Below are 72,089 nucleotides of genomic sequence, written 5' to 3'. Positions count from 1 at the left end.
TGTGCAGGTTGAACTCCAATCAAAAAGAAGAAATGCTAATATATATGCCAAAATCGCACAGCGCATGGTGGACAGAGGCTACAACAGGGACACACAGCAGTGCAGCGTGAAAGTGAAGGAGCTCAGGCAAGCCTACCAAAAGACAAAGGAGACAAATGGTTGCTCCAGGTCAGAGCCCCATACATGCCACTTCTATGATCAGCTGCATGGCATTCTTCGGGGGACCACTGTCCATGGGACACCTGAAAGGGGGGAGTCTTACGCAACAGGGAGAAGGATTTGGTGGATGAGGAAGTGGAGGAGGAGAAGGTGCAGCAGGCAAGCAGTGAATCCGTTCTCCCCGGCAGCCAGGACCTTTTCATCACCCTGGAGCCAATACCCTCCCAAGCCAGGATCCCCGACCCTGAAGCCAACGAAAGCAGCTCTGGTGAGTGCACATTTGTAACTATGGTACAGGGTTTAAAAGCAATAGTGTTTAATGTTTGATTTGCCCTGAAGAATTGGCATGCATTTGTGGCCAGTACAGCAACGGGAAAAGTCTGTTAACGTGTCTGGGAATGGAGCGGGAATCCTCCAGGGACATCTCCATGGAGCTCTCCTGGAGGTACTCTGAAAGCCTTTGCAGAAGGTTTCTGGGGAGGGCTGCCTTATTTCATCCTCCATGGTAGGACACTTTACAACAGCAAGCTAGTAGCAAGTAATCTGGAATCACTGCAGCACAAAGCATGGCAGCGAATGGTCCTGGGTTTTTGGTCACATTCAAGCAACATTCGGTCTTTATTTTTCTGTGTTAGCCTCAGGAGAGAGTGACATCATTCATGGTCACCTGGTTGAAATAGGGGAATTTTTGTAAGGGAACAGTAAAAGGACCCCGTTCATGCTGGGTTGTTTGCGCTTGGTTAAAAGGGATCATCCCGGAGAATAGCCACGCGGCGGGGGGAGGGTTGAAGGCATCATCCAAGAGAATAGCCATGTGGTCAGGTGTGGGGAGGTGTGTGCTGCACATCCACCCGAAAACCGCAGCCTCTCCTTTTAAATGTGAAACCCAACCGTCATTGCCTGCTATGGGAAAGGAAGGCGCTGCAGTTTGAAACTATTCCCACATGTTATGAAGGCATAAGAAACCAATCCCTCATATCAAAAGGCCTACCATGGCTGCCTGGAAACCGAATTCTGTTGTCCAGCCATTTGCGATGTCTCACCGTACCCGCAGGCGCTCAAGGCAAAATGCGACCTTGTACCTAAAGCACATCTGCTGTGAATTGCTTGATTCACTTGTGAAAGAGTCTCCCTTTTGTTCTCTGAAATGTATCATCTTAAATTTTACTCCCCTTTTTATCTCCCCCTAGGTGCAAATGTTTCTATGCTCCCCCTGTCATTTCCATCCCTGAGGTTATTGCAGATTAGAAGGCGAAAAAAACACACTTGCGATGACATGTTTTCCAAGCTCATGCAGTCCTTCCACACTGATAAGGCACAGCTTAATGCATGGAGGCATTCAGTGGCAGAGGCCAGGAAAGCATTAAGTAAGCACAAAGAGCAGAGGCCGGAGGTAATGCTGAGGCTAATGGGGGAGCAAATGGACATGATGAAGCAACTGTTGGAGCTGTAGGAAAGCCAACAAGAGCAGAGACCCCCACTGCATCCATCGTATAACCGCCCTACCCTCCTCCCCAAGTTCCATATCCTCTTCACCGAGACACCCAAGAACAGGGGGGGAGGCTCTGGGCATTCAGCCACTCCACTCCAGAGGATGGCTGAAGCAACAGAAGGCTGTCATTCAAACAGTTTTGATTTCTAGTGTGGCTACAATAAGCAATGTTGCCTTATCCTTCCCTCCTCCTGCACCCCACCCCACCCGGGCTAACTTGTCAGTTATCTCACCTTTTTTTTTAATTAATAAAGAATGTGCATGGTTTCAAAACAATAGTTACTTTATTTCCTTTGCCAGCTGTGATCGAAGGGGGCAGGATGGTTGGCTTACAGGGAATTAAAATCAACAAAGGGGGCAGGTTTGCAGCAAGGAGAAACACACACAACCTGTCAGACCGTAGCCTGGCCAGTCATGAAACTGGTTTTCAAAGCCTCTCTGATGTGTAGTGCGCCTAGCTGTGCTCTTCTAATCGCCCTGGTGTCTGGCTGCTCAAAATTGGCTGGTAGGCAATTTGCCTCAACCTCCCACCCCACCATAAACGTCTCCCCCTTACTCTCACAGATATTATGGAGCACACAGCAAGCAGCAATAACAATGGGAATGTTGATTGCGCTGAGGTCTAACCTAGTCAGCAAACAGCACCAGCGAGCTTTTAAATGTTCAAAGGCACATTCTACCACCATTCTGCACTTGCTTAGCCTGTAGTTGAACTGCTTCTGAGTACTGTCCAGGCTGCCTGTGTATGGCTTCATGAGCCATGGGAGCAAGGGGTAGGCTGGGTCCCCAAGGATAATTATTGGCATTTCAACATCCCTAACGGTAATATTCTGGTCTAGGAAGTAAGTCCCTTCTTGCAACTGCTCAAACAGCTTGGAGTTCCTAAAGATGTGAGTGTCATGCACCTTTCCCGGCCACCCCATGTTGATGTCGGTGAAACGTCCCTTGTGATCCACCAGTGCTTGCAGCACCAATGAGAAGTACCCCATGTAGTTTACGTACTGGTTGGCAAGGTGGTCCGGTGCCAAGATAGGGATATGCGTTCTGTCTATCGCCCCACCACAGTTAGGGAACCCCATTGCAGCAAAGCCATTCACTATGACCAGCATATTTCCCTGAGTAACTACCCTTGATAGCAGAATGTCAATGATTGCATTGGCTACTTGGATCACAGCAATCCCCACAGTAGACTTGCTCTCTCCAAATTGATTCCCGACTGACCGGGAGCAGTCAGGCTTTGCAAGCTTCCAAAGGGCTATCTTCATTCACTTCTCAACTGTCAGGGAGGCTCTCAACTTGGTATTCTTGCGCTTCAGGGTGGGGGAAAGGAATTCACGAAGTTCAAGGAAAGTGGCCTTACGCATGCAAAAGTTTCTCAGCCACTGTGAATCATTCCATACTTGCAAGACTATGCGGTCCCACCAGTCTGTGCTTGTTTGCCAGGCTCAGAATTGGCGTTCCACTGTATCAACCAGCCCCACTGCCACCATGATGTCCCAACTGCCACAGCCCATGCTTTCAGGAATGTCCATGTCCATGTCCTCATCACAATCGTCCTCATGCTGGCGTCTCTTAGCCCAGTTCTGCACATCCTCCAGGATAATGCGCGAGGTGTTCACAATGCTCACAACAGCAGCAGTGAGCTGAGCAGGCTCCATGCTTGCTGTGGTATGGCGTCTGCATGGGTAACCCAGGAAAAAAGGCGTGAAATGATTGTCTGCCATTACTTTCACAGAGGGAGAGAGGGAAGGGCGACTGATGACGTACCCAAAACCACCCTCGACAATGTTTTTGCCCCATCAGGCATTGGGAGCTTAACCCAGAATTTGAATGGGCAACAGAGACTGCGGGAACTGTGGGATAGCTACCCACAGTGCACCGCTCCGTAAGTCAATGCTAGCCATGGTATTGAGAACACACTCCACCGACTTAATGCGCTTAGTGGGGACATACACAATTGACTTCTATAAAATTGACCTAATTTTATAGTGTAGACATATCCTGGTACTGGAAGTCAGGGAGGGAATGGGGATCGGTGGAATTAGAAGTCAGTGGGTCAGGAGAGACTGAGATTAGATGAGGAGCTGCAGGAAAACTGGGATTGGTTGGGCAAGGAGATTGGGAACCAATGGGGTAGGGGGAAAAAGATGGGAGGCGAGTAGATGGATCACATTAGGAGCCAGGAAGGGGGAAACTGGGTTTGGAATGGATCTGATTATTCCAGTAGAACATTTTTGAATAGCAAATTATACAAAAAATGTTTTTGTGGTCCAGCATCACATTTTTATCAGTAGACCCTAAAGACATATCATGTGGAAGGTACTCTTAGCCATTCTCTTGTCTTCACATCCTCTTAGGTTAAGGGATTACCTTTTTAAAACACAGACCACCAGAACTGACAAAGTATTTATGGTCACAGTTGCTCATCCCTGTACTTACCACTGCTTTCCAAAGTAGGAATTTTCAAAAGATCCACAAGCTAACAATGATCTTCCTAATTGATGGCTTTTGGGGACTAGAATATGGCTTTCTATGGCACTCCAAATGTTTGTTTCTCCTCCATTTCTCATATCAAATGGGACAAACTTTCTCTTTCAGCGTATAAAGTACATTTTGTGCTTCGGTGAATGTGCATGATCCTTTCTGCTGTTGCTGCTTTTCAGTATTGCTGGGAAACAGTAATGACTCTATAAATGTTATTAAAATATGAGATTGAGTGATATTTGTTAAAATGACTTTCTCTGAATTATATGGATCCTCCATTTGAGACTCCTGACCAAAATCAGCTGGGAATTTCCTTATCTCTTCTTTTTTCTAAAGCCCAAGATTTTAACATTTTCATCTCACAAATATTCTTGTATGATGACATAACATGGGACACAGTAACAGAAAAGAGATGGGTAGGAGATATTGCTCACCTTTGCACTGCTTAATTTCATACTTTTGGTTTCACTTGTCACCTATCTTTTCTTCTTTTTTAAATATGCCTTTAAAAATATATATAAAAATAGTGTTGTAATGCAAATGACAAATACACACATAAAGCTCCCCACAATCACTTTATATGCAGTACATAGTGTGAAAAGTCCTGGAAGTGCAGCAGTAGTGTCAGTGGTTGGGGGGGGGAGGTTAGCTGACTGAATAATAACACGGATTTCCTGCTTCTGCCTCATTCTTCTCTCTCCCCAGCTGAATGTTAACTATACAGAGAAGATGATCTCCATCAGCAACTATCCCCTCTCTGCTGCCCTGACCTGTGCCAAGATCACCACAGCCTTTGCGGGGGTATGGGGGGGTCAGGGGGCATGATGTGAGCCCTCTATAATTGGCCCTGTGGAGTAGGACTCCGATCTTTCTAGAATTGGCAGCTGTTTTTCTACTCTTGTGTGTGTGTAAGGAGCACTGAGAGCCAACCTTGGCTGAAGGCTTAGTGGTAGAGTTCAAGACATACCGCGCTGAGGTTTCCTTTCATACAGGCTGCTCCCACGGTGAGAGGCCAATGGGCACCCCTCTGGGGCTGTTCTTTCTCCTTGTTTTAAAATTACTTTTGATAAAAATGAAAAAAACCAAAAAAACAAACCAGAAATGCTGCAGTGTGGTTCCTCCAAACACACTAAGGATTTTATCCTATATGCCTCAGTAATGCAAAAAGGTTGGAAACCACTAGTCTGTAATAAAGAACCTACATGTAATAAGTCACTCATTCATTCTTTCTCTGGCACTTTCATTCATTGTAATTGTGCCTGAATTACCAGTTCTATGCTTATTGTCATGACAGATTTTCCACAAATAAAGTGTGGATTAGGGCATTAATTCTTTGTGTTTACTTAGTAATCCTTAACCTTTTTTTCCAAATACCTTGCTTAAACAGCAGACAAGGTTGAGTCTAGGCTTGCTAAGATATTTTGATCATGAGTCACTGAATGAATGGAATTCTGAATAATGGAAGCTTTATGTTGCTCCCACTGAAGTCAGTAGGAAAAAAACCTCAATGATTTCAATGGGAGCAAGATCAGGCCCTCTTTCCATTAAACTAATTTTAATTATGATCCAGGAACTAAATTGTGTAGGGTATAAAATGATAATATCTCCTAACAAATATTATACCAGATGAAGTTTTGTGTCAGCCCAGCTGATTATTATAGTATTTTATATATATATATATGTTATATTTACTGATAAAAATTTAAATAACTAAATTACCTACTCAGAATGGAGTTTTTCTATAATGGTTAGCAAGCTTTAAATGGACTGATTTGGGACTGATCTAGAGAGAGATATTACTTGTGGGAGCCAGAAGGTGTCTGCCCATGCAACCTTCATTGACCCTCATTTGGATATGCATTATGATACAGTCTTTAATTACATGATCACAGACTATTTTTTCCACAGATCGCTTCCCTTATTTAGTGCAAAGGATGGAGCTGTTCTGGATATAAATCAATATTGTGTAGTAAAGAAGGTTAAAGAAGGCTCTTAGCAGTAAGACCTCCTGCTTCATTTGTTGCAGAAGTTAGGTGGTGTATAGTAAATGAGGCAGGGGATGGTCTCTTGGTTAAGGAGGTTAAATGATTCTACACTCACCTCTGCCAGAGTCCCTGTGTGATGCTAAACAAATTACTTAAAACAAACTTTTCACAGGTGGTCACTAATTTTTGTTCCTCATTTTCTGGGATCCTGACTTCAGACCCTGGGATCTGATTTGCAGCAGTGCTGAGTGCTCACAGCTGCAAAGTCAATGAGAGCTGTGCTACAAACATAAAGTGCTACATAATGCTCCTCCTCCTCTAGTATACAGAGGTCGGAGTTCAATCCAGGTTCCATAACCAAAGGTAAGCCCCTGTATCAAGGGATTCTAGGCATTGCAAATCTCCCTCCACCATATGAGTTACTATCAGCAGCACAGCTCCACAACCACAACGTGGGGAGGAAACCAGGCCAAGCTGGTGCATAGTATTGCTGGACAAGCCAGAGAATAGCTTCTTGAGTCTTGTCCAGGATCTATGATCACGTGACAAGGAGGCAGGTGCAGTGATGGACTCCTGAATTTCCTTAGTGTGTTTGACTCTTTTCCTACTGATGTTCCATTCTGTCAGAATATAGTCTTCAGCAGGGCCACCCCTAGCTATTCTGGGGCCCTACGCAGCCCCCCGTGGGGTGGGGGTGGGGCCCCAGGCCTCCACAGCGGGAGGCGGGGCTGGCTTAGGGGGCAGGGGGGAACCACCCCACAGCACTCACCGGCGATGCAGTTGGCACTGGGCTGCTGCACTTCCCGCCACCGGTGAGTGCAGGCCCAGCCCTGCTGCACTCCTCAGGGGAGTGGGGGCAGGGCTGGGGCAGAGCAAGGGTGGGAAGAGGCGGGCTGGGGTGGGGCAGGGGTGGGAAGAGGCAGGACGGAGCAGGGGCAGGGGCTTTGGGGAAGGGGTGGAATGGGGGCAGGGCTGGGGCAGAGCAGGGGCGGGGGCCATGGGGAAGAGGCAGCGGAGCAGGGGCTGGAGCAGCACGCAGCTGTGCAGGGCACCAGAAAATATGGTGCCCCAAATTTCCTGGTGCCCTACGCAGCTGTGTACTTTGTGTACGAGTAAAGATGGCCCTGGTTTTCAGTTTCCTGGAGGCACTGATCATCTGTCCATGGTAATATGTGAGCTGCAGTAACAAAGCGGTGTGGAGAGAACATCCCTGGTATCAAACCTCGGTCTGCAGGAATGAGATTCCTCCCCTGAATACGAGTAGGCCTTTGAGTTGATGCTACATGTTGTTTCCTGTCTGAAAATGAGACATCAGTCAACCGGAGCTGTAGTAGGTTGGTTTCATCTATCACAACTCTCCAGGCAGACTTAACAGTAATGGCGTCTCGGTGAAGGTCTGGCAGATTTTTGTATGCCAGCACATACAGATTGGTGGGTGGTGTATAATTCAAGTAGCCACTAATAGTATGAACGAACAAATTCAGCTCTGTGTCAGCAAGCTGAGTGTGGCAGCTTAACCCTAGACCATAGAAGAGTATTCAGCAGAAGCAAACACCAGGGCCAAAAGAGATCTCTGAAGGACTGATGGGTCTGCTCCCCAAGACCTACCTGATAATTTTTGTATCAAGGCAGTCTGGGAACAGATCTTCATTTTCAGGTGTTCCAGATGAGGCCAGGATGTTAGGCTATGGTCAAGTTCACTCCCAAGTATGTGACAACTGGCTGGAATGACAATAACCATCCTTGTACATGGATCAAGTAGCAAGACAATTCTTTAGATGGAAAGTTGCTGCTGTCTTGGTTCATTGAGAATTAGTCTTCACTGGTGGAAGTAAGTGGTCAAAATATCCATATCTTGGTTAAGATTCCCTTCAATACTGTGGAAACCATTTCCAGTGTTCACCATACACAGCACAAGCACACACACACAGTAGATTTACTTATTAGCAACCCCTTGGTGGACAGCCAAAGTTGTCATTAACCAGCAGTTGACAACAAGCAAAAGACAGGTTTGCAGGGCTGCAGCCAGGGAAATAAGCACATACACAGCACCGCAAACCTGCCTGTGGCTGATGCTCGCAGGGCCTCCCTGGGGGGGGGGCGGGGGGCAAGTGGGGCAATTTGCCCCAGGCCCTGGTCCCCGCAGGGGCCCCCACAAGAGTTTTCAGGGACCCCCACAAGAGTTTTCGGTGGCATTTCAGCTGTGGGGGGTCCTTCAGTGCCACCGAACACACCCGGAGTGAAGGACCTGCCGCCGCTTCTTCCGCTCCAGGTCTTTGGCGGCAATTCGGTGGTGGAGGTCCTTCCGCTCCATATCTTCGGCGAAGTGCCCCGAAGACCCAGAGCAGAAGGACCCCCGCCGCCGAAGACCCCAGACCCCCTGAATCCTCCAGGCGGCCCCGGATGCTTGGCACATCCAGCACTTCATTCCAGGGTTGCAGCCCTGCAAACCTGCTTTCTGTAATAAATTTGATGTTAATATTATTGTTAATGATTGTAACTAACTTGTTGCTGATACCAAAAAGTGTAAAAATGTTTAATGTGCATGGTATTTTGGAAAAGCCCTTGAACACGTTGAGAGTGGTACATAATAGAAATCCTTATGATTATGCTGTTCGGTTCAACAAGAACACATTTTGTATTAAAAAGCCTAATAACGTTAAGATTTCACAGCTAATGCATAGACACATTTCTAAAACTTTCCACAGCAGAAAAACCACTACAAGCTTGAACTGCTGTGCAAAAGGGGAAATGAGGTAAACCTCACAGCCTTCAGCTATGGCTACACTTGCAGATGTAGAGTGCCAAGAGTTAAACCAGCCCTCAGAGACAGCAGCAGGGAAACCACTGTCATGTGTTCACACTGTCAGCTGCAAGTGCAGTGATATGGCCACATTAGCAGCTCTTGCAATGCCCCAAAGAGCAGTGCATTGTGGTAGCTGTCTCAGTGTGCAAGTGGCTGCAGCATGCTTTTCAAATGGGGAGGGGGTGGAGTGTGACAGGGCGTGTGTTGTATATATGTGGGAGGCAGAGAGTGTGTCAGCATCCTGTCTTGTAAGTTCAGACACCGGCAGGGGGAAGGGGTAAACCCCGACATCAGTCCCCACCCCTCACCTCTCTCTCTCTCTCTCTCTCTCTCGCGCACACACACACACCTGCCTCTGCAGCAGGAGCATTCCACAGTAATGGTTTACTTTGTGTCCCGGAGCAGATAAGCATGCCGGTTGTCAGAAACGGAGCTTTGAAAAGGGATATCTGCATGCCTGCAACCGAGTTCAAAACAATGACCAGAGTGGCCACTTGACTTCAAGGGATTATGGGACATTTCCAGAAGCCAATCACAGCGCAGTAATGCAACATGTCATCCACACTGACACCCCAGCATTTCAGCCAGGGCGCAGCAAGCTCTATGCTTCTCATGGAGGTGCATTACCAGGGCCGCTCCAGTCACGGAGTCCAGGCGCTCTGCGTGCTTTGCCAGTGTAGACACCTCAGGAGTTAGGGCACCCGGGGGCTGATTTAATGCGCTCTAACTTGCAAGTATAGCCAAGTCCTCCATGGCTGAATGCCAGAGTAAGTGCTCTCTGAAGAACGTTAATGGCTATGTTAAATTAACACATAGACCAAACCCTGGAATCACTAAAGTGTTTCACAAAGTATGCACTTAGTTTTTAACTTGGGCCAAAGCATGCATCAATAATTTGGCCTCACAAAGAATTCAATGAAAACACAGCTCATAGCAATGCTGAAGGTCCTTAAGGTGCATCCAGGAGCTCCAATTTTGCCCTTCCATACCAGTCTCACGTTTGGGGTTTAAAGCATGGCTAGAAAGGGTTAAACATCCTGCAAAATAAATAACCCTCATAAGACATGTGGGGAGATAATGTTTGTGTTTTTGTGGATTTACATATGTATGAGTAGGGTCAATGATGTAATCTACAGTCCTTGATATGCTGTATTCTGATAATTCAGAGGTCAAAAGAACATCCTATCATTTAAATGAATTGTAAACACGGGATATCTCGGTATTCATCTGTCTTTGAAATGTACTGTGAATGGTGGAGGAACAAGAAAATTGCCTTATGTTAATTCTATAGCTAAGTACTGGTGATGGACCTCCTTCAAAGTTATGCTAATTACCTTTTGAACTCCAACTTGTCAAAAGACATGAAAGTGTGTAAAAGATTCTTGGGTCCTGATTCTGTCATCTCCGATCTGCTTAGGCTTCATCAGGGGAAGTTTGAGTCGCAAGGCTGAGGTCCCAGTTATGCTGGTAAACCCTGAATATGATATTTGGACATTGAACTATAACCTACAAACTATTTCAGGGGTGGGAAAACTTTTTGGCCCGAGGGCCATATCTGGGTGGGGAAATTGCATGCAGGGCCATGAATATAGGGCTGAGGCAGAGGGTTGGGGTATGGGAGGGGTGCAGTCTGCAGGAAGGGGCTCAGGGAAGGGGGTTGGGGTGCAGGAGGGGATGCAGCATGCAGGAGGGGGCTCAGGGCAGGGGGTTGGGGTGCAGGAGGGGTGCAGGATGCGGCAGGGGGCTCAGGCCAGGCTAACCTGGAGCGGCTCTGGGATGGCAGCGGCGCGCACCGGGGCCAGAGCAGGGCAGGATCACAGATGGGTAGGACTCTCTTGAAGATGGTGCACTCCATGTGGCATGACCTCACACACATGGTGTATATGAGGTCATTCTAGTGGGAGTTTAAGGTTCTATGGTTATTAGCCGTCATTTTGAAAAAATTTCTGTCATCACCATTTTGAATCTGTATATGTTGTTGTTTGGGAGCCATATTGGGGTTCCTTCTTATTAAACTTTTTGGTACTCTTTTCAATTGTGGGAGGAAAAGACTGAGCACGTGACCTGGCTAATCTGCCTAGATACCGCTGGGTATATAAACCCTGCGCACCAGTCACCAAGTGCTGTCCGCCCGAGGCAGCCCGTGTCAGTTGTGTTTGCGGTGTCTTCGAGAGATAAGTCCAGCACCACCGGCACTTACCTGAGGTCCGGCTTACCTGAAAGAGCGTTCCAGCTGATCTGAGTTCCTCCTGTTTTCATCCTTCACACAGTTGAAGGCCCGGATCCACCTCCTCAGCAGCTGTTGCAGACCAGACGGATGCGCCTGTCTTCCTTGTTCTGATTGTCATCTCATCTGTAAAGTATTAATCTTGTTGTTAGTCCATAGTCTGTATTGGGGATTAGTGGGGCCTGGGCTTCAAGCCCATTGTTTCCCAAACTACCGAGTTATTATTGTTGCTTTATCCTTGTTTACCTACTAATGTTATGTTAATAAACCCTCTTTTGGTTCACCTTTAATTCTAGTAAAGTGTCATTGTTGCTGTGTCCACAGGTGATAGACCCTAACTCAGGGAATCAGAACACTATCTTTAGCAGGGGTCTTTTATATCCTCCCTATTTTCCCTTTTCCCATAATGGTGGGGGGGGGAGGTTTGTGCTGGTGCGGGCAGGCCCACGCTGTTCCCAGAAGTACACAGATGTCTGACATTCTGAGAATGCATGAGTGGCCACCCAACTGGATGCAGGAAGGTTTGCAGGGCTGAGGCCAAGTCAAAAAGCACTAGGGCTTCAGGGTACCTCTCCCTGAGCTCTCTGGGCTGTGTCCTTCCCTTGCACTGGGCTCCCAAGTTTGATGGGTCCCACTGCTTCCAGAAAACCTGCCTGTGGCCATGGCTTTCCATGGGGAGCAGGGGTGCTGGGATGTGCCAAACCTAGGCTCCTGGTGCCAGGGGAGGACAAAGCCCAGTGAACACTGTAGCCAGATTCTTTAATGATTAATAAATATATTGGTTGCCATTTGAGAGGTATGGTGCAGTCCCAGAGCACCTCCACCCCACGTGAAATGCCTTGGCACCTGAACAGCAGCTCCTCTTCCCACTGCTGCCCTGTCACAGCCAACCCTGGGGCCATGGTTCCACATGTCCTGGTGCTTTCATCCCTGGCTGCAGCCCTGGAAACCTCTCTGTGGATCAAGCTTTCCACACACAAAAACATCAATAGCCAATAGACCTGTTGCCAATATCTGGACCAATTAACATTATAGTTAATTGGATGGTATCATTTCCAGGAAGAATGTTTCCATTAACAAAAAGTTGTTATTAACAGGGTTGCTTCTCAGCTTGCATTTCAGGAAGGTTATATGTGTATATACTGAACAAAAGGGGAGCCAAAACTAACCGCTATGGAAGGCCATGGGGAGCGATGCACTGCCTCCATGTGCCCCCCTACCAGCCCCCATCTGTAGCAAAAAGTGATGCTAAAGTCGACTAAACACAAAATCGGATCTCAAGGTCTTCTTTATAATGCTAAGTACCCTGAAAAATAATGTCTTAGGTGTCCTATATTGGGCATCCAAAATTAGTGGGTACTTTTGACGTTAATCCCTCTCTGTAAAATGGAAACCTCAGAGGCTTTTGGAAAATAAATGAATTAATATTTGTGAAGCACTCAGATACTATAGCGATAAGCACCATAGAAAAGCTCATGAGGGAAATTAACAATTCTGTCTTCAAAGCAGGGTTTGAATAGTGTGCAATAAATAAGATCTAGGACCACTCATTTAATAGTGAAGATAAAACAAAATGTTGAATAGCTGCTCATTAAGTGAACACTGTCCACTTAATGAGGCAGGGGACGAGTTGACAAAATAGTTGATCTTATAATTAAAGACTATATCATAATGCATACACACAAAGGGGCTAAATTAAAGTTGTATAAGTAACCTTCATTCTCGGATTTCCTAAATTTTGTGTGCTTGAGTTTACAACCTTAATAATGTTATTTTAACATACGTTTGTGTAATATTATATAGTCCTTTTGTTTATATCCAGGAACTATGTTTTATATCACTGTTCCCCTCCATTTTATTTATCTTGGAATTAGTACTTACAGGAGTGACATACTTACAACAAGTAGTTGACGGTGCCCATTAGATTAGAGGCTAGCCAATCAGGGAAAATACCTATTTGTTACTGAATTAACAAATCATTTATATAGTGCCATAAATACATACAGTGCTTAACAATCATAGATAAAGACACATTTCCCAACCCTAAAGCACATACAGATCAGCCTAACTAAGGGCATGGCTACACTTGCAGATGTCGAGCGCTTTGAGTTAAACCAGCCCCCAGAGAGCACAATAGGGAAAGCGCTGCAGTGTGTTCACACTGTCAGCTGCAAGTGGACTGGTGTGGCCACATTTGCGGCACTTTCAGACGCATTGGGAGTGGTGCATTATGGGCAGCTATCCCACAGAGTACCTCTTCCCATTCTGGTGCTGTGGCTTGTGGGAAGGGGGCAGGGGATGCGGGGCATTCTGGGTCCTGTCCCAATGCCCCGTGATGCATCACTTCCATCCCAGCAATCCCTGTGCTTCTGTCCACATTTGGCACCATCTTTCAATGTTTTTTGTACTGCACACTCTGTCTTCCCTTTCGGTCTGCGGGAATGGAGCCCGAACTGCTGAGGAATATGCTGGTGAGTCTCGCCTGCACGTCACGTTTGGCAGTTGACTTACTCCTTAAGCTACAAACAGACAGTGAGGAGTCTGACGATGATGTCGACTTGAGTAACGCATATGACACGAGTTTGCTTGTGGCATTCACAGACATGCTCACCCCTGTGGAACACCGCTTTTGGGCTCGGGAAACAGGCACTGAGTGATGGGATCACATCGTCACGCAAGTCTGGGATGGTGAGCAGTGGCTGCAGAACTTTCGGATGAGAAAAGCCACTTTCATGGGACTGTGTGATGAGCTCGCCCTCACCCTGCCACGCAAGGACACGAGATTGAGAGCTGCCCTGACGGTGGAGAAGCGGGTGGCTATTGCAATCTGGAAGCTGGCAACTCCAGACAGCTACCCATCGGTCGCTAACCAATTTGGAGTGGGAAAGTTGACAGTTGGAATTGTGTTGATGCAAGATTGCAGGGCCATTAATCGCATCCTGCTCAGAAGAACTGTGACTCTGGGTAACGTGCATGACATTGTGGCTGGCTTTGCACAAATGGATTTCCCTAACTGCATGGGGCGATAGATGGGACGCATATTCCAATTCAGGCACCAGCCCACCTAGCCTCCGAGTACGTTAATCGGAAGGGCTATTTCTCTATGGTTCTCCAGGCGCTTGTGGATCACCGTGGGCATTTCATTGACATTAACACAGGCTGGCCCAGAAAGGTGCACGACACATGCATCTTTTGGAACACTGGCCTGTTCAGGAAGCTGCAAGCCAGGACTTTTTTCCCAGAACAGAAGATCACTGTAGGGGAAGTCGAAATGCCCATTGTGATCCTTGGAGACCTCGCTTGCCCTTTGATGCCGTGGCTTATGAAACCCTACAAAGGGAGCCTTGACAGCAGCAAAGAGCGGTTCAACAACAGGCTGAGCCGGTGCAGAATGACTGTGGAGTGTGCTTTTGGCCGTTTAAAGGACCGCTGGCGCTCTCTGTATGGAAAGCTGGACCTGGCCGATGACAAACACCCCTGTGGTTATATCTGCGTGCTGTACCCTCCATAACATTTGTGAAGGGAAGGGTGAAAGATTCACTCAGGCATGGACCTCGGAGGTTCAACACCTGGAGGCTGAATTTGAACAGCAAGAGCAGGGCTATTAGAGGGGCCCAGCGCGGGGCTGCAAGGATTAGGGATGCCTTGAGGGAGCAATTTGAGGCTGAAAGCCACCAGTAATGTTTGGTGCCCTGCATGGGAGTGAAGACCGGTGGTTCCAATGTTAGTAGGAATCTGTGTTTGCTACACTAACTTGCAGTGTCTGTTGCTTTCCTGGGTTAAGGTATCTTTTACTAAATGCAATAATAAAGAATGTTTTCAAAGCCAAAAAATCCATTTACCTTAACCTGTCCTTTAAATCAGCTTCTGTACCCAGTGGCTGGAAGATAGCTAATGTGAGGCCAATATTTAAAAAGGACTCTAGAGGTGATCCCAGAAATTGCAGACCAGTAAGTCTAACGTCAGTACCAGGAAAATTAGTTGAAACAATAGTAAAGAATAAAATTGTCAGACATATAGAAGAACATAATTGTTGGGCAAAAGTCAACATGATTTCTGTGAAGGGAACTCATGTCTTACTAATCCATTAGAGTTCTTTGAAGGGGTCAACAAACATGCGGACAAGGGGGATCCAGTGGATATAGTGTATTTAGATTTCCAGAAAGCCTTTGACAAGGTCCCTCACTAAAGGCTCTTATGTAAATTAAGTTGTCATGGGATAAGAGGGAAGATCCTTTCATGGATTGAGAACTGGTTAAAAGACAGGGAACAAAGGGTAGGAATAAATGGTAAATTTTCAGAATGGAGAGGGGTAACTAGTGGTGTTCTCCAAGGGTCAGTCCTAGGACCAATCCTATTCAACTTATTCATAAATGATCTGGAGAAAGGGGTAAACAGTGAGGTGGCAAAGTTTGCAGACGATACTAAATTGCTCAAGATAGTTAAGACCAAAGCAGTCTGTGAAGAACTTCAAAAAGATCTCACAAAACTAAGTGATTGGGCAACAATGGCAAATGAAATTTTATGTGGATAAATATAAAGTAATGAACATTGGAAAAAATAACCCCAACTATACATACGATATGATGGGGGCTAATTTACCTACAACTAATCAGGAAAGAAATCTTGGAATTGTCATGGATAGTTCTCTGAAGACGTCCACGCAGTGCGCAACGGCAGTCAAAAAAGTGAACAGAATGTTAGGAATCATTAAAAAAGGGACAGCGAATAAGATGGAGTATATCTTATTGCCCTTATATAAATTCATGGTACACTCACATCTTGAATACTGCGTACAGATGTGGTCTCCTCATCTCAAAAAAGATATACTGGCAGTAGAAAAGGTTCAGAAAAGGGCAACTAAAATGATTAGGGGTTTGGAACGGGTCCCATATGAGGAGAGAGTAAAGAGGCTAGGACTTTTCAGCTTGGAAAAAAGGAGACTAAGGGGGGATATGATAAAGATATATAAAATCATGAGTGGTGTGGAGAAAGTGAATAAGGAAGTTATTTACTTGTTCCCATAATATAAGAACTAGGGACCACCAAATGAAATTATTGGGCAGCAGGTTTAAAACAAATAAAAGGAAGTTCTTCTTCACTCAGTGCACAGTCAAGCTGTGGAACTCCTTTCCTGAGGAGGTTGTGAAGGCTAGGACTATAAAAGGGTTTAAAAGAGAACTCGATAAATTCATGGACGTTAAGTCCATTAATGGCTATTAGCCAGGATGGGTAAGGAATGGTGTTCCTAGCCTCTGTTTGTCAGAGGGTGGAGATGGATGGCAGGAGAGAGATCCACTTGATCATTACCTGTTAGGTTCACTCCCTCTGGGGCACCTGACATTGGCCACTGTCAGCAGACAGGATACTGGGCTGGATGGACCTTTGATCTGACCCAGTATGGCCATTCTTACGTTCTTATGTTCATTTATTTATTGAAAAGAAACATAACTGCTTGGGAAACAGAAAGGGCAAGGGGGTGGAGTGGGGAACAGTTCAATCACAGATTTGCGTATGTCCTGTTATCATACTCTGCCTTCCTGTCTGGAGTGCTGTGCAACGAGTGCCGTGCAACGAGTGCGGCACTTCAGGCTGGCTAAAATGCATGGTGATGGGGGTTGAGTGCAGTGGGTAAGGGTCATAGTTTGCAGGGCTGGGTGGTGAAGCTACAGGTGTTGGATGCAGCTGGTGGCGATAAGAACCCGGATGTGGGGGAAAGTGGGTTGGAGGTGACATGGGGGCACAAGGGAAAGAATTTTGGGACAAGGGCTGCAGGGGCAGGGCGGGAGCGGTAGTGCTCCGCCTGCATGGCGGCGAGTGCCTTGACTGAGTCTGCCTGGTGCTCCATAATGCTTAGCAGCCGCTTTGTGCTTTGGTGCTGGCAATCTGCATTCTGCTGGTGGACCCTCCTTTCACTCTCCCACCACTCTTGTGCTTTTTGATTTTCATTAAGGGACTGCTGCATTACTTCATGCAGCATGTCTCTTTGCTTCTACGTGGCCTCTTCCTAATTCTTTGGAGTCTTTCGGCCGGTGATAACACAGATGGCTGAGATCTCAAGGTTGCATCTGTAAAAGCAAAATGCAACACTTAACAGAGGCAGCATTGTTCACACCAGACAGAGCAATGATTCACCTGTACTTAAAGACCAGCACAATCTACACAATAGCATAATTTGCCCGTCCCAAAGTAAGTGCACATACTGGGAGCCCCAAAATGGTGAGCAGGCACAGGCGCAAGGAGGACTGATTAGTTCACGGCCGTACTGTCCTCTGGGTTTCTGTGCCTTGGGGAGAACCAACAACTGCAGGGGGCCCCTGTCATAAATAAAAAGGAAAGGGTAACCACCTTCCTGTATACAGTACTATAAAATCCCTCCTGGCCAGAGGCACAAAATCCTTTTACCTGTAAAGGGTTAAGAAGCTCAGGTAACCTGGCTGGCACCTGACCCAAAGGACCAATAAGGGGACAAGATACTTTCAAATCTGGGGTGGGGGGAAAAGGTTTTGATCTGTCTGTTGTGTGCTTGCTGGACACAGATCAAGGAAGCAAGCAATCCAACTCTATTAGATTTCAGAGTAACAGCCATGTTAGTCTGTATTCGCAAAAAGAAAAGGAGTACTTGTGGCACCTTAGAGACTAACCAATTTATTTGAGCATAAGCTTTCGTGAGCTACAGCTCACTTCATCGGATGCATACTGTGGAAACTGCAGGAGACATTATATACACAGACCATGAAACAATACCTCCTCCCATCCCACTCTCTTGCTGGTAATAGCTTATCTAAAGTGATCACTCTCCTTACAATGTGTATGATAATCAAGTTGGACCATTTCCAGCACAAATCCAGGTTTTCTCACCCCCCAATCCCCCTCTCCAAAAACCACACACACAAACTCACTCTCCTGCTGGTAATAGCTTATCCAAAGTGACCACTCTCCTTACAATGTGTATGAAAATCAAGGTGGGCCATTTCCAGCACAAATCCAGGTTTTCTCACCCCCCCCCCCCCCCAAAAAAAAACCACACACACACAAACTCACTCTCCTGCTGGTAATAGCTCATCCAAAGTGACCACTCTCCCTACAATGTGTATGATAATCAAGGTGGGCCAGTTCCAGCATAAATCCAAGTTTAACCAGAATGTCTGGGGGGGGGGTAGGAAAAAACAAGGGGAAATAGGCTACCTTGCATAATGACTTAGCCACTCCCAGTCTCTATTTAAGCCTAAATTAATAGTATCCAATTTGCAAATGAATTCCAATTCAGCAGTTTCTCGCTGGAGTCTGGATTTGAAGGTTTTTTGTTGTAAGATAGTGACCTTCATGTCTGTAATTGCGTGACCAGAGAGATTGAAGTGTTCTCCGACTGGTTTATGAATGTTATAATTCTTGACATCTGATTTGTGTCCATTTATTCTTTTACGTAGAGACTGTCCAGTTTGACCAATGTACACGGCAGAGGGGCATTGCTGGCACATGATGGCATATATCACATTGATGGATGTGCAGGTGAACGAGCCTCTGATAGTGTGGCTGATGTTATTAGGCCCTGTGATGGTGTCCCCTGAATACATATATGGGCACAGTTGGCAACGGGCTTTGTTGCAAGGATAGGTTCCTGGGTTAGTGGTTCTGTTGTGTGGTATGTGGTTGTTGGTGAGTTTTTGCTTCAGGTTGGGGGGCTGCCTGTAGGCAAGGACTGGCCTGTCTGCCAAGATTTGTGAGAGTGTTGGGTCATCCTTTAGGATAGGTTGTAGATCCTTAAGAATGCGTTGGAGGGGTTTTAGTTGGGGGCTGAAGGTGACGGCTAGTGGCGTTCTGTTATTTTCTTTGTTAGGCCTGTCCTGTAGTAGGTGACTTCTGGGAACTCTTCTGGCTCTATCAATCTGTTTCTTCACTTCCGCAGGTGGGTATTGTAGTTGTAAGAATGCTTGATAGAGATCTTGTAGGTGTTTGTCTCTGTCTGAGGGGTTGGAGCAAATGCGGTTGTATCGCAGAGCTTGGCTGTAGACGATGGATCGTGTGGTGTGGTCAGGGTGAAAGCTGGAAGCATGTACGTAGGAATAGCGGTCAGTAGGTTTCTGGTATAGGGTGGTGTTTATGTGATCATTGTTTATTAGCACTGTAGTGTCCAGGAAGTGGATCTCTTGTGTGGACTGGACCAGGCGGAGGTTGATGGTGGGATGGAAATTGTTGAAATCATGGTGGAATTCCTCAAGGGCTTCTTTTCCATGGGTCCAGATGATGAAGATGTCATCAATATAGCACAAGTAGAGTAGGGGCGTTAGGGGACGAGAGCTGAGGAAGCGTTGTTCTAAATCAGCCATAAAAATGTTGGCATACTGTGGGGCCATGCGGGTACCCATAGCAGTGCCGCTGATCTGAAGGTATACATTGTCCCCAAATGTAAAATAGTTATGGGTAAGGACAAAGCCACAAAGTTCAGCCACCAGGTTAGCCGTGACATTATCGGGGATAGTGTTCTTGACGGCTTGTAGTCCATCTTTGTGTGGAATGTTGGTGTAGAGGGCTTCTACATCCATAGTGGCCAGGATGGTGTTATCAGGAAGTTCACCGATGGATTGTAGTTTCCTCAGGAAGTCAGTGGTGTCTCGAAGGTAGCTGGGAGTGCTGGTAGCGTAGGGCCTGAGGAGGGAGTCTACATAGCCAGACAATCCTGCTGTCAGGGTGCCAATGCCTGAGATGATGGGGCGCCCAGGATTTCCAGGTTTATGGATCTTGGGTAGTAGACAGAATATCCCAGGTCGGGGTTCCAGGGGTGTGTCTGTGCAGATTTGATCTTGTGCTTTTTCAGGAAGTTTCCTGAGCAAATGCTGTAGTTGCTTTTGGTAACTCTCAGTGGGATCATAGGGTAATGGCTTGTAGAAAGTGGTGATGGAGAGCTGCCGAGCAGCCTCTTGTTCATATTCCGACCTATTCATGATGACAACAGCACCTCCTTTGTCAGCCTTTTTGATTATGATGTCAGAGTTGTTTCTGAGGCTGTGGATGGCATTGTGTTCTGCACGGCTGAGGTTATGGGGCAAGTGATGCTGCTTTTCCACAATTTCACCCCGTGCACGTCCGATGAAGTGAGCTGTAGCTCACGAAAGCTTATGCTCAAATAAATTGGTTAGTCTCTAAGGTGCCACAAGTACTCCTTTTCTTTTTCCGAATACAGACTAACACAGCTGTTATTCTGAAACCTGTCATTATGCAAGGCACTGCATTTAGCCGTATGGAGTGGAAATCTATCAACTGCATGAAAAAACTTGTACAGATACATACAGACATCATCTTCCTTTCCAAATGCAAACAGATGGACATCGTACCAAAAAGACTGAAGGTAAAAAATCCATTACAATCTACATACCACACAGACTATGCTGACAGCTTGTGCCACACGCTTTCAAAGAAACTGCGGAATCACCTGATCAACATCCTCTACAGCAAACAGGGAAAGATTAAGAATTAACAATTAACAAAAAACCTTCAAATCCAGACTCCAGCGAGAAACTGCTGAATTGGAATTCATTTGCAAATTGGATACTATTAATTTAGGCTTAAATAGAGACTGGGAGTGGCTAAGTCATTATGCAAGGTAGCCTATTTCCCCTTGTTTTTTCCTACCCCTCCCCCCCCAGACGTTCTGGTTAAACTTGGATTTATGCTGGAAATGGCCCACCTTGATTATCATACACATTGTAAGGAGAGTGGTCACTTTGGATGAGCTATTACCAGCAGGAGAGTGAGTTTGTGTGTGTGGGGGGTGTGTGTGTGTGACAAAACCTGGATTTGTGCTGGAAATGGCCCACCTTGATTATCATGCACATTGTAGGGAGAGTGGTCACTTTGGATAAGCTATTATCAGCAAGAGAGTGAGTTTGTGTGTGTTTTTTTTGGGGGGGGGGAGGGGTGAGAAAACCTGGATTTGTGCTGGAAATGGCCCACCTTGATTATCATACACATTGTAAGTAGAGTGGTCACTTTGGATAAGCTATTACCAGCAGGAGAGTGAGTTTGTGTGGGGGGGGCGGAGGGTGAGAAAACCTGGATTTGTGCTGGAAATGGCCCACCTTGATTATCACACACATTGTAAGTAGAGTGGTCACTTTGGATAAGCTATTACCAGCAGGAGAGTGAGTTGGGGGGGGGGGGGGGCGGAGGGTGAGAAAACCTGGATTTGTGCTGGAAATGGCCCAACTTGATTATCATACACATTGTAAGGAGAGTGATCATTTTAGATAAGCTATTACCAGCAGAAGAGTGGGATGGGAGGAGGTATTGTTTCATGGTCTGTGTATATAATGTCTTCTACAGTTTCCACAGTATGCATCCGATGAAGTGAGCTGTAGCTCACGAAAGCTTATGCTCAAATAAATTGGTTAGTCTCTAAGGTGCCACAAGTACTCCAACTCTATTAGAATCAGTTAAGTGGGTGCTCAGCACCCACAGGCACCAGTCAACTGTTTATGGGGCCCGTGGGTCCCATCAGCTGCTCAGCGGGGCTGTCCCGGGGGCAGATCAGCAGTTTTTTGCAGGGCCAGGAGCCGCCGCCAATCAGCTTATCATGGCCAAAACAGCTCTTCCTGGCACTGCTGTTTAGCTGTTTTTTGGCCACCAGCCAATCAGCGATGGGGACTCTGCTCCTGGAGCAGGGTCTGAGTGACCCCCCACCACCACCGGTGCCGCCCTGCCTCCTCCTCCTTCCTGCTTCTTGGGGGCAGCAGGCTGCTTTCTGTGGCCCTGCAGCTGAGCAGCTCCCAGCCTCGCTTCAACCTCTCAGCCAACTAAAGGCAGTAGCAGCAGCTGATAAATGTATTTCAAAGGGGGTTTTGGGGTGAGGGTGGCTGGGGTGGGGACTGAAACCCTTTCCCAGGTGGCTGTGCTGAGAGCCGGCACCTGGCTGCCGACGGGGTGGCCGTCTGCATGGGGGGCACCGGCTGCTGCCCAGCTCTCTGCATCTGGCAGGGGGCTCAGTCAAAGGTGTCTCCAAAAACATCCCCCGGACTCTGGCAGCACAGAGAGACTGAGAGTACCAGCCCGCGCCGGGCAGCTGGACAGGAATGGGCGGGGAGGGGGGGATGTCTCCTGGGCTGCTGCGGGGTGCAGTGCCCCTCTGCTTGCCCTCACTGCCCAGCCAGAGATGCCTGCCTCTCGGGGACAGTGGCCATGTCCATGCAGTGCGCTTGGTCCCCCTCCCTGGCATCTGGGTGACTGCATCTTACGGGAGTGGGGGGGGGGGGGAGGGGGGAGAGGTAGTGCGGAAGGGATGCAGGGGGGCGGGGGGAGAGGGAAACTTAAGCTATCAGGGGAAACCTTCCAAGCACTGCAATCTCTGCCTTGGGGTGTGGATGGAATAATCTCCCAAGGGAAGGGCTAGTGTGACCCCTGGGGTACAACCTGGGCTGGAACTATCTCCTGTTTAGTCCATGTGCTCTGGCAACATAAGTCCAAGCATCATGTTGGAGGGAGGAGGGCATTGCTGAGTCCCAGGGTTGAGTAATTCTCTGGTGATGGTCATTGAAGTGAGCTGTAGCTCACGAAAGCTCATGCTCAAATAAATTGGTTAGTCTCTAAGGTGCCACAAGTACTCCTTTTCTCTTTGCGAATACAGACTAACACGGCTGTTAGTCTGAAACCTGAATTGCTAATGGTCATTCACTTGCTGCACAATGGCTGGTGATGGTCATGTAACATCCACCCAGCCATTTGGTCAAGTGCCTTGTTGTTTCTGGGGAGTTGCCTTCTGGGCTACTCCCAAATTTGCAGCATATTTCATTAACACCATACAGCATAATTTCATACACTTTAATGATGTACATATTTCGACAGAACAGTGGATTTCAGCAAATCATAACCTTTCCCATGATACCTTACATGGCATGCTTTATATGAAATATAAAGAATATATACAAATGATGAATATGGGGCTTACAGAGCACAGCACACCACTCCCCGAGGTATAGAGCAGTGGCTCTTAAACTTTTGTACTGGTGACCCCTTTCACATAGCAAGCCCCTGAGTGTGACCCCCCCCACTTATAAATTAAAAACACTTTTTATATATTTAACACCATTATAAATGCTGGAGGCAAAGCGGGTTTGGGGTGGAGGTTGACAGCTCACGACCCCCCATGTAATAATCTCACGACTCCCTGAGGGGTCCCGACCCCCAGTTTGAGAACCCCTGGTATAGAGTGTCACAGCTAGAAACCCCAAGGCTTGGGACTTTTAAAAGGAGACTGGAAAAAACATGCAGTAAGGATAAGCCCTGCATTGGCAGGCAGATGGACTGAGCCAGGATGATCACAGAGGGCTTTTCCGCCTGTAACTTCTATAATTCCATCCCACTCTCCTGGGAGTACAAATTCTGGTAATACAGACTTGGTACCTGGATCCCATATTGCCTTGCACTGGGATTGGGAATTAGTGCCCTGATGAGCAACTCCTCCTATTGGGCCCAGTGTAGATCCTGCTGTTAGTACAGCTATTTGCAGGTGCCCTTGTGTTTAGCTGAACCCTTGGACTCAGTCCCTGAGTGTAGCCCCACTGAGCGCTAAACTGGTACTACTACCCTGCTGTATGGATCCCAGTGTGCTTGTCCTGTGAATTTTTGGCATGCACCCGTGGCTATATTTATCTCATGGTGCTGGTAGTGCTACTTCCTTGGTGTAATGATGACATTATGCTAAAATGAATCCTGAAAATAGTGCCCTGGTGTGATGGTCACTCTGTGCTGTTCATGTGAATCCTGCATTTTTGTATGCTGTGTTGTTGTAGCCCTCTTGTTCCCAGGAAATCAGAGAGACAAGGTGAGTGAGGTAATATCTTTTATTGGAGCAACTTTTGTTGTTGAGAGAGAGACAAGCTTTGGAGCTTTCACAGAGTTCTTCTTCCTGAAGAAGAGTTCTGTGAAAGCTCAAAAACTTGTCTCTCTCACCAACAGAAGCTGGTCCAATAAAAGATATTACCTCACCCACCTTTTTTCTCTAATGTGAATAGCCTCCCTCCAAAACTGTCAGAGGTGCACGGAAGAGGGGGCGTAGAGGAGCGAGCAGTGGGCAAGTGGGGGAAGGGGTGGAGTGAGGGTGGGGCCTCGGGAGGGCACCCACCGGCAAAACCAAAAGTCAGCACCTATATTAGTAAGTACTAGCAAGGGAATGCGTTATCTTATTTTTGTTTTGGCTTGTGTTTTTCTCTGTGCTGAGAGGAAGGTGTATTCCTGGTTTTCTTTTTGTAACTTTAAAGTTTGGCCCAGAGGGAAATCCTCTATGTTTTTTAATCTGATTGCCCTGTAAGATTATCTTCCATTCTAATTTTACAGAAGTGCTTCTTTTACCTTTTTTCATTATAATAAAGTTCTGTTTCTTTTAGAATCTGATTGGGGTTTTTTTAGTGTCCTAAAAAAACCCAAGGTTGGTTTGTGAGCATCTTGTTTATTGTCAAGCCTCCCCAGGAAAGGGGGTGTGGGCGGTTGGGGGGATATTAGTGGGGAGTAGGAACTCCAAGTGGTCCTTTCCCTGAGTTTGTCTAAATCACTTGGTGATGGCAGCGTTACCTAATCCAAGGTACAAGGGAGAATTTGTGCCTTGGGGAGTTTTTAATCTAAGCTGGTAGAAATAAGCTTGGGGAGGGTCTCTCATGTGGGTCCCCACGTCTGTACCCTAGAGTTCAGAGTGGGGAGGGAACCCTGACATGGTGGCAGCCCTTATACTGAACACTCTCCCCACATTTTCCACAGGAGTTCCTCCTGGAAGATATCTCGCTGCTGAGGGTGACAGCAAGGGAGGGCCTTCTACTACAATGCGGCTTCCGTCCTGGCCCATATGCAGCTTGCCTGTGTGCAGCAATGGTCTCCCCGCCCCCCCATGGCACAGTTGCACGGACATGTTAGCCTCACTGGGACAAGGAGTACAGTAGCTATCCCAAGGAACCTGTGCAAGCGCATTGCCCAGCTTCTGCATGAGAGCTTTGAAGATACCTGAGGCCGACTACCATGATGTGAGAGAAAACACCAACGCCCTATTCCGCCTCTAGGCATGCATGCAGCCCTAACCCTCCTCACCCCGAGAGCCTGCACCAAACAACTTCCTTCCCAAAATAAAAGCCGCTTACCAGGCACCTCCTCTGGTATTTGTCCTTCCCCAAGCACTGGCCGCTGCGACTGGCTACCTTCCTACTGGCTTGAGAACAGCTCCTGGCTGCATGCATCTAGGGATGTCAGGGTGTATCTCTCCTCCTCAGCACTCTCGCTTTCCTCCTCCTCCTCCTGCCTTGTTGAACTGGGCTTGGAAGTGTCCATGGTGGTCCTCGGAGTGGAGGTGGGGTCACCCTCAAGTATTGCGTCCAGCTCTTTGTAGAAACGGCAGGTCGTGGGGGCAGCACCGGAGCGGTGGTTTGCCTCGCGGGCTTTGTGATAGGCATTCTGCAGCTCCTTCACTTTAATCCTGCACTGCAGTGCATCCCAGTCATGGCCCCTTTCCATCATGCCCCTTGATATCTGCCCAAAGGTATCATAATTCTTATGGCTGGAGCGCAGCTGGGACTGGACAGATTCCTCCCCCCAGACACTGATGCGATCCAGCACCTTGCCATTGCTCCATACTGGGGATTGCCTGGAGGCATGGTCACCTGGAAGGATTCGCTGAGAGCACTCCATGCCTGGCTGAGCAAACAGGAAGGGGATTTTCAAAATTCCCAGAGAATTTAAAGGGTGGGTCTGGTGGTTGGTCACCTGAGGGCAGGGCAGTAGAGTTCAAAGTGATGACGAGAGTGGCTAGAACAGGCATTGTGGTACACTTCTTGAGGCTGCTCAGAGCACATTAACAGACCAGGGCATCCACAGTGGTGTTGCGGCACTCCAGCCGGGGTGCAGCATTATGCTTCTTGTCGAGGTGGAGTATCAGGAGCACTCCAGCCACAGAGTCCGGGCGCCCTATGTGCCTTGCCAGTGTGGACGCGTCGTGAGTTAGGGCACCCAGGGCTGCTTTAATGCGCTCTAACTCACAAGTGTAGCCAAGCTCTAAGTGGGGAAAAAAAGAAAAAAACAAGTACAAGAGAAACACAAGGTAACACCTTATGAGTGGAAGCAGGAGCACCTTATAGCTCAAGTGGCTCAGTGAGTATGACCACAGCTGGGTCACAGAAGCCCTTTCCTCACTAGTCTTAACCCTGGCCCACACTACAGGGTAAGGTCGAATTTAACCGCATTAGGTCGATTTTAAAATGAATGTGTCTACACAACCAACCTCATTCTGTTGCCCTAAAGGGCTTTTAAAATTGACTTCTGTACTCCTCCCCTGCGAGGGGGGTAGCGCTAAAATCAACCTTACTGGGTTGAATTTGGGCTTGTGCAGATGGAATTCAACGGTATTGGTTTCCAGGAGCTATCCCAGAGTGCTCCAATGTGATCACTCTGTACAGCACTTTGAACTCGGATGCACTAGCCAGGTACACAGGAAAAGTCCCGGGAAACTTTGAATTTCATTTCCTGTTTGGTCAGCGTGGTGAGCTCAGCAGCACAGGTGACCATGCAATCCCCCTAGAATCACAAATGAGCTCCAGCACGGACCAAAAGGGAGACACTGGATTTGATTGCTGTATGGGGAGAAGAATCTGTGCAAGCCGAACTCCAACCAAAAAGAAGAAATGCTAACATATATGCCAAAATCGCACAGGGCATGATGGACAGAGGCTACAACAGGGACACACAGCGGTGCTGCGTGAAAGTGAAGGAGCTCAGGCAAGCCTACCAAAAGACAAAGGAGGCAAACGGTCGCTCCGGGACAGAGCCCCATAGATGCCACTTCTATGATCAGCTGCATGGCATTCTAGGGGGGGGACCCTACCACCACCCCACCACTGTCCATGGACACCTGCAAGGGGGAAGTCTCACTCAACAGGGAGGAGGATTTGGTGGAGGAGGAAGAGGTGGAGGAGAATGCGCAGCAGGCAAGTGGTAAATCCATTCTCCTTGGCAGCCAGGACCTTTTCATCACCCTGGAGCCAATACCCTCCCAATGTGGGATCCCCGACCCTGAAGCCGGAGAAGGCAGCTCTGGTGAGTGCACATTTGTAACTACAGTACAGCGTTTAAAAGCAATAGTGTTTAATGTTTGATTTGCCCTGAAGAATTGGGATGCATTCGCGGCCAGTAGAGCCACTGGAAAAGTCTGTTAACGTGTCTGGGCATGGAACGGGAATCCAGCAGGGACATCTCCATGAAGCTCTCCTGGAGGTCTTCTGCAGAGGCTTTGCAGAAGGTTTCTGGGGAGGGCTGCCTTATTTCATCCTCCACGGCAGGACACTTTACCATGCCAAGCCAGTAGCAAGTAGTCTGGAATCACTGCAGCACAAAGCATGGCAGTGAATGGTCCTGGGTTTTGGTCACATTCAAGCAACATTCGGTCTATATCTTTCTGTGTTAGCCTCAGGAGAGTGATAATATACATGGTCACCTGGTTGAAATAGGGGAATTTTTGTAAGGGAACAGTAAAAGGACCCCGTTCATGCTGGGTTGTTTGCACTTGGCTAAAAGGGATCATCCCGGAGAATAGCCATGCAGCGGGGGGAGAGTTGAAGGGATCATCCCAGAGAATAGCCACACGGTCAGGTGGGGGGAGGTGTGTGCTCCACATCCACCCAAAAACCACAGCCCCTCCTTTTAAACGTGAAACCCAACCGGCATTGCTTGCTATGGGAAAGGATGGCGCTGCAGTTTGAAACTATTCCCACATGTTATGAAGGCATAAGAAGCCAACCCCGCATACCAAAAGGCCTACCATGGCTGCCTGGAAACCGAATTCTGTTGTCCAGCCATTTGTGATGTCTCACCGTACCGGCAGGCACTCAATATAAAAGGCAAAATGCGACCTTGTACCTAAAGCACGTGTACTGTCTGCTGTAAATTGCTTGATTCACTGTGAAAGAGTCTCCCTTTTGTTCTCAGAAATGTATAATCTTAAATTTTACTCTCCCTTTTTATCTCCCCCTACGTGCAAATGTTTCTATGCTCCCCCTATCATCCCCACCCCTGAGGTTATCACACATTAGAAGGCGAAAAAAACCACACTTGCAATGACATGTTTTCCAAGCTCATGCAGTCCTCCCACACTGAAAGGGCACAGCTTAATGCATGGAGACATTCAGTAGCAGAGACTGAGAAATTATTTAATCTCAGTATCAATGTGGACACAAGAACAAATGGATATAAACTGGTCACCAGGAAGTTTAGACTTGAAATTAGACAAAGGTTTCTAACCATCAGAGGAATGAAGTTTTGGAATAGCCTTCCAAGGGAAGCAGTGGGGGCAAAAGATCTATCTGGCTTTAAGATTAAACTCGATAAGTTTATGGAGGAGATGGTATGATGGGATAACATGGTTTTGGTAATTAAATATTCATGGTAAATAAGCTCAATGGCCTGTGATGGGATATTAGATGGGGTGGGATCTGAGTTACCGAGGAAAGAATTTTCTGTAGTATCTGGCTGGTGAATCTTGCCCATATGCTCACGGTTTAGCTGATCGCCATATTTGGGGTCAGGAAGGAATTTTCCTCCAGGGCAGATTGGAAGAGGCCCTGGAGGTTTTTCGCCTTCCTCTGTAGCATGGGGCACAGGTCACTTGCTGGAGGATTCTCTGCTCCTTGAAGTCTTTAAACCACGATTTGAGGACTTCAGTAGCTCAGACATAGGTGAGAGGTTTTTCGCAGGAATGGTGGGTGAAATTCTGTGGCCTGCGTTGTGCAGGTCAGACTAGATGATCATAATGGTCCCTTCTGACCTAAACATCTATGAATCTATAAAGCATTAAGTGAGTGAGAAGAGCAGAGGCAGGAGGCAATGCTGAGGCTAATGGGGGAGCAAACAGACATGATGAAGCATCTGTTGGAGCTGCAGGAAAGCCAACAAGAGCACAGACCCCTGCTGCATCCATTGTATAACCGCCTGCCCTCTTCCGCAAGTTCCATATCCTCCTCACCCAGATGCCCAAGAACGCGTGCGGGGGAAGGCCCTGGGCACCCATCCACTCCACTCCAGAGGATGGCCGAAGCAACAGAAGGCTGTCGTTCAAACAGTTTTGATTTGTAGTGTGGCTACAATAAGCAATGTTGCCTTGTCCTTCCCTCCTCCTGTACCCCACCCCACCCGGGCTAACTTGTCAGTTATCTCACTTTTTTTTTTTTAATTAAGAAAGAAAGAATGTGCATGGTTTCAAAACAATAGTTACTTTATTTCCTTTGCCAGCTGTGATCGAAAGGGGGAGGGTGGTTGGCTTACAGGGAATTAAAATCAACAAAGGGAGCGGGTGTGCAGCAAGGAAAAACACACACCACTGTCACACCATAGCCTGGCCAGTCATGAAGCTGATTTTCAAAGCCTCTCTGCTGCGCAGCGTGCCTAGCGGTGCTCTTCTAATCACCCTGGTCTCTGGCTGCTCAAAATTGGCTGCTAGGCAATTTGCCTCAACCTCCCACCCTGCCATAAATGTCTCCCCCTTACTCTCACAGATATTATGGAGCACACAGCAAGCAGCAATAACAATGGAAATGTTGGTTGCGCTGAGGTCTAACCTAGTCAGCAAACAGCACCAGTGAGCTTTTAAATGTCCAAAGGCACATTCTATCACCATTTTGCACTTGTTCAGCCTATCGTTGAACTGCTCCTTACTACTATCCAGACTGCCTGTGTACGGCTTCATGAGCCATGGGAGCATGGGGTAGGCTGGGTCCCCAAGGATAACTATTGGCATTTCAACATCCCCAATGGTAATTTTCTGGTCTGAGAAGTAAGTCCCTTCTTGCAACTGCTTGAAAAGCTCGGAGTTCCTAAAGATGTGAGTGTCATGCACCTTTCGCGGCCATCCCACGTTGATGTCGGTGAAACGTCCCTTGTGATCCACCAGTGCTTGCAGAACCATTGAGAAGTACCCCATGCGGTTTATATACTGGTTGGCAAGGTGGTCCGGTGCCAAGCTACGGATATGCATTCTATTGCCCCACCAGAGTTAGGGAACCCCATTACAGCAAAGCCATCCACTATGACCTGCACATTTCCCAGAGTCACTACCCTTGATAGCAGAACGTCTGTGATTGCATTGGCTACTTGCATCACAGCAGTCCCCACAGTAGACTTGCTCACTCCAAATCGATTCCCGACTGACCGGTAACAGTCAGGCTTTGCAAGCTTCCACAGGGCTATCTACATTCACTTCTCAACTGTCAGGGAGGCTCTCAACTTGGTATTCCTGCGCTTCATGGTGGGAGAAAGCAACTCACAAAGTTCAAGGAAAGCGGCCTTACGCATGCAAAAGTTTTGCACCCACTGTGAATCATCCCATACTTACAACACTGTGTGGTCCCACCAGTGTGTGCTTTTTTGCCGGGCCCAAAATCGGCATTACACTGTATCAACCACTGCCCCACTGCAGCCATGATGTCCCAATTGCCATAGCCCGTGCTTTCAGGAACGTCTGTGTCCATGTCCTCATCACAATCGTCCTCATGCTGGCATCTCTTAGCACCGTTCTGCACATCCTCCAGGATAATGCACGAGGTGTTTACAATGCTCACAACAGCAGCGGTGAGCTGAGCGGGCTCCATGCTTGCCGTGGTATCGTGTCTGCAAGGGTAACCCAGGAAAAAAGGCGTGAAACGATTGTCTGCAGTTGCTTTCATCAGAGGGAGGGAGGGGCAACTGACGACACGTACCCAAAACCACCTGCAACAATGTCTTTGCCCCATCAGGCACTGGGAGGTTAATCCAGAATTCCAATGGGCAGCGGAGACTGCAGGAACTGTGGGATAGCTACCCACAGTGCACCGCTCTGTAAGTCTATGCTAGTCACAGTACTGAGGACACACTCCACCGACTTAATGCGCTTAGTGGGGACATACACAATTGACTGTATAAAATAGATTTGTGAAAATTGACTTCTATAAAAATCGACCTAATTTCGTAGTGTAGACATACCTTTACTGTCCCCAGGATTAGTTGGCTTACTGGGGAACCAAGTGACTACATTCAAATGACTGCACAATGTATTTTATTCCAGTGTCCAAATATACAATCACTCAAATAAATCACTGTTTACTTGAATGTGACCTCACACATTCAAATGGTATTTGAATATACACTTAAAGTAATTTTTTCTCATAAAAAAACATGGTAATTAATTAAAAAATTACATTAATGTAATACTATGGTTGGGATTTTCTGATTTTTGTGTATGTAAAATCTCAAATACTATGCTGTAGTGCGTATTATGCATTTACTCTAGCACCATACTAAAGCAGGGCACCAGATCAAAGCGGCATTGCATAATGGATTAAGCATAGGACTGGGATGTATGAACTGCTAGTTATGGTTCTGCAAATGACTTGCCGTATGCTCTTGAACAAGTCAACGAGGCCAAAATTTTCAAGAGTGGTCACTGATTTTGTTATAAGAAAAGGAGTACTTGTGGCACCTTAGGAACTAACAAATTTATTTGAGCATAAGCTTTCGTGAGCTACAGCTCACTTTGCTCAAATAAATTTGTTAGTCTCTAAGGTGCCACAAGTACTCCTTTTCTTTTTGCAGATACAGACTAACACGGCTGCTACTCTGACCACTGATTTTCTTGAGTGTGCTTTTTCACAGGGGTGCGAGGCACCTGTGAGTCTTATCTGAGCCTGCTGTGGATCGGCTCCATGAAACCACCAGCTTTTGGAAACACAAGCAATATCTTCCAGGCCTCCACAGCCTTTGCTCTCTTTGTACAGGTTAGCAATAGGCACACATCAACTCCCAAGTCCACCAAGCGTCCCTCTGGAATGCCCAGGCCTTTGAACCTTCAGAGAACACTCAAATTTGCTACTCCCAAAGGAATACTACACACATCAGTTTGTAAGATTCAACTCCGGATTCCCACTCTACTTAACACACAATGTTTATATAAAAAGAAAAGGAGTACTTGTGGCACCTTAGAGACTAACCAATTTATTTGAGTATGAGCTTTCGTGAGCTATAGCTCACTTCATCGGATGCATACCGTGGAAACTGCAGCAGACTTTATATATACACAGAGAATATGAAACAATACCTCCTCCCACCCCACTGTCCTGCTGGTAATAGCTTATCTAAAGTGATCAACAGGTTAGGCCATTTCCAGCACAAATCCAGGTTTTCTCACCCTCCACCCCCCCCCACAAATTCACTCTCCTGCTGGTGATAGCCCATCCAAAGTGACAACTCTTTACACAATGTGCATGATAATCAAGTTAGGCTATAGCTCACGAAAGCTCATGCTCAAATAAATTGGTTAGTCTCTAAGGTGCCACAAGTACTCCTTTTCTTTTTGCGAATACAGACTAACACGGCTGTTACTCTGAAACCAATGTTTATATAGTGAAAACAAGAATAAGTTTATCAAAAAGTGAGCATTTTGGAAAGAAATGGTTACATATGAAACAAAATCATAACATGCTCTCTAGAGCCTATACTTACTCTCAAGGCATTCCCCCTCTACAACCAGATAGCTCACCCCAAGTCCTTTTCCCAGTGTTTTTAATTAGTTTGGCTGACATCCTTTCTCCTAAGATCAAGCCTGCTGGCAACTTGTACTCACAGATTGAAGTAATGACGGGGTTTATCTGCACCCCATATATAGTTTCAAAATCTTTAATGTCTTAATCCTAAACAGGAAAACCCCTGCTGTTTTTGTTTTTTCCTGTGACCCCTGCAATCTATTGATTAGCATTTTGCTCAGATTGTGGATGAGTGTCCATTGTGAAACCTACAATACTTAATTTGCACATGACCACTCACAGTGAGATATGCCTCTTTTCACCGCTGCATGAGGGTACGCAGATCACCTTTCCATGACTTGCCTTAACACACGGACCTAGAGAACATAATTTTTAATTATACAGTATCTACTTAACTCCTCAGGTATTACCCATACGTGTATCTCACAAGGATTATGACTGGCGGGACAGACTTTCATTAGAGACCCTCACATAACGTTCTTTGGTGGACTAGCAGATGCCAGACTAAGGGGACCTCCGTAACCCAGTGCCCCCTGCCAGCTGGCACCAAGAGGCTTCTGGACTGGGACAAGGGTACCCTGGTGCTGACTCCCGCCCACTGACTGGCCGTGACTCACCCTATTATTGGAGCGGCATACGTCGCCTGGGTGCGCAGCCAGCACCTGTTTACACTACGCTGCTTTCCGCGGGCGGGGGTGGGGGGGAATTAGTAACGGCATGTCGTGTGGACGCGACGCCTAGCAACGGTGCCAGCCGCGCCGAAGCGCGAGGTACCGCTCCGCGTGGCAGCGGCTGGGACTCACGCAGCTCCAGCGCCGCAAACACAAGCCGGCCTCGCTCCGGGGACTCCGCGGGGCCCCGCGCACCACGCCAGGGACCCGCCTTGGGAAGCAAGAGCAGCTTCCCCAGCTCCGCTCCTTGGCCCGTAGGTAACCGGCCTGAGCCGCCCCCACCCAGTCTCGCGGCCCCGCTCCCAGTTCCATGCCGCCGGTGACTCACTCAGGTCACGTGCCCCTGCGGCGTTCGAAACCCAACGTCCGCCCTCCAGGGGGGCGGAGTCGAGGCACCTGCTTGACGGCAGCTCGGCCCCGCCTCCTCGTAGGTATCTTCGAAACTGGCGGCCGGAGGAGCTCGAGCCCAGCAGGCAGCGACGTGCCGCGGGGAGTGTCCGTGCCGCAGCCCTAGTCCCGCGGAGCGCAGCCCGTCCCGGCCGGAGATGGGGGCGCGCCGCTGGCTGCAGCTGCTGCTCCTGTGCGCGGCGCTTGTGGCCGCGTCCGCCACAGGTAAGAAGAGGGCGGCCGGGAGACTCGTCCCCGCCAGCGCGGAGCGGGGCCGCCGCGCTGGGGCCGGGCTGCTGGGGCCTGGCTCCGCTACCCGCCGCGCAGGGTGGGAGCGAGGAGCTGGAATTCGGCCCGATCGGTCCAGATCCCGCCCTCGGAGCCCGGCAGGGGCTGGGGTGACTCAGCCGGGACACGGAGCCGAGACCCCCGGGAGCAGCGAGCGCGGGGAGCTGAGGCGCTCACCGCGACCCTCCCCCTAAACAGCCGCCAGCAGGCGTTCGCACCACCCGGCTACGGTTCCGAGCGCAGGGCGCGCCCCGCTGCGGCTACGCCCCTTGCCCGGAGGTCGGCGGCCCCGACCGTCAGGCGTACGGCGTGATTAGCTTGAGCAGGCAGAGATCTGCTCTTGGCGGGAGTAGGGAAGGTGGCTCTCAAGCGGCCGGGCGGGGGCTATTTTCTCTGTTAGCTGTTTTGCTGGGAGAGAAGGGACGATCTCCGCCCCAGGTTGCTCACAATCTAAAGCCAAGTCTCAGACACTTGAAGATCAATATTAACGCTTTAAATCGCACTTAGCAGTAAATAGGAGGCCAATTCGGTTTTTGAAACTCGGACATAATGGGCTATGCAAGCAAGCTGCCTCATCTTGCCCCAGCTGTAGCTTGGGTGGTCTTTGTGTATAGCCTCACCCACCAGAGTGCACTGCAGTAATCTAATCTTATGGTGAGCTGTTACCAGCGGGGTGGGGGCGGGGGAACCTTTTGTAGTGATAATCAAGGTGGGCCATTTCCAGCAGTTGGCAAGAATGTCTGGGGAATAAACATGGGGAAATAGTTTGACTTTGTGTAATGACCCATTCACTCCCAGTCTCTATTCAAGCCTAGGTTAATTGTATCCAGTTTGCAAATTAATTCCAATTCAGCAGTCTCTCGTTGGAGTCTGGTTTTGAATTTTTTTTTTTTTTTGAAGAATTGTAATACCCACCTACTGAAGTGAAGAAACAGATTGACAAGAGCCAGAAGAGTACCCAGAAGTCACCTACTACAGGACAGGCCCAACAAAGATAATAATAGAATGCCACTAGACATCACCTTCAGCCCCCAACTAAAACCTCTCCAATGCATCATCAAGGATCTGCAACCTATCCTGAAGGACGACCCATCACTCTCACAGATCTTGGGAAACAGCCAGTCCTAGCTTACAGGCAGCCCCCCAACTTGAAGCAAATACTCACCAGCAACCACACAACAGAACCACTAACCCAGGAACCTATCCTTGCAACAAAGCCCGTTGCCAACTGTGTCCACATATCTATTCAGGGGACATAGGGACATATTCATCATAGGGACTCTGATATTCCCGTAGGGACATATTCATCAAAGGGACTCTAATATCATATTCATCATAGGGACTAATCACATCAGCCACACTATCAGAGATTAGTTCACCTGCACATCTACCAATGTGGGGGGGGGAGGAATAGCTCAGTGGTTTGAGCATTGGCCTGCTAAAGCCAGGGTTGTGAGTTCAATCCTTGAGGGGGCCATTTAGGGATCTGGGGCAAAAATTGGGGATTGGTCCTGCTTTGAGCAGGGGGTTGGACTAGATGATCTCCTGAGGTCCCTTCCAACCCTGATAGTTTATGATTCTATGATATATGCCATCATGTGCCAGCAATGCCCCTCTGCCATGTACATTGGCCAAACTGGACAGTCTCTACGTAAAAGAATAAATGGACACAAATCAGACGTCAAGAATTATAACATTCAAAAACCAGTCAGAGAACACTTCAGTTTCTTTGGTCACTCGATTACAGACCTAAAAGTTGCAATTCTTCAACAAAAAAACTTGAAAACCAGACTCCAACAAGAGACTGCTGAATTGGAATTAATTTGCAAACTGGATACAATTAACTTAGGCTTGAATTGAGACTGGAAGTGGATGGGTCATTACACAAAGTAAAACTATTCCCCCCACCCCCATCCCCCACTGTTCCTCAGAGGTTCCTGTGAATTGCTGGAAATGGCCCACCTTGATTATCACTACAAAAGGTTTGTCCGTCCCCCCCCCTCCCCCCCACACACACACACCCGCCTGCAAGTAATAGCTCACCACAGAAGTTGGAGATCTAGGAGTAGCTATGAATCAACAGCACTGGCAAGGGATGGGCTGACTCAGTCAGTCATGGATAAACGCACAATTGTTTCTCTAAATGACCCTTCCCCATTCACACATCATTTCTGAAATGAGCTTTAGCCATCTTAAACTTGGTAGGGACTCACTGTGCCTTTTGAAAGGTCAAATGGTTTATCATAAATTGGATCAGATTCCCTTTTAACTTAATTAGACTCTCAAGTACAAATCACTGGAACAGACCTAAAAAACCTTTGAGGTTGAGTCTCTGACATGACTGACATAAAAAAGTTAGGTTTCTTGTAAGCAGAGCCCTTCATTTCACTACTTTTTATTTTAATAACAACCAGAATTTAACTGTTTAAAAACAGTTTGTTTCACTATTTTCAACTTGCATATTTCAATACTTTACACAGCAAAAATCTGGTGTGTCTTTTGGAGGAGGGATAGTCTTAATTTTTATGGAAGTTTAAGATGCAAAAGGCATAGTGCAATATGTAGAAAATACAATTAGCATCCTATCCCAGTGTGACTACTGCTTTAAGTAAATGTATCGTTTCTCTCTGGATGCTGAATGGTCTCAGAAGTAATGTACAACTACTGAGCTATTTTGAGCCTGCTGATGACTATTCCCCTGAACTTTATTATTACTTTTAATTTTCTTTGATAATTAACATTTGGGTTCTGTGTTTCTGCATAAAATGAGTGTTGAATATAAAATGTGGAATATTTGATTATTAACTTGTCTGAGTAAAAAAGTAACAAATTACTAAAACATTAGCTTTTTTTTTATAGAGGATCTTTTTAAATGCTGTATTTCCTATAGTATAAATCTGTATCTCATCCATTCACTATTGAAAGTTTACCACATACATGGATAGCAATTGCATCTGTTAGCACTGATACATACTGTTAGCATTAAAAAGAACAGGAGGACTTGTGGCACCTTAGAGACTAACCAATTTATTTGAGCATAAGCTTTCGTGAGCTACAGCTCACTTCATCTTCATCACTTCACTGATATATACTAGTGTTGGGTGCACACTTCTAAAATAGATATTCATTGGTTGGTTTGGAAAACATGGAGTTGTTTAGATTAATGTAGAAAACTGACATGAGAAACATGAACATTTTTCTCATTTCTGTTATATGGTAGCAGTTTTTAAAACTCTCTGGACATGTACAATATAAGTGAAATTTTATAATGCATCCAACTGGTTACTGATTGACAGACTTCACAACTATGCACCTTGCACTGTTGTTTGAAAACTGCTGAACTATGGTACAATTAATTGACTCTTAAATGTACACTGTCAAGTAACTTGAGACTTGTCTAATGGTAAAAAAAAAAAAAAAAAAAAAAAAAGTACTGCTTAAGTATACCTGTAGTGCAATCAGAACAACCTTGTTTCTGTGAATGAAGTTAGTTATCAGTACTCTATGGGAATAAGCAACAAACTGTACTGGTATAAACGCTTAGTGTAACTACTTCAGTTAACAAATGACTTTTTTTAACCAAAATAGTTTTACCAGTAAAACTGTTGCTGTAACTAATGTCAGTTGACATTAATGGGTATCATTCTCTTTATACTCCTAGCTGCCATAGTTATACTAGCAAATGCCTTAGTGTAGATTCAGTTAGCTTACTTTGTTCAGAGAAATGGCATAAGCTATAACAGCAAAGGAGCGCTAACGAGTATAAGCTTTACCAGCAAACTCTTCCCTAGTGTAGGCAAGGCCTCAGTATAAATGAAGGAAGCATACTGGTAGAGTTACACTGTAAACATGCTGCAGGGCTTTCAGGGATGCAGTTTACTTTCATATGGATGGTTCAGTGGTGTTAGGTAAGCTGCGCTTGTGTAAACTGAGATTTGCTATGGTGTATTCACATTTGTGTTTCTAACTTTAAGTATTTGTATAGTTCCCCTTCATTGTAGTTCTCCTCACAACACTCTTGGGAAGTATTTATAGATTGGGTACTGAAGCACAGAGAGAGGAAGTAACTCACATAGGAAGTTTGTGGTGGAGTAGGGAATTGAACCTATATTTCCCCTGTCTCAGGCCAGCAGCACCCTTGCAGCTTGACCATCTTCCAGCAGTATTACAAATACTAACACTCATGTTTTCTTTCCTGTCTTGCTCTGAAGACTGAGTGCAATTAGGGACTTGTCTACATGGGGAAGACTGTTATGTTTTTTTTTCCTTTTCCTCATGTAGACAAGCCTCTGTTCACGTACAATTGGCTCAAGCTTTGTTTACTTTGATTCAGTTACTTATTCAATTAGGCTTGAAAGGGTTAGGTATTAATAATTAGTTAATTCCCTCCACCAAAAATCCAAGAGAATTTGTTCATGGACATTGAATAGTTTAACATTTATACATGGTGTAATAAAGGAATTGCATCGTTGTAGGGTAATAAGTAAAAGGAGAGGGAGATAAAACTAAGGACAATATGACTGGATTCAAGCATTGTCGCTAACTTTATTTTCTGTTTAATGTCCTTCATAGTTTAGAATGGATTGGACTATCTATGTAATGACATTGTACTAATCTGTCTCTCTTTCTGTCTTCCTCTTTAGTGGAAAGTAAATCCAACCATGGAAAAGGAAGAAGTTTTATTGGCCAAAATATTGAAAATAAAAACTCCTCTGTAAAATCATATACTGTGGATGACTTTGCTACAAAAATCCTTACTGGAAAACTGACTACAGTTTTCCTTCCTGTAGTCTACATCACTGTGTTTCTTATTGGTTTACCAAGCAATGCCATGGCTTTATGGGTCTTTTTCTTCAGAACAAAAAAGAAACATCCAGCTGTGATTTATATGGCTAACCTGGCACTAGCAGATCTTTTATTTGTCTTCTGGTTCCCTCTGAAGATTGCATACCATATAAATGGCAACAACTGGATCTATGGTGAAGGACTTTGCAAAGTACTCACTGGATTTTTTTATGGAAATATGTACTGCTCCATTCTTTTTATGACATGTCTCAGTGTGCAAAGGTACTGGGTCATAGTGAACCCCATACTACACTCAAGAAAGAAGTCTGAAATGGCAGTAGGAGTTTCAATTGCAATATGGATACTGATTTTGCTGAGCACCATTCCATTGTACCTCGTTGATCAAACTGCATATATTTCAAATCTTAATATCACTACTTGTCATGATGTGTTGCCTCAGAATGTATTGGCTCATGACATGTTTAATTATTTCCTTTCTCTAGCAATTGGAGTCTTCTTATTCCCAGCTATTCTCACGGCTGTTGCCTACATACTAATGATTAAGACTTTGAATGCCTCCATTACAGATATAAACATTGGAAAGAAACGGAAAAGAGCAATCAAGCTCATTATTGCAGTACTATCCATATATCTTACCTGTTTTATACCTAGTAATATTCTACTTATAGTGCACTATTCTCTGATCAGGGACTATGGCCAAAGTCATGTGTATGCCTCATATATAACAGCATTGTGTCTTTCCACTCTGAACAGTGGCATTGATCCATTCATCTATTATTTCGTTTCAAAAGACTTCAGAGACAACCTTAAAAATGCTTTCCTTTGCCGAAGTGTGCGAACTGCAAAGAGGATGCAAGTCTCTCTTTCATCAAGTAGATACCCTAAGAAATCCAACTCTTATTCTTCCAGTTCAAACACAACTAAGACAACTTACTAAATCTTTTCTTGTAGTAGAAAAATGAACATTTATTAATATAGCAGTGAGCCTATTGTACATAACGTGAATCTTTTTATTTTTACAAGTGCGTATGAAGCAACCATCTGTTGGATTCACACTGAGACTTTAATTTCAAAACTGGCAACTGTTTACCTCTGAATTCCTCATGGGAATATTGAGTGACATGGAAAAAGCAGCACTGTACTGAGTTTGATACTGTTTAAAAAAACAGTACTTATTCTCTAAATGGCAGAGAACTTCTGTAATGTTTTAATACCTATGGATGGTGCCTTTATTTTAATCACTTCTGCATTTAACTCTTAATAATTTAGTGAAGGATGCTTAATTTTTATGACTTGGTTATTGTACTTTTGTTTTATATACTATTTTTGTATACTAGAAACAAGCAATTTAAGTATCTTGTTTCTTTAGAGCCCTGTCCCTTTGTATATTACTTCATTTGATCTTAATGGAGTTATGAGGGTAAATAAGAGAGCCTCCTCTTAAACCACAGGAGGTCAATTTCTTATGCTTAATAGAATTTATATTGTCTATTGGACTTTCCTGCTATTGCAAATACTGAAACTGGGGAAGCCTGATAAGATTATACCAGTGAGATAGCAAACTGACTATATTATCAGCTAGCATTGAGATAAATTAATTGTTCTTTGATAGGAATATATACTGAGGCAAACTGTGTTCTCAGATTTTGGACAATATGTGATCTTATTGGGGCATAATATGCTGTATTTGTAGAATTTATGTCCTGTAGCTGTTTCACTTTTACATACTACTTCATTTGTATTAAGATATATAATGTAAATTAAGTCACTTTTTATAACTTACTAAGTTTGGAAGTCCTCATTTGTGTTCCTGTTTAACACTTTCACATGTCAGTGATCTGATTTGCATTACCAGATTTTAGGTTAAAAAAAAACTGTTTTCCTAAGTACAAATGTAGAGTTTGTCAATACTGCAGTCGGATGTAAAAATGAAGTAAATTTGCCTAATGCTATAATTCATTAGTGCAAACTTTTATTGATGGGAGGCATGTGTGTAGGTGAGAGGAACAGCCAGACAAAGTAATAATTCAAAACAGCTGGCAAACAACTTGGTATGCACAAGCATATCTGTGTTCACCTTTTAGTTAAATTTGGTTAATGAACCAAAAGAGTTGGGTTTTTTTGTTTTTTAATTTGGCATTCATTAGACTTAATCCATTATGGGTGCTACATAGCATCACCCACTAGCTTTTCAGAGTAAAAGTGAGTTTATGTTCAGTTGATGCCTTGGCGTTGGGATTAAATTAAAATCATAACTTCTCCCCGAGTGCCTGGAAAAGATCTATGTACGAGTGCTTGTTTAGGGCTCTTAAGTGCTACTGCAGTCTCGTGGCGGACCAGGAGTCCATGCTGCTAGCCCCTGTTCAAACAGAACAAAAGATGCCTGAAGGAGTTTACAGTCTACTTATGGGACAACCTCGGGATACAGACAAAATGGGAGCACAAAGAAACACCTCTGTTCAGCATGACAGGAAGTGGTCTTAGCAAACCAGCTGCCTAGCCATACGGGTCAGTGGAGAAACCCTGAAACAAAAACAAAATAGATTCCTTGTTTGTTTAGTGCTGTTCTACAACAGTAGTGCCCAAACTTTTTTCAGGTTGCCCTCCCTCTCATCCCTGGCTCCCGGGAGGGATGTGGACAGGGGCCCTGGGAACAGGGATGCGAGCAAGGATGAGTGCGGAGCAGTGCCTGGGCCTCAGTCAGGGATGGGGGGGCTCTCCCTCCCTTCCCCCTGTAGGGGCTGGCCCAGCCCTGCTGTGCCCCACAATTCGGAGACTTCTACAATATATGCTCACTTCGGGTTTTGTTTTGTTTTTTAAGGTCAACTATGGTCTGCAATCCTAGTCACTTAGTGTTTCAAATGATAATTTAAAACAGTAGTGGGATATTATTCATGCCCCTATTGTTAAGTGTGAGCTCTCTAAAGCTGTGTCTACAGTAGGAAATGTGACAGGAAAGGAGCCTTTCCAGTAAGTTAACTTTCATTATAAGCTCCATGCAAAAAATGGAATCTCAAATATAGAGTGGCCACTAAAGTCAATATTGTAAGCTATGGCATTGAACAGTTTAATAATGTAGGCTGAGTTCACTGCACACAGCAGAACTTCTTGCATCTCTTCATTCTGTACTATCACCGCCACCTCCCCATCCCCTTCTTTCAGGGCATCCCTGCAACCCTCCTCCTCCCCCACTCCCCCATGCCAGAGACTCTATGCCCCTTTTCCCCAAGTCTATTTCCTACTTCACTTCATTCCTCATACGCAGAGGCTCTAGATGTTTCCTCCTTTCCACCTATGTCAGGGGCTAGATGTGTATCTCCATCCTACCTTGTTATCCTTGGCTAATCTAGCCTGGGCATAGAGCATCCCCTGTGTGAACCCCTACTTTGTGTGAGTAGCCCCCGAACTGCATCCATAATGGTGCTGTGTGCTGGGATGAATTTCAGGTACAATTTCCCATGGTTCTTAGTGGTGCATTAAACTGGGTCACACTAATGAATTCAGTGCTTGTGATGCTTCCTGAGGGTACCCAGGGTTGTGAGGCACCTCGCTACCCCCTGTGTTTACTGTAAGGAAGCATTGTCTCTGCCTGCTGGGGGTCACCTCCCCAACTTCATTGGCCATGGGTGCTACAAGCACCGCCCTCTAGGCCTTGCACTCCTCATGGTCACTTTATAGGTGACAGAGTAACAGCCGGGTATGCATCCGATGAAGTGAGCTGTAGCTCACGAAAGCTCATGCTCAGATAAATTGGTTAGTCTCTAAGGTGCCACAAGTACTCCTTTTCTTTTATAGGTGAGTGATTGGCACAGTCCTGCTCAGACCCTCTGTGCGTTTTCTTGGAGTATCTAACCCCTAGTGCGCTGGACGCACAGCTTTCACCAATCTACTACTTCTAAAGAAGTATGCCCTAGCACAGGGGTTGTCATGACAAATATTTTGGTGGCCTCAAAGTGTAGGGGTGACACATTAAGCCCTGAAGGGGGGAGAGGTAGAGGGGGGCTAGGGGCAATGGGATGGCTGTGGGAGAGTGTGTGGAGCCAAAGCCTGAGCCCCACCACCTCTGCAAAGGTGGAGAACTCACTGGCTGCCCGTTCCTGCAGGATTGTGTCCCAGGTGTCTCCAGAGGGGGGGCAGGGCCCAACTCCTGCTGGCAGCCCCAGCAACCAACACCAAGGCAGGGTATCCAGGAGCAACAGGGAGCGGGAGGGGCCACTGCTTTGCTCTCCCACACCATCACAGCCCAGGAGGCTGTGGCATGCATTTGAGAAACACTGCCCTATACCAGTTTCACCTCAGCCCACCGCTCTGCTTAACTCACAGCCCTTAGACATGATTTTATTCTAAACAAGTCTTTTATTTAGCAAAGCGCATTCAGTAGAAAGTAGAAGTATTGGGAACAAATGGTTACATATCAAATCATAACATGCATACTAGACTTAATTACCAAGTACTTTCATGTCTTGTACAGTACAGCTCATCCTAAAATCTCTGCAGTGCTGTACAGCCAGACAGGCTGTGACCCTTCTTTCATGAGACATGCATGCAATCAGTTTGCCTCTTAAGATGAAGGATTCAGTGTTTTTTCACACTCCCAAGATTTACCAGACCAAGCCTTTGTGTTTATTCAGAAATAGACTTTCCTCCCTCCTCTTTGTTTCTTCATGTAGATTTTGAAATCTCTCAATTTGTACCTGACTCAGTATGCTAATAGGCATACAGTACACAGCTGGCCAGACAGGGAGATGGAATTCAGTTACATCCTGCCTAACAGGAACATTTGCGGTATGTCACTGCCTGGTGACCTGTCTTAACTCCAAGACCCTAAGAGCATTATTTCAATATAGATACATAGCTCCTTAAATGTTATCAATACATACATTTCACAATGACTATGATGAGCAGTGGGCTAGTGGCTCTTGATAGAGATCCCTCATGTCACCCTTTGGTGAACTATTATGCAGATAGGGACTCCTTGATGTGAATACACGGAGGGCACAGAAACTGCATAGGGTTGTACAGGGATTCCCTGGGTCAGCTGAGTCAAAGTACTTTCTCGGGTAGCACAGAGCTGCTGTTTGGAAATGTCATGAGAACAATATTTTATGTAAATAACTTCCAAGTGCAGTTACTCATTTCTAATGCAGATTGAGCTAAAGATGAAAGCAGCATTTGGTAGCAATAATTTTTAATGAGAATGTCCTCGAACGAACTCAGTCTGTAAACCAGAGAATAATTCATCCTGTCCACTAAATATAAACATGTTTTGGGTACGTTTCCTCAGATTATGTGTATTGTTGATATCATAGCTTTATCAAGGCTAATGTCAGCTTCTGGCCAACTGGCAGCAGGTGAGGAGGATCTCTTGGACTGCATCTCTAGTCAAGTGCTGTTGAAGCACAGTAGAAAGAGAGCAGGCAAATGTGGAGTTACAGTACAATACTGAGCCAGTGGAGCTGATTTAGGGCTGTTCTACACTAAAAAGTTAGGTTGATTCAGCTATTTGACTCAGGTATGGGGGAAAAAACCACAACTCCTGAGCAATGAAGTTAAGCCACCTTAACCCCCAGTATAGACAGCACTAGGTTGACGGAACAATTCTTCCCTTGACCTTGCATTGCCTCTTGGGGAGGTGGATTACTATGCTGATGGGAGAATCCCTCCCTTCGCTGTGCTGAGCGGCTGTGCTGAAGTGCTACAGCAGCACAGCTGCAGCATTTAAGTGTAGACAAGGCTGTACAGTGTGGAAGAAGGGAGGAGGTAGACAAGAACCTGCAGCCCAGCTAGAATCAAAGCAACCAAGGCTTTGATTACAGTGAGAATGCAGGCTGAAGTAGGGAGGCTGCCAGCCCAGGCTGAAGCAAAACCTGAGCTCAAGCCTTTACTCTTAGCAGTGCCTGCTGGCCCTAAAGCACTTTAAGCCCGGGGTAGTGGTTTTTCTGTGTGGATAGAAGGGAGATTGGGGCAATGCTGAGGATAACTCTAATAAAGACATTCCTTCTTTCTCCCTCTTCTGGGGTGTCAACATTTTTAAACTGCTTTGGGAGGATGGGTGGAGCTAAAACAAGGGTATTGTTATGCTGCCTGGAATGTGTTAGTAGCTGCCACCAGCGGACAGTTACAGAGGTGGTTGAAGCTGGTAGCTCTTGTGTGTTCCCTATTTTCCCTGCTCGGAATGAGACAGAGCAGGGACTTGAATCTATGTCTCCCATATCCATTGTGAGTGACGTAACCACTGGCCTATTAGATATTATAAAGTAGGGCCTCTCTCTCTCTCCTTTTGACTAGAAATTCCATCCTGGATCTTAGGGTACATCTATGTCATGACTGAGGTGTCATCAGAGGAAGTTTTGGAACAAATTGATAAACAAACAGTAATAAGTCACCAGGACCAGATGGTATCACCCAAGAGTTCTGAAGGAACTCAAATGTGAAATTGAAGTGAGCTGTAGCTCACGAAAGCCTATGCTCAAATAAATTTGTTAGTCTCTAAGGTGCCACAAGTACTCCTTTTCTTTTTGCGGATACAGACTAACACGGCTGCTACTCTGAGAACTACTAGTGGTTTGTAACCTATCATTTAAATCCGCTTCTGTGCCAAATGACTGGAGGATAGCTAATGTGATGCCAATTTTTAAAAAGGGATCTAGAGGTGATCCTGGCAATTACAGGCAGTACGCCTTACTTCAGTACTAGGCAAACTGGTTAAAACTATGGTAAAGAACAGAATTTTCAGACACATCAATTAGCATAATTTCTTGGGAAAGAGTCAACATGGTTTTTGTAAAGGGAAATCATGCCTCACCAATCTACTAGAATTGTTTGATGGTGTAATAAGCATGTGGACAAGGGGGATCCAGTGGATATAATGTACTTAGATTTTCAAAAAGCTTTTGACAAGGTCCCTCACCAAAGGCTCTTAAGCAAAGTAAGCTGTCATGGGATTAGAGGGAAGGTCAGTAGCTGGTTAAAAGATAGGGAAAAAAGGGTAGGAATAAATTGTCAGTTTTCAGAATGGAGAGAGGTAAATAGTGGTGTCCCCCAGGGGTCTGTACTGGGACTTGTACTATTCAATATATTCATAAATGATCTGGAAAAAGGGGTAAACAGTGAGATGGCAAAATTTGCAGATGATGCTAAACTATTCAAGATAGTTAAGTGCAAAGCAGACTGCGAAGAGCTACAAAAGAATCTCACAAAACTGGGTGACTGGGCAACAAAATGGCTGATGAAATTCAATATTGATAAATGCAAAGTAATGCACACTGGAAAACATAATCCAAAATGATGGAGTCTAAATTAGCTGTTACCACGCAAGAAAGAGATCTTGGAGTCATTGTGGATAGTTCTCTGAAAACATCCACTCAATATGCAGTGGCAGTCAAAAAAGTGAACAGAATGTTGGGAATCATTAAGAAAGGGATAGATAATAAGACAGAAAATATCATATTGCCTCTATATAAATCCTTGGTACACCCACATCTTGAATACTATGTGCGGATGTGGTCTCCCCATCTCAAAAAAGATATATTGGACTTGGGAAAAGGTTCAGAAAAGGGCAACAAAAATGATTAAGGGGTATGGAACGGCTGTCATATGAGGAGAGATTAATAAGACTGGGACTTTTCATCTTGGAAAAGAGAAGACTAAGGGGAGATATGATTGAGGTCAATAAAATCATGACTGGTGTGGAGAAAGTAAATAAGGAAGTGTTATTTACTCCTTATAACACAAGAACTAGGGGTCACCAAATGAAATTAATAGGCAGCAGGTTTAAAACAAACAAAAGAAAGTATTTCTACACACACAGCACAGTCAATCTGTGGAACTCTTTGTCAGAGGATGTTGTGAAGGCCAAGACTGCGACAGGGTTCAAAAAAGAACTAGATAAATTAATGGAGGATAGGTCCATCAATGGCTGTTAGCCAGGAATGGCAGGGATGGTATCCCTAGTTTCTGTTTGCCAGAAGCTGGGGATGTGTGACAAGGAATGGATCACCTGTCCTGTTCCTTCCCTCTGGGGCACCTGGCATCGGCCACTGTCAGAAGACAGGATACTGGGCTAGATGGACTTTTGGTCTGACCCAGTATGGCCGTTCTTATGCTGTGATAACAGACCCATGGCATGGCAGCAGCTGGCCCGGATCAGCTGATTCAGGCTTGCAGGGCTCGAGATGCAGGATTATAAAATTGTAGTGTAGACATTGGCGCTTGGGCAGGAGCGTGGGCTCTGAGACTCTGTGAGGGGGGTGGGCACCTGAACCCCAAGTCTACACTGAAGTTTTTAGCCTGAGTCAGCTGACCTGGGTTCTGAGACTTGGTGCTGTGGGTTTTTAAGCATTGTGTAGACATACCCCTAGACCCCTCCTGATAAAAATTTCATTGAAACTTGACACATTTTTGTGAAAAGTTTCTGCTTTGACAAATCAACATTTTCCAACAAAAGTTTTGTTAAATCCCTGACCAGCTCTAATCGCAAGTCCATGGAAGAGCTGAAATAATCACCTTCTCTGTAGGCCATGGTGCCAGTTTAATTAATCTTTTGTTCAATTACACTTAAAATTTTCCTTATGCAAAAACCTTCTGTGGTAGAAGGCCATATAGTTGTGGCCAAGCAAGGGGAGAGCAGGAAAGGAAATGTGAGTCAAAACTGGCATTATGAAGAGATGAGCTATAATATTCCCTGGCAAATGAGAGCTGTGAAGTTGCTTTGTCTACCTTGCAGCAGCCAGGATATATCTTTGCAATAGCTAAACCCAATATTTATGCCAGGTTCCATCAGCAGTAAATTTGCTGGTGGGAGGTTGCCTTTGGGAGCTGGCTTGAATGTGGAAAATACCAGGGTTGTTGGGGGCCAGGGAAGGGCTAGTAGCTTCTAGCATACCTGTTTGATTGGTATTGCTGTACAAATTTACCCCACAAATATAATTTCCAGCAGTTGACAAGAACGTGTGAGGAACAGTATGGTGGGGGGGAATAAACATGGGGAAATGGCCCACCTTGATTATCACTACAAAAGGTTTTTTTCTCCTGCTGGTAATAGCTCACCTTACCTGATCACTCTTGTTACAGTGTGTATGGTAACACCCATTGTTTCATGTTCTCTGTGTATATAAAATCTCCCCACTGTATTTTCTCTGGCATGCATTCGATGAAGTGAGTTGTAGCTCACAAAAGTTTATGCTCAAATAAATTTGTTAGTCTCTAAGGTGCCACAAGTACTCCTTTTCTTTTTGCGGATACAGACTAACACGGCTGCTACTCTGAAACTTATACCAATATAGCTATCCTGGCAGTGCCTTCTACTGGAGATGCTGCATAAACTGACTAGTTCAGCCATCATAACTATACCACTTCCCCAAATGAAATTAGCTATGCTGACAGATGCACTTTTTTCCACACTGAGGGTTTTGCTCGCATAATTATGTTGGCTAGGTAAAGTGATTTTTTTCCACACTCTTAGCTGACAGAGCTAAGCAAAATTTTGTACTGGAGACAAAGCCTGTGTACAGACAGGGCTGGATTAACTCTCCTATGGGCACGGGGCTATTAGATTTTGTGGGGCCCCTGTATACAAGACTTTTTCCTAATTTAAAACAAAATTATCACAATTATGGCATCGAGGCTATTAACATTATACTAAACTTGCCTTTTAATTAACGTAAAGCCATTCTGTGGTTACATTTCAGTCTTAAAACATATAGAATATAGTTAAGTTAATTCAAAATAGCCTACTTCTTACCTTAGAACAGCTGTTATATTAGTTTATTTCAGGGAGGGAGTTTGGGTGCAAGAGGGGGCTCCAGGCTGGGGCAGACTGTTGGGGTGCAGGAGAGGGTGAGGGGTGTAGGGTCTGGGAGGGAGTATGGTGTAGGAGGGGATTCTGACCTGGGGTAGGGGGTTGGGGTGCAGGAGGGGGTGAGGAGTCTGGGAGGGAGTTTGGGTGCAGGAAGGGATTCTGACCTGGGGCAGGGGTTTGGGGTGCAGGAGGGGGTGCAAGGTGCAGGCTCCGGCTGGGAGGCGCTTCCCACAGGTGGCTCCCAGCTGGCTGGTCTCTGCACACCCCTGTGGGTAGGTGGACAGCGTGTCTCCATGTGCTGCCCACGCCTGCAAGCACCGCCCCTGCAGCTCCAATTGGCTGGGAACCCTTTAAGTCTCTTTCAAAGAAAAGTTGGGGGAGATTTCCTTGATTCTTAATAACTGAAAAACTGTGGGTTTGTTCTCTCCCTTTCTTTCTGTCTCTTTTTTTTTTTTTTTTTTTTTTGTGGTGAGAAGAGCCATAATATGTGCAAAAACTGATTTACAGTGCTGTCACCAGGCTGTAACAGGAGCAGAAGCTCTCATTCCCTTAACTGATGGGCAGGCAGTACACAGCTGTGGGAGGGGGAAACTGCAGCCCGTTGGATGGTAAGGAATGTAAGCACTTCTTAAAGCATTTGATAGTGTTCTAACGCTTTCAGACAATACAAGTTGCCTGAAAGGAAATGGTAGGGGTGACCTCTTGTTTATTACTGAAGTCTGGTGTACTTGCAACATTGTAGTTTTACTAAAAAATAGCTATTTGTAAACTGTGGCTTAAAGGGGAACTGCAGGCTTTTAAAAAAAATGTAAAATTGTAATTTTTCAAAAATGGGGAAATGGCATATAGTCTAAAGTGTGATGAGCAAAATGTGAGATAGCCATTATCTCCCTGAAACACTCAACTGCTCATTTCCTGTTTCCTCTGCTAGAATGAGCAACATACATAAGAGAGATAAGATGGGTGAGGTAATCTTTAATTGCAGGGGTTCTCAACTTTTTTCTTTCTGAGTGCCTTCTTCCCACCCCCCTCCCCCCGTAACATGTTATAAAAACACCAGGACCCAGGTGGGTGGGCCCAAATCTCTTGGCTTTAGCCACTAGGATGGAGCAGGGAGGCTCAGGGCTATATCCCTGCAGGATGCTGGGGGCTCAGGGCTTCTGCCCCTTGGAGCATGGTGCCCCAGTGCCCCCTGTGGGGCTGAAGCCCCAAGAGGAGGGGGTCTTGGGGCTTCAGCCCCACAGGGGGCACTGGGGCACCAGGCTTTAGATCCGTGGCTCCAAGCTTCAGCCCTGCAGAAGGCTCCAGAGCTCAGGGCTTTAGACCCATGGAGGCACCGGTGCTGGGGCTTCAGCTCTGTGGGGGCACTGGGGCTTTAGTCCCACGGGGAGTGTCAGGGCTCTAGGCTTCAGCCCTGTGGCTCCACTCCCCGTTTCAGCCCAGTGGGGATGCTGGGGCTGGAGATGCCGTGGCTTGGGATGCCAGGCTTCAGCCGTGGAACCCTGTGGCCCTGAACTGCTGTTTTATTGGACCAGCTTCTGTTGGTGAAAGAGACAAGCTTTTAAGCTCAAAGGCATGTCCCTTTCATCAGCAGAAGTTCGTTCAATAAAATTACCTCACCCACCTTGTATCTAATATCCTGAGACCAACATGGCTACAAGGACTGTGCAAACAATATAAATAGAACAGGAATGGCCTGTGACTGTGTGAAACAAAGAGCTGCATTGGCATTTTGCCAGGATTCCAAAGGTCACATTTCAGAGTAACAGCCGTGTTAGTCTGTATTCGCAAAAAGAAAAGGAGTACTTGTGGCACCTTAGAGACTAACCAATTTATTTGAGCATAAGCTTTCATGAGCTACAGCTCACTTCATCGGATGCATTGAATTTTCATGTAATTTAAGTATTATTTTATGTAATGCACACAGTGATAATACCTATCTTCCTTGGATAGTAAATCTTTTGTTTGTCTTTTTAAGTAAATGAATTCTGCACCTTAGCAGCTTTGTCCTCTCTCTAAACTAAAGTTACAGGAAGAAGACAGCTGAGCCTGGCATCTGCATTTTATGAGGGCCAATGCAGCTGATTGAGCAATGTGTGTATTGATGCATTCTTGTAACACCCGTAAGTACAGGTTGAAAAAGCTATTCTTTTCATTCCTTTGTAACTTTCTCAAAACATCCTTGGAGGCTGAAATTTCTCATGTTTCATTTCACCTGAGAGGTGAATTTTATTTTTGGAAAATTTTAATTTATTGTAGCATGAAATATATAGTCCCACAAAATATTATACTTTTCAAAACCATTGCTACCTCAACAATTATTTAGTGTTTCAGCTTCAAACATGTCAATGGTAGTTCCTCTCACTTTGTCAAGGTAACTTGAAAGAAATTTTATTCACAGAAGTTAAGTGATTGAAAGTGACCCAGATAAAGTTCTGTTGCTCAGGAAACCAGAGGTTGATAAATGCTGAGTATCCATACTCCTTTCCGCCCCTATACTCACTCAAGTTAGTGGTATTCCAAAGCCTTTGTTAAGAAAAGGTGCTGGGATCAGACCAGAGACCCCCCCAGATCCAAGCAATCCCCAAGTTCAGGCTTTGCAGTGCATACAAAGGAGAGCAGAGGTCTTTGGATCTAATCTTGGCACTTTTCACCTTTAGCCCTCCCAATTTCTGGACCTGGTGACAGTGGAGTCAAGGAGCAGACGAATGGTGAAAGAGCCTGCTGCCAATACGTCTCCTAATTTTAATAGCAGCAGTGGGAGTTGGGAGAGGTCTGCTAATGACGTGTACGACAGTGTAGAACTATAATTGCTCACAGTACAATAGTAAGATTCCTGAGAGGAACTAGAGAAAAGTTAAATACTGACCGGTTTTGAATTGATTTAAAAAAAAAAAAGGGCTCAGAGAGTAGAGTGATGGATACGGTGTAAAAACCTGCAGTAGACAGAAACAAGGATATCCGGACAATCATTACCACACAACGATCAACCCGCTGAATCAAGCTTATGATATGCAGTCCTTTCCTTCAAACCTACAGACCACAAACTGGGTAGAAATGAAGAGCTGAAAAATTGAGATTTTTTTGTCAAATGTGGAGAATTTCTTGTGTCCTTTTTATGCCTCTCTTCCTTTATAGATAACCCTTTTTCTTTCTTCTCTTTTCTTCCCAGTTTTGAGGGGGGGGTTTCCCTCTCTCTCTTGTGTGCTTTTTCCCTCTGGCAAGTCTTGTTTGCACTTGTCCAACTCCTAGGGTGACCATATTTCCCAAAGGGAAAACGGGACACCACGTGGGGCTGGCTAGCTAGAGCCCCTCTCCCAGCATGGGGCTGGCCCAAGCTGCTTGCCTGAGTCCTGTCTGCCCCCAGCGCAGGCGGGGCTGGGGCTGGCAGTTGCTGCTCGCGCAAGCCCTGCCTGCCCCTTCCACAAGGCTAGGGCTTGCTGGAGTTGCTGCTTGCCCAAACCCTGTCTGTCCCCTGCCTCTTTCCCCATCCCTGGCCTGGGGCTGGCATCGCTGCTTGTCCCCTCACACATTCCTCAGCACCTGGCTTTTTTTTTGCCAAAGAGTCAGGATGCTGGGACAGGGCTTAAAAAAGGGACTGTCTTGGCCAAAATGGGAAGTATGGTCACCCTACCAGCTCCCACTTTTTATGCTTATCCCTGCTTATTTTTGTGTGGGGTGGGGCAAATAAATTTTGTTCTCTAAGGTGCCACAAGGACTCCTCATTATTTCTTGGGTGGTGACTCTTCTTAGAGGCTCCTGGAGCACAGCATCGAACTCAGCCATCAGCTCCACAATTTTAAGGAAGTTTCCATTGTTTGGTACATACAGCTTATCTGAAGTGCCACGCAGTGCTAGGTTTTAGGTAGCAAGCATTCTCACAATGGCAATGAGCCTTTTCAGAATATTTTGCCAGTACAAAGAAAAGGAGTACTAGTGGCGCCTTAGAGACTAACCAAATTATTTGAGCATAAGCTTTCGTGAGCTACAGCTCACTTCATCGGATCAGTTAGTCTCTAAGGTGCCACTAGTACTCCTTTTCTTTTTGCGAATACAGACTACCACGGCTGCTACTCTGAAATTTGCCACTACAGAGACTCTGATGCAATCTTCTCTTGATGCTGATCATCTATGGTGGTCTTTAACTTTAGTCTCATCTCAAGCTCTTTCCACCTATGTAATGCTCTCTGGTGATTTGCTGCCTTCTCATGGCATGCCAGATTTCTAGTCAGATTTTTCCAGTACTTTGTTCCTGTAGAATCCAATGTGGCTGGAACATTAGACCGGAAGAGTTCACAACAAAAACAGTATGCAGTATTCTGGGTTTTTGAGTACATAAGCCATGGCCTCTCCGTTTTGTCACCATTGGGGATTTCATGCCAGTAATGTGTTTGAAACTTCTATTTTCATTGTCTTTGGGGAATATGAAGTTGGTTATAGGGCTGTTCAAATTTCTTAACAGCTTTCACTCCATCTGAGACCTTCTCAAAGCTATCCACACTGGATCTTTCAAAAGGAAAGTCAGTGGATCCATTCACAAAAGAAAATTTCTGGCAGTTAGGAACTGAAACTTTCTTGATTGAGTCAACAGTGTGCCCTTGTTGCCAAGAAGGCTAATGGCATTTTGGGCTGTATAAGTAGGGCCGTTGCCAGCAGATCGAGGGATGTGGTCATTCCCCTCTATTCAACATTGGTGAGGCCTTATGTGGAGTACTATATCCAGTTTTGGGCCCCACACTACAAGAAGGATGTGGAAAAATTGGAAAACATCCAGCGGAGGGCAACAAAAATGATTAGGGGACTGGAACACATGCCTTATGAGGAGAGGCTGAGGGAACTGGGATTGTTTAGTCTGCAGAAGAGAAGAATGAGGGGGGATTTTGATAGCTGCTTTCAACTACCTGAAAGGGGGTTCCAAAGAGGATGGATCTAGACTGTTCTCAGTGGCAGCAGATGACAGAACAAGGAGTAATGGTCTCAAGTTGCAGTGGGGGAGGTTTAGGTTGGATATTAGGAAAAACTTTTTCATTAGGAGGGTGGTGAAGCACTGGACTGCATTACCTAGGGAGGTGGTTGAATCTCCTTCCTTTGAGGTTTTTAAGGTCTGGCTTGACAAAGCCCTGGCTGGGATGATTTAGTTGGGGATTGGTCCTGCTTTGAGCAGGGGGTTGGACTAGATGACCTCCTGAGGTCCCTTCCAATCCTGATATTCTATGATTAAATCACTTTCACTCCCTTCAGTTGCAGTAAACTGCTTGCAAAGACTACCATGAGGATTCCTTTCCCAAGGGGCTTTTCTATGCAACAATTCACCCTTCACAGAAATTTTGCCCTTATCCTCTTCACCTAGGGCTTGTGCTAAAGGAACACTTTCCTGAGCAACAACAGACTCTTTCTCAGTCTCACTTACATCCAGGATCACCTCTGGCCCATCAGGCGGATTCCTACACAATCCCCTTTCAGGCAAACTTATAAACTTACTAGATAAAAGGTTAGAAGCATTCTCCTTCCCTTTGCCACACACAAGTTTAGGAATCTTTTCCTTCTTGCTACAAGTTGTCAGACTGTCAGTAGGCAACACAATTAAATCACCTTTATGCTCTCCTTGTGCCCTGGCTAGGATATCACCCTGATCAGACAGAGTTGCTACACCCTTTTCCAACAACACACTAGCAACAAGCAAAATACAAGCACCAGAATTGCTGACTAGACAAAGCCATCAGCTCATAAGGCTGCCTAGGCTCATCCAAGCTTTCCTTACCAGGCACATTGCCACACCCCACAGATAAACTGCTGCTCTTCTCGCTACCCTGAGCTACTTCCAGCAAATCACAGTTACCCTTTTCAGGGTCACTTTTACAAGCTGTACTAGCCAACAATCCATCACCCATTAAAAATCTACCCTTTCCTTCCTCAATTAGGGCTTTAACCTGACCATCCACTTTAATCTGCTCCTGAGAAACATTGTCCTGACCAATGAGATCTTTCTGTGTTTGATCTAATTCCAGATTCATTTCTGAGACATTAGACAGACATTCAGAAACCTCATTCACAGACAAACAGCTCTTTTTCTCAGACAAACATTTGGAGAAACCCTCCCCAGGCAAATCAATGCCCATAACAGACACAGGTTTAAGATCATTCCTTTCCTGTGATCAGTTAACTGGACTGAACAAAGCTTTAATATTTCCCCAATCAAAAGATCCTTAGGCAATAACTTCCTTACAGCAGCTATAACTTCATGCTTAGTACCATTCCATTCAAGGTGGATTCTGGCTAAAGGTACACTTACAGTAAACTCATAGTGGACAACAACATTCACACTCTGATTTGCTAAGTAATCTTCCTCTTTGACAAGATCTGCTTTAACAAGAGTGATGTTAGAAGCCATAATTTGCCCTAAACAGCTTTTACCATTAACTTTCACACTCTCTATGAAGTTTCCACTAGCACTTCCATACATAGCATTGGCATAATTTATGGAGTCACCTTCTACTGAACTCACAGTAACAGCATTTACATAAAAGGTGGCAGTGTTGCGGTACATTTGGTTACACCCAGACAACTGCTCAGAGTTATACAACATACCAACATTGTTATAAACTGGACTTCCAAGACAATATGGTGTCTGCTGTTCTTCCCTTGCTTTTTTGACTTGGAGCTGGAGTCTGGCAGTTTCTTGTTGCACCTGGTGAGTCTCCTGTTGCATTTGGTGAGCTTTCTCCTCAGCAGCCAGCAGCTCCAGACCCCCCTTACGAGCCCTTTCCTTTTTTTCCATCAGCCTCCTTCTCCAGCTGGGCCAAGGCTTGCTTCTTTCTCATTCGAATTTCTGCCTGTTTTTGTTCATGTTCCAACTGCAGGCTGTCTCTCAGGGCTTGCAGTTTCATTGCTTCTGTAGTATCAGGTAAGGGCTGTGCTCCTGCCTTTTGATCACTGGCCATTAACAGATCTCTCAGTCCTTGATTTGTAGCATTCTTTCGAAAGCTTAACCCCTTTTCTGAACACAAATCTTTCAGAGCTTTTTTGTCAAGACCCTCATATGCTCTTTGCTCACCCATTGCAACTGCTCTTTAACCAACCAAACTCTCAATACCAAAATTCAAATTTGGATAGCATGGGGTTCTGATCCAAAGCTTAATTGACCTGGTTCTGTGGATCCTAGCACGACTACCCCACTGTAACAATGCTGGTTCTGGTGGGACCCAACTGGGAGCGCCAATTCAAGACAAAAAGAAAAGGAGTACTTGTGGCACCTTAGAGACTAACAATTTTATTTAAGCATAAGCTTTTGTGAGCTACAGCTCACTTCATGCTTTAAGCAGGGCAGTTACAGCCCAAGGCTGGGGTTTCTATGCACACCAAGGCAAACCAAACCAGCCAGCCAGAGAGGACTTTGGTTTTACTCCGCTGGCTAACCACAAGTCACACAAGGAATTCCCTTAGACACTCCAGTTTCCCAGTATCACCACCAGTGCCACTCACTATGGGGACAAATGGTTATGAAAACCAATACCCCAGTAAAAGAAAAAAGGTTCTCTCGATCCTAAAGGACCAAGCCCCAGACCCAGGTCAATATACAAATCAGATCTTACCCACAAATCATGTTGTTGCCAATCCTTTAGAATCTAAAATCTAAAGGTTTATTCATAAAAGGAAAAAGATATAGATGAGAGCTAGGATTGGTTAAATGGAATCAATTACATACAGTAATGGCAAAGTTCTTGTTTCAGGCTTGTAGCAGTGATGGAACAGACTGCAGGTTCAAAGCAAGTCTCTGGAGTACATCCACAGCTGGGATGGGTCTTTCAGTCCTTGGTTCAAAGCTTCAGTATAGCAAAGTTCCTCCAGAGGTATGAAGCAGGATTGAAGACAAGATGGAGATGAGGCATCAGCTTTTTATAGTCTTTTCCAGGTGTAAGTACACCTCTTTGTTCTTACTGTGGAAAATTACAGCAAAATGGAGTTTGGAGTCACATGGGCAAGTCCCTGCATACTTTGCTGAGTCACAAGGCGTATCTGCCTTCTCTCAGTGGGTCAATTGTATAGCTGATGGTCCTTAATGGGCCACCAAGCAGGCTAGGCAGAACTGACACCAACTTGTCTGGGGTGTCACCCAGAAGCATAGCATAAGTTTGAAATACAGATAGTATAGAGCCAATACTTATAACTTTAAATACAAAAATACATGCATACAGATATCATAATCATAACCAGCCAACCATAACCTTGTCTTAGACACCTTATTTGACCCCCTTGATACGAGATTTGGTGCCATTACAGGACCTTGGTTGCAACAATGATCTATACGGTCCCAGATTATGTCAATAACGTCACACCTGCACTCTGACTAACTGTAAGATCAGGCATCTCCTCACCACTTACATCCTCACAGGGACCAGAAGGCTCACCATGAACATTTGTGTCTATGTATCTCAGGAGAGCTCCTTCCTGCTTAGATAGAAAAAGCTTCCTTTGCTTTCTTTCTTTTTCTGAATGCTGCCCCAGAGGGGTGTTTTCTTCTTTCACTCATGACTGCTATTCTGTGCCAGCTATAGTGGCTCTCAACACTCAATTGAAGGGGACAAATAAGCAGGCTGGTAGCAGGGCCTGCGTGAAGGAAGATATCAGCGTCTTAAGGGCCTAACTGGGTCCTACTACTTCAGTTGACTGCCTGTTCTCCTCAGGTGGGTTCAGGGAAGCAGCAGGAAATAGGAAGCTCCCTGAGAAGCTGGTATTAAACAGTCCAGACTCCTGGGGGTGCTAGAGAGGTACATAAGAGGCTCCTCCTCCTCTCTCTCCCTGCAGCTCCTGCTGCTTTCTGTTATTCCCTCTCACCTTTTCTCCTGCCTGCCTGTTATGTCTCTTGTGCCCTCCTTCCTTCAGCACAGCACTCCACCATCTCTGTGCATCTAGAGCACAGAGAATACATATGCACCAGTGGCAGACACAATTTTCTACACTCTGGGTCCTAGTGGCGCTCCCCTTCCTACACAGTCTGGCACCTGAGGCAGCCGCCTCACTTTGCCTTATGGTAAGGCCAGCCCTGCTGAGGTCCTAGGTAAATGGTAAAAGGTGTCTTGTACGTGAACCTGTTTACAACACGGTAGTCCCTTGCCACACATTGTTCAGTCTTGATATGCAGATGAGAGCAAGCCATGCTACAATCTCAGCCTTTGCAGTTGGAAATAGCTCTCTTCCAGCATAAATGTGTCAAATTTTAGGGATTTGCTGAGATTTTCATGAATACCCTGGGATGGTGATCAGAATATTTGTGACTAGTATGATCCTCCACACAGAAGCAAGTTGAACTGGAGTTGTTTATTCATTAATATATTTATGAATATTTTTCATTATTCAGCCAGTCCTAGTTGTAATTACAATAGCTTGCCTATCACAGAAACATTTACAGTGTAGGTAGGACCTAGGGAGATATGATCCTAATTAGCTTCTCTGCAGAAAACCCTTTACACACAGAGAATGCCACAAAGTGCACAGGCTGCTGTCAGTGTAGAGCATTATGGCCTTGTTTATGCTGGGAATTTCAACCATTGGTGTTGAGCTACCCCTAGTGTAGAGAGACAAAACTGCTGTAAGCCAGGATGGTCATTGGTGCAGTTTTTTCTCGCTTGAAACAGGGATAAACTGCATCAGTGCAAATTGTAGTTTATAATGACGTTGCTTGTCTACACTAGGAGTTTTCGCTGGTGCAGCTATGCTAGGGGCTGTCCACTGATGGATGGAACTGGTGCAGATCAACTGTTGCTGGCTTTCAGGAGCTGTCCCACAATGCTCCACACTGACAATACAATCAATACACGCGTGCATGGTGAGGACACACACCATCAACAGAAGTAGCCAAGTGTGCGTGCACACAAGTGATTTAATAACTGCAGTGGCTGTATACTGACATAAGTTAGGTTAACATAACTGTAGTGTAAACATGGCCTTAGTATTTACTTGTAACAGGGTTCACGACCTGCCCTTCTTCCTGGGGCTCGCTTGCCCTCCCCAATAAGGCTCGGAGAGGCTTCAAGGGTTGTGTAACACCTGTGTCTTTATTTACTTAACGTTGTCCCACCACCCGTGTCCATCTATATTTCTCCGACAATATACAAAGATTTACAGGTTTGGTTCCCTCCTTTACAGGCAGAGTCAGCCTTCAGCTAGGAGGCCTCTAGCTCCCTCCCTGACTGATTTCAGAGTTGTAGCCGTGTTAGTCTGTATCAGCAAAAACAACAAGGAGTACTTGTGGCACCTTAGAAACTAAGAAATTTATTTGGGCATAAGCTTTCGTGGGCTAAGACCCACTTCATCAGATGTATGGAGTGGAAAATACAATAGGAAGATATATGTACATAGTACATGAAAAGATGGGAGTTGCCTTACAAATTCTAATGAGACAATTCAATTAAAGTGGGCTATTATCAGCAGGAAGAAAAAATCACTTTTGTAGTGGTAATCAGGGTGGCCCATTTCTTTCTGGCCACCCCCCCAGCCTTCTGGCTCCCTCCCAGCCTTTGTAGCCTTTGGCTTGTCAGGCCAGCAGGTGTTGCCAATCCTCAGGCCAGCATCAGGCCTTTTCCATCAGCCTCAGTCTGCTTCCCTTGACTGGAGCTGACCAGGCAGGGGCTAATTAGGTGCTTTTACACCAGTACCCTGCTACAGAGTGTGACAAAGCTCCGACCTTGTCTCAGTGGGCCCCGCGCTTCCTGGCAGATTACGCTAGCCTCAGAGGCTCACTGTGATCCTCCATGTAGCCCTTCTCTCTCTGGAAATAAGGGTCACAGCCTACTTTTCCATTTTCATCATAAGCCAGCAAGGGAGGTGAGGAGAAGCAACCCTCCCTCACACAGTCTTTGTTGTCTCCCAATCTCAGTGATTAGTCAGGGAAGGGAGGGGGAGCCCGGGCCCACCCTCTACTCTGGGCTCCAGCCCAGGGACCCTGACAGTAGCAGCTCTTGGTAGCTGACTTTTTGGAAACAGGACAAGTACAATTCCCTGGGCCACTTCCCCACAGCAGCCCCCACTTCCTCAATATCTCAGTCACCCTTACCTCAGGGCCTCCTTTCTTGTGCCTGATAGGGTTTGTACTGCTCTGTTTCTCCAGCAGCGTGGTTTCCTCCTACAGCTCCTGACATCCCCAACTGACTAACTGGGAGGCTTTTAACTAGTTTCAGCCAGCTCCTAATTGGCTTCAGGTGTCCCAATCAACTTAGCTATCTCCACTGCTTTCTGGAAGGATCTTAATTGGCCCCAGGTGTCTTGATTAACTTGGAGCAACTGCCATTTGATTACCATGGTAACAGGGATTTGTTTAGCCTGGGGCTAACATACCTGTTTCTCACTACTTTCCTATAGTCATCTAGCCTTGCCCCGTCACAAGAGCTACAGACAAAAGATTGCTCTTGTTTACTGAGGGCTTGCCCACAGTTACAGTGTAGCTTCTGCCATCAGTGTAGGTACCCCTCTTCCGCAACTGATGGGAGCCATACTGGTGGGAGAAGCCCTCCTGTCGACATAGCGCTGTCTACACTGGGGGTGAGGTCAGTATAACTATGCTGATAGGGGTGTGGATTTTCCACACCCCTGAGTGATGTAGTTATACCGACATAAGTTGGTAGTTTAGACCAGGGCTGAAAGAGGCCTCACAGGTTTTGAAATGCCACATACTGTATTCAGCATGACCAATCTGGGGGGGGGGGGGCTTATGCTTAAAATATAGAATATTCAAACAATAAGGTACTTAGAAGAACTTAATTGAGTAAATTCCAGTTGTTTCACACAGAAAGACTAAGACATAGCTTTAATGTGCACTGTGATTGCACTGCAAGGCAAGTGCTATGAGTTCTCAACAGGCCAAGTTATTTAGGGCCAGCCAGCTGCAGAACTTGGTTGAAAGTAGCTCACCTGCTATGCACTATGCTATGCTGCTGTTGCTTCTCTTTCCCTCATCTCTTTCTTGCTTCCCCGTTGTTTGTTTGTTTTGGAAATGTTAATGTATGCACTAATCAGTGTTAATGAGCAAAGAGTGGGAGGATAAGAGGAGGAATGTGTGCAGGGGTTGAGAGACTTGTCTGTAATTATAAGAAAAAACACCTCAGGGGTGCTACCACCAGTTCAGTTGCATTGGTGAGAACCCCAGGGTAAATAAGTCACTGGCAGCTTTTGGTTTTTTGTTTTTTTTTTTACCAATGTGCCAATTAAAACTGATGGAGTTTGAGACCAGGGTAAATGGAATTGGTGCAAGCCCCATTTTACAGTGCAGACAGTCTACAGTCATGCAAAAATTCTGAAGGTAGACAAGCTCTCAGCTGTCAAACCATCTTGAACCCTTCCAGTGACAAGTGCCCCCAGCCAGAACCAGCCACACATGAGCATGTCTGAGTGGATATTCATGTATGGAAATTAAGAGCCACTTTTATTTCAGTGACAGGTTTCATAGTAGCAGCCGTGTTAGTCTGTATTCGCAAAAAGAAAAGCAGTACTTGTGGCACCTTAGAGACTAACAAATTTATTTGAGCATAAGCTTTTGTGAGCTACAGCTCACTTCATCGGATGCATTCAGTGGAAAATACAGTGGGGAGATTTATATACATAGAGAACATGAAACAGTGGGTGTTACCATACACACTGTAACGAGAGTGTGTAGAGAGGGGCCTACTCTACTTGCGCTACATTGATGACATCTTCATCATCTGGACCCATGGAAAGAGAAGAACAGGGATATCCTACAGGAAGATCTGGATGACCTTGTAAACTGGAGTAATAGTAATAGGATGAAATTTAATAGTGAGAAGTGTAAGGTCATGCATTTAGGGATTAATAACAAGAATTTTAGTTATAAGCTAGGGACGCATCAATTAGAAGTAACGGAGGAGGAAAAGGACCTTGGAGTATTGGTTGATCATAGGATGACTATGAGCCGCCAATGTGATGTGGCCGTGAAAAAAGCTAATGCGGTCTTGGGATGCATCAGGAGAGGTATTTCCAGTAGGGATAAGGAGGTTTTAGTACCATTATACAAGGTACTGGTGAGACCTCACGTGGAATACTGTGTGCAGTTCTGGTCTCCCATGTTTTAGAAGGATGAATTCAAACTGGAACAGGTTCAGAGAAGGGCTACTAGGATGATCCAAGGAATGGAAAACTTGTCTTATGAAAGGAGACTCAAGGAGCTTGGCTTGTTTAGTCTAACTAAAAGAAGGTTGAGAGGAGATATGATTGCTCTCTATAAATATATCAGAGGGATAAATACCGGAGAGGGAGAGGAATTATTTAAGCTCAGTACCAATGTGGACACAAGAACAAATGGATATAAACTGGCCACCAGGAAATTTAGACTAGAAATTAGACGAAGGTTTCTAACCATCAGAGGAGTGAAGTTTTGGAATAGCCTTCCAAGGGAAGCAGTGGGGGCAAAAGATCTATCTGGCTTTAAGATTAAACTCGATAAGTTTATGGAGGAGATGGTATGATGGGATAACATGGTTTTGGTAATTAAATATTTATGGTAAATAAGCCCAATGGCCTGTGATGGGATATTAGATGGGGTGGGATCTGAGTTACCCAGGAAAGAATTTTCTGTAGTATCTGGCTGGTGAATCTTGCCCATATGCTCAGGGTTTAGCTGATCGCCATTTTTGGGGTCTGGAAGGAATTTTCCTCCAGGGCAGATTGGAAGAGGCCTTGGAGGTTTTTCACCTTCCTCTGTAGCATGGGGCATGGGTCACTTGCTGGAGGATTCTCTGCTCCTTGAAGTCTTTAAACTACGATTTGAGGACTTCAATAGCACAGATATAGGTGTGAGGTTTTTTGCAGGAGTGGTGGTGAAATTCTGTGGCCTGCGTTGTGCAGGAGGTCAGACTAGATGATCATAATGGTCCCTTCTGACCTAAATATCTATGAATCTATGAAAAGAAGCCCTTAAGGAATTCCACCATGATTTCAACAATTTCCATCCCACCATCAATCTCAGCCTGGACCAGTCCACACAAGAGATCCATTTCCTGGACACTACGGTGCTAATAAGCGATGGTCACATAAACACCACCTTTTACCAGAAACCTACTGACGGCTATTCCTACCTACATGCCTCCAGCTTTCATCCAGACCACACCACACAATCCATTGTCTACAGCCACGCTCTACGATACAACTGCATTTGCTCCAACCCCTCAGACAGAGACAAACACCTACAAGATCTCTATCAAGCGTTCTTACAACTACAATACCCACCTGCTGAAGTGAAGAAACAGATTGACAGGGCCAGAAGAGTACCCAGAAGTCACCTACTATAGGACAGGCCCAACAAAGAAAATAACAGAACGCCACTAGCCATCACCTTCAGCTCCCAACTAAAACCTCTCCAATGCATCATCGAGGATCTACAACCTATCCTGAAGGATGACCCATCACTCTCACAGATCTTGGGAGACAGGCCAGTCCTTGCTTACTGACAGCCCCCCAACCTGAAGCAAATACTCACCAGCAACCACACAGAACCACTAGCCCAGGAACCTATCCTTTCAACAAAGCCCGTTGCCAACTGTGCCCACATATCTATTCAGGGGACACCATCATAGGGCCTAATCACATCAGCCACACTATCAGAGGTTCGTTCACCTACACATCTACCAATGTGGTATATGCCATCATGTGCCAGCAACGCCCCTCTGCCATGTACATTGGTCAGACTGGACAGTCTCTATGTAAAAGAATAAATGGACACAAATCAGATGTCAAGGATTATAACATTCAAAAACCAGTCGGAGAACACTTCAATCTCTTTGGTCACTCGATTACAGACCTAAAAGTTGCAATTCTTCAACAAAACAACTTCAAAAACAGACTCCAACGAGAGACTGCTGAATTGGAATTAATTTGCAAACTGGATACAATTAATTTAGGCTTGAATAAAGACTGGGAGTGGATGGGTCATTACACAAAGTAAAACTATTTCCCCATGTTTATTCCCCCCCCAACCCCCTACTGTTCCTCAGATGTTCTTGTCAACTGCTGGAAATGGCCCACCTTGATTATCACTACAAAAGGTGTGTCCTAGTCCCCCGCTCTCCTGCTGGTAATAGCTCACCTTAAGTGATCACTCTGGTTACAGAGTGTGTGGTAACACCCATTGTTTCATGTTGTCTATGTATATAAATCTCCCCACTGTATTTTCCACTGAATGCATCTGATGAAGTGAGCTGTAGCTCACGAAAGCTTATGCTCAAATAAAGTTGTTAGTCTCTAAGGTGCCACAAGTACTCCTTTTCTTTTTAATTTCAGTGATTGCACATTTACCTACTTGGGCCCTATCCTTCAACAGGCTGAGCACCTGGGAGTTGAGGGTAGTTGACACTTTACAGTACTGGATCCTTAGGGCATTGTTTGAATGCTGTTTCCCTGGATTTCCCCAGGAATTGAGATTAGAGGGGATATTTGAATTTACAGGGGGATTGGAAAACAACTAAACTGGCAACACTAGTTGACCACTGGGGGTGATGGGAGAGTTCAGGGTGTGCAGTGAACCCGCCCCCCCACTTTCCCCCCCGAGGTGTAGGGAAATCTTTGTTTCCTACTTGAATGTTCAATCAGTCTCAGAGCCTTTGTATGTACTGAGGAGATCACCCTCATCCCAATGTACTTCTACGGTGGGACAACATATTTAATGTCTGTTCATGCAATGACATTGCCATGAGTTTATATATGCTACAAGTACAATGTAATGACAGAAATCCAGGGTGATTAAATAGAGACAAAAGGAGGTAGGAGCACACAGAAGACAGCTAGCATTATTTGATACAAGAAAAGAGGCAACAAACCCTTAGCACAATAGATCTTCTACTGAAAGAGAGAAAACAACAAGTAACATAAAACAAACCCAAACTGCCCAATGAATAAAAAGTGTTTCTGCAATGACTTCAGTGGGAGGAGGATTTTAGGCCCAGAGATATTATTACAGAGTGGGAGAAAGTCATGTGTTAATAAGAAGGGCTGGGATCAGGGGTCAAAGTAACTCTTTAGACTTACCAGTATGGGAGCTGGCTCCGGCCCCTCCTGGAAGGGGCAGGGCCTTGGGCGGAAAGGGTGGGGCTGAGGGGTCAGCATACGCCAGCCAGCCCATCCATGCTCCCTGCCTCGCGCTGCCCGGTGGTTTAAAGGGCCTAGGGCTCTGGTCGCCGCTGCCGCCCAGGGGCAGCTCCTCCTTTTGCCCGCCCCCGTCAGCAGCCAGGGATGGGGGAGCAATGACGTTAAAGTGCTGCCGCGGCAAAGGACCCTCCTTAAAATGCTGCCACTTAAAGCGCCCCGTCGGCGGCCCTGCTGGTACGGACCCTAACTCCCTGCCCTCCTCTTCTGTTACATACTGCGTGCCGGCTGGTTACCATAATCCATTCTACAGATGGCTGCATTCACTGATGCCATTCATACGTTACTGTAAAGTACTTTTAGATCCTTTGCGATGAAAGGTGCTATAGAGATGGACAGTGATATAATTATAAATTGTGACTCCAATGATATCATCAGTGAGATGGCAGATGGATCAATACTGTTATGAGTATTTGATATTATTGTGAGGGCAATATTTTTCAGTGGCAGCTTGAGTGGATACAATGTTAACTATAGAATCATATTTTGTTTAATGTTTTGGAAAACAATTTAAAAGGGCTGATAGTAAGATTAGAAGTTATAAGGGCTCCCTCGTCTGTTTATAGATGGTATTGCATGTCCTTTTAAACAACAGAAGCTTATTATGGAATAGGTTTCAGAGTGGTAGCTGTGTTAGTCTGTATCAGCAAAAAAAATTAGGCTGACTTGTGGCACCTTAGAGACTAACAAATTTATTTGGCCATAAGCTTTCGTGGGCTAAAACCCACTTCATCGGATGCATGCAGTGGAAAATACAGCAGGAAGATATATAGACCCATTTTTGCATGTTCTCTGTGTATGTAGTTTATTGAAGTTAGGAGAAGTCATGCCCAGTAGGGGTCACTATGAGCTATGTGTTTTTAAAAAATTACTTATGAAAGGACTAGCTAACAGAGTGTACTTTGGAGCAGTTCTCTGAAGTTATCCTGAGAGACTTTTCCCCTGACATCCTACTCCTTGGCAGGGAAGTCACCGGCCATTGCTGACCTGCTGCTAGTTACTCAATATCATCTCAGAGTTTAGGTGATAATTTGGGATAGTCTAAACCTATTGCTTGTCTCTGGGTGTGCTTGAATCTAATAAATACTAGTTTTAGATAAGAGCACGCTGATTTGTATCAATCTTTCATCAGCTGGAAGCGCTGGGTTCCTGTTGATTTATCCTTGACACTGCCTGGAATGAAACAGTTAAGTTACCGCTACTTTGGGTTTTAAGATCCCAGTGACAATCCCACAGCCACTGAGGAGTGATGGGGGCAGGAAACGGGACGGGGAAGGATGTGGAGCTTCCTGCAGTTGGGTGAGGTTTCTGGGGGTTGGTATGATCTGGCCCCTGTCGCTCCTTGCAGGGGCAAAGGAGCTGAGCTTGTCACAGGTTAGGAGCCACCTGCCATGGCATCCCCAGCCCTCTGATGATTTACCTGTCTACCGGCTGCCCTGGGCACCCAAAATGACGTGCTTGCACTGCTGGGGAGGAGTACATGACCACTTTTGTGGCTTCCCTTTGTTTGCCCCTCAGAAGTCATTTTTCTGTGAGGAAGCAAAGAAATCTGCAGGGGAAATGAATTCTGTGCATGAGCCGTGGCACAGAATCCCCCCAGGAGTGAGGTACTGGCATTTTAGCCACCATGTTGTCTAGATCTGTTCTGAGCGGAATTTAAAAGATGCACATTGGCAATGGAGGTGATTCCACAGCACAATTAAGAGATAACAATATATATAATTAATAATAATTTCTTCTTATTGCTATCCTTTGCCCTCACTCCCTGTCATGGTTCCCCACGTGGTATGGTGCTGCTGTGAAATACTTTTGCTTTCTGTTTTCACCACCCGGGGTAAGTTTGGGGTAAGTTCTTCAGAACCACATGTTTTCACAGCTCAGGGATATGTGTGTGACTTTCACTAACAGAATGCATGGTCTGTATTCAGCAAAGCATGTGTTTGAAGCCCATTGATTTAAAGTATCTTCAATGAGATTTAAGCATGTGCTTAAATGCTTTGCTGAATCAAGCTGTAGTAATCTGTGAGCAATAGATATTTCCTCTCTCACTCATTTTTATTCATAATATTTGTTGTTTTCCTTGATATGGCCGATACAAATCTCTTAGACTAGTGAAGCTTATTGACAGTATAAAACAAAGCAACCTCTGTGTTACCTCAAGCAAATCTGACAGAATCTTTAAACACTTTTGCCCCCCCCCCCCCGCAGAGTTAATTCTGGCAGCTGTAACTTGTGTTCAGTCTGGAGGTGAGCAGTAGCAGTTCTTCAGCAGGACACTAAGGGGCAGCTGTGTACCAAAGAAAATGATTCCCAACAGTTGTATATGCACCAACTAAGTGAAAGCTGATGTGCACACTATTTGTTAGTTTCTAAGGTGCCACAAGGACTCCTTGGTTTTTTTTTGCTGATACAGACTAACACGGCTACCACTCTGAAACCTGACACTGTTTTATCTAGCAATATAATGTTGACATTATTTGGAAAGATGGAATGAAGCCAACCTCAACACCCTCACTCCAACTGCCTTTGGGCAGTATTTATTGCTTCTCACAGCTAGAGATTGGGTCCATTTGTGTGTCACCTCTAGGCTGGACCTTTTCAACTCACAGAACCAGTGACTGAAGGCAAACACTCCCCAAATGCAGCTAATTCAAAATGGCCATCTTGCCTCTTCCGTCAAGTAGCATATACTAACTGTGCTTTATGATTTACACTGGCTCCCCGTTCCATGGTGAAGAGGCCATCTCTGCACAGGGCCCCACCCTGTGGAGCTCATCTCTCCCAGAAACCAATATTATTATTAACTGTATTACAGTAGCACCTAGAGACCCCAGCAGGGAACCTGACACCTGTTCATACACATAGCTAGAGACAGTTCCTGCCCCGGAGAGCTTACAGTCCAAATAGACAAGACAAATACAGCAAGGGAGAAAGGAAGGATTATTATCACCATTTAACACATGGAGAACTGAGGCACAGACAGATTAAATGACTTGATCAAGGTCACAGAAGAAATCTGTGGAAGAACCAGGGATTGAACCCAGCTCTCATGAGTCCCAGACAACTGCCTTAGCCAGAAGTACCTTTGTCTTGGGCAAAAACTTAGTCAGGGGCATTCAAAGAGACTACCTCTATGTACATGGCAATGGAATACCACTGAAGGGGTCTAATGCTGTAAGGTACTGAGTGCCACCTGCAAGGTGATGAGCATCCATGGCTCCTAGTGGAGTCAGTGGGGGTTGGGAGATGCTCAGCACTTTGCAGTGTTGGGCCATAGAGCGCGTCATTATTTATTTATTAAGGGCTAACGACAATGAGCCAGACTGTGCCATGCTGGGGCATGGGTATGCAAGGTGGGGCGGGCACACGTAGCCTTTCCCCCCTCCTTGCCCAAGTCTGGCACAGTTGCAATCTCTCTGTGGTCACCAGGGCACAGGAATTGTTCCATGCTAGCTGACATAGACATGTTGGTAAAGCCCCTGGGGTAGGCACAACCATGCCGGCACAGAGGAGTGCTTCTATGTCATTCGGGGACATGGTCCAGCTGCCGGTAGAACTCCTTCTGTCAGTTTATGCTGCATCTTCAGAAGGGGGCTGTGCTAACAGAGTTATATCGGTCTAGCTGTACGTGAAAAGCATTTGTATCATAGGTAAGACCCCCCACTCATCCCTCTGCACCTGCTAGTACAGCTGGCCAACCATGGCAAGGAATGCAAACTCCACAATCCTCAGGGGTGGAATAGTGGGCATGCTCCCTGGGTACATGGGAGGCAGGGGTCTGGAGTGCATGGTGCCTTCCAGAGTTCACAAACACCCTCAAAGCTGGGTTGTGCCTTAATGGCATAGTCCCACCCTATCTGTGAGAGCCTTGCATGAGATGAAGAGATGGGGCATTAATAATGTGGATTAGGAGAAATGTTTACCTCCCCGCCCCCAACACACATCCACACCTGTTTAAAAGTCATGTGAGTTTGAAGTAGGATGAAACATGAGTCAGTCAGAATTCGTATTACAAAAGGAAGGGTTTGTGTTATTAATGAGTGGATTTCCCACAAAGGAAATTACCGTCTTGGCCTGGCCTGGAAGCTGATGTAATGCCAAGTGCTAATTGCATCTTGAACTGCCAAACCTAGTGGCATTGGCTGCACAGTCTCCAGTTACAGAATGAAAGAGAGATACTCTGAGGCTATGTAACTAGAGTCCACCTGACACGAAGAAAAGCCAGCTGTATGCTGAGGCCTTGCCTACTCTGGGTATTTTGCACCCGTTGGTGCAGATCCCTAGTGTAGGCCTGCTGTGCTAATGTAAAAAGTGACTTGGACACGTGTGGTTACCTAAAGGCCTGAAAGAGCAAAAGGATGTTCAGCTGCAAGTACCTGTTTGTCACTTAAACTTAGGGCCAGTCTAGTGATGCTTTCTGTAATATTTGTTAATCAGCAGTATTTCTACTTATCTTTTTTCTTTTCTTTTTTTTTAAATCTCTGTCTTTCTTTAAAATCACCAGGAAAATAGTCTGTTGCTTATGGCAACTTGGCCTCACTGCTGTGAACTGGTAGCTGAGGCAGTTACTGATGGGGGCCTTGGAGAGGGAAACTGAACTCTGACTTCTGGGGAAGCAAAGCAAGGAGTAGGTAGTGGCTCAGATAGAAGATCTCTGGCACAGAGGTTGCTCTTATTTCTCTCCCAAAACAGTGCCACAGGAGGACTGGCAAGGAACATTCTGTGCAGAGGGAGACCTAACTGACCTGAAGGTTACTAGCTAGGACTGCATCTATGCAAGAATTTGTATGCTGGGAAAGAAAGTGCAGAGAACACACTATATTGTCCAAATGGAAATCTAAACAGCATGAGATGAGGGTATTTGAACAACAATACTCTTCAGTTTGGGTGACTGTCAAAAAGCAGCCCATTTAAAGGGGGTATTTAGGACCCGAACTCTTTGACTTGACTTAGGCTATCGCCCCATAATCCCAATTCTGTCCCCTGTGGTGCATTACAGTAAAAATGGGAAGGAAAACTGAAAGCAGAAGAAATATAGAAGGGAGAATGGCTGAATATATTGAGAGAACTGGAAAACAGATACTGAAGTTAAGAGGAGAACACAGATAAATGAAGGAGGATAGGGAAAACTCAGCTGAGGAAAGAAGGGAAAGAGATGCAAGAAGGGCACGTAGACTTGGGAAAATCCACGGTGAGAGGAGGAGGAAATAAGAAAGGAGAAATTTGACTAGAAAAGCTATCCCCAGCAGCAGACAGGTGGACAAGGTAAGTACCACATAACTACAAAGTGCTGTCTAGATAACAGCTCTTTGACTGAAAATATAAGATTTTATTGTGCAAGAAACGATAGTTTTGCACTTAAAGTGGGATTGGAACCCCACAATGTCACAGGATGGGATTTTAATCTGGATGTCAAAACCTAGAAAGCTTTAGATATATGTCAGGCTTCTGGTTTAAACTGATTTTTCCTAGTAAGAGCAATGCTAAAATGCTGATTAGAACTCACCAGTAAATATTTGTTCAAAATAAAACCCTCTTTATTTTATACTACTTCCATTCCCCAGAGCCTCCAAGTCCTCCACATTCCTTCCAGTCAAGGCTTGCGCCACCAGCATAGATTAGTCATGCATGCAGCCCGAATCTGGATGAGGCTGGTCACTGAGAGCAGAAAAAGCAAATATGTACAGGGTGGAGGTAAGGGGTTTGTGTGTGTGGAGGAAGGGCTGAATTGCCTTCTCCAGCTCAGCAATTATTTGCCAAAAGATATTACCAATATAGTTTGGGGCAAATGTTGAAAACCAGATGCTAACCAAGGGCCAGTTCTGCCACTCTTACTCACATAGATGGAGCAATACTTAATTGTGGCTTATACTGCCAGTTTGCCATCTGCTCTGGGAAGAGGCAGCATGTGGGTGTGCAGCCCCAGGAGCAGACCTGGCAAGGAATTGGGATTCTGAGCGTCACAACAACTCCCCTTGTCTCCCCTGTAGCCCTAATTTGACCTGAGTAACTTGACACAAGTAAGACCTCATGTCTCAACTGGCATGACTGGGAAGGTGAATGGAAGAATCAGCTGTAAATAAGGGCATAACAAGCATTAGGCTGGAGTCAGTCTAGCTAAGTTAAGCAGGTGATGGAGACAATGGACAAGATAAGCCTGGAATGTAGAGCTCAGGTTATACATGAACTGCACATGGACAGATCATGCTGTACAGGGACTGGTTCCTGAAAAGTAACCAAGCCAATCATGAAGTGCGTATTGCAATATAAAGTCAGGCAATAGAGACATATATAAGGCAAAGTTTTGCTCTATAACTTTGGATATGTGGTGTGCCCTGCAGCCACCTCCCCCAGCTCTGAGCATGGCCAGCTAGGGCATAGTGTTGCTGTCAAATAGTGTTGCTGTCACCTGATTGAGAAATTCCAGAGTCGAACTGAGTTTTTGGGAAGTGAGAGGAAGAGGGTCTCAGTGGATCCTAACTCCCCTTATCCCAGGGGAAGGAGGCCACTTCTGGACTATACCAAGAGCACAGTGCTCCTCCTGCCGCCACAGCTCCGTTGTGCTAGCCAGCACGTTGTGGGGAAGCACGTGGAGCCAAGACTCCACCCATTATATGACCATCTGTGTGGAAAGGGGAGGAGTGGCCTCCACAGAGGCTGGTCTTCCCCCATGCTGGGGCCCACCAGGTCATAGCCCACACAGAAGAGTAAAGGAGTGCCTTATGCCTCCAACCCCTCTGCACAAGTGTGTAGGGCAAGGGCCAATCTTACCCTATGTGTGTAGCCCCACTGAAGTCGGATGGGCTATTTGTGCAGTAAGATACTATCCAGCATGGGTAAGGGGGACAGAATCTGGCCCTATACGGTGGACCAACATACACTAGTCACACCATACAATATGAAAACACTTCTAAACTGCCACTGCATCTCAGACAGCAATGGATTTTACAGAGTGTATTTCCATATTTAAGAGCAGGATCAAGCTCCTCTTAGTTATCAGCTGTTGGGAGGAGGGCAGCGCTGGGACTGTCTGAAAGGAGCACACAGAACATGAAGGGGATATGTCTTAAATGCTGGAGCTATATTAGCTAAGCCAGGAGATCAGGCTGTGTTTAGTTTTGTTTCTGATTTATAGGTCAGAAAGTTGAGATAAAGTTTGGTCATCAGTTATGAAGGGAATTTATATAGGACCTGATCCCACTGGGAGCCTTTCCATTGACTTCAGTGGGCTGTTATTAGCTAGCAAGATACAGTACAGCCTGTATTAAAACAGAGCAGGTAATGCAGCTTGAAAGGAAGGTGAAAG

The 72,089-nt window shown here is 45.7% G+C and overlaps 1 protein-coding gene and 1 long non-coding RNA gene across 2 annotated transcripts; one reads left to right on the top strand and one right to left on the bottom strand.

Moving 5' to 3' along the window:
- Window positions 1-29,370: 29,370 nt before the first annotated feature.
- Window positions 29,371-33,659, bottom strand: LOC144264972 (uncharacterized). Its single transcript, XR_013346137.1, has 3 exons — window positions 33,490-33,659; window positions 32,967-33,042; window positions 29,371-30,779 (listed from the first exon to the last, which is right to left on the bottom strand). It is a non-coding gene; the product is annotated as an uncharacterized LOC144264972 (long non-coding RNA).
- A 111-nt stretch (window positions 33,660-33,770) lies between these two features.
- On the top strand, window positions 33,771-41,026 carry F2RL1 (F2R like trypsin receptor 1). The gene is made up of 2 exons (XM_077817015.1): window positions 33,771-33,969; window positions 38,676-41,026. Exons 1-2 carry the CDS (start codon window positions 33,903-33,905, stop codon window positions 39,773-39,775), a joined length of 1,167 nt encoding a protein of 388 aa, XP_077673141.1. The 5' UTR covers window positions 33,771-33,902; the 3' UTR covers window positions 39,776-41,026.
- Window positions 41,027-72,089: the final 31,063 nt, after the last annotated feature.

The sequence above is a fragment of the Eretmochelys imbricata genome, chromosome 5, assembly GCF_965152235.1.
Source record: "Eretmochelys imbricata isolate rEreImb1 chromosome 5, rEreImb1.hap1, whole genome shotgun sequence".
NCBI classification, from domain to species: Eukaryota; Metazoa; Chordata; order Testudines; family Cheloniidae; genus Eretmochelys; species Eretmochelys imbricata.
Note: the sequence above shows the minus strand (reverse complement) of the source record. Positions and strands in the feature narration are given on the sequence as shown.

Excerpts from the sequence above, each read along its gene's own strand:
- F2RL1 (XM_077817015.1), top strand. The coding sequence starts at position 33,903 with ATGGGGGCGCGCCGCTGGCTGCAGCTGCTGCTCCTGTGCGCGGCGCTT. Across the intron at positions 33,970-38,675 it reads TGTGGCCGCGTCCGCCACAG|TGGAAAGTAAATCCAACCAT; the intron begins GTAAGAAGAGGG and ends CTTCCTCTTTAG.